Source organism: Saccopteryx leptura, chromosome 1, assembly GCF_036850995.1.
Source record: "Saccopteryx leptura isolate mSacLep1 chromosome 1, mSacLep1_pri_phased_curated, whole genome shotgun sequence".
In the NCBI taxonomy this organism is placed as follows: domain Eukaryota; kingdom Metazoa; phylum Chordata; class Mammalia; order Chiroptera; family Emballonuridae; genus Saccopteryx; species Saccopteryx leptura.
In genome coordinates this window covers 353,521,919-353,594,007 of record NC_089503.1, presented here as the reverse complement: position 1 = coordinate 353,594,007, position 72,089 = coordinate 353,521,919, and the positions used below count along the sequence as shown (strand labels likewise).

At 41.0% G+C, this 72,089-nt stretch overlaps 1 protein-coding gene across 2 annotated transcripts; it reads left to right on the top strand.

Annotated features, from left to right (window-relative positions):
* Positions 1–53,171: 53,171 nt before the first annotated feature.
* OGFRL1 (opioid growth factor receptor like 1) lies at positions 53,172–68,168 on the top strand. Of its 2 annotated transcripts, none has more exons than XM_066359081.1 (7): positions 53,172–53,560; positions 57,674–57,760; positions 57,930–58,008; positions 61,026–61,104; positions 61,197–61,263; positions 61,372–61,517; positions 65,669–68,168. In XM_066359081.1, exons 1-7 carry the CDS (start codon positions 53,309–53,311, stop codon positions 66,330–66,332), a joined length of 1,374 nt encoding a protein of 457 aa, XP_066215178.1. In that variant the 5' UTR covers positions 53,172–53,308; the 3' UTR covers positions 66,333–68,168. The 2 variants fall into 2 exon arrangements, with proteins under 2 accessions (XP_066215178.1, XP_066215177.1); XM_066359080.1 differs by having other exon boundaries at positions 57,927–58,008.
* The last annotated feature ends 3,921 nt before the right edge of the window (positions 68,169–72,089 follow it).

Here is a 72,089-nt window from a genome sequence, read left to right as displayed (position 1 = left end):
TTTGCATTTTCTTTTGCATTTTTCTGAAGCTGGAAACAGGGAGAGACAGTCAGACAGACTCCCGCATGTGCCCGACCGGGATCCACCTGGCACGCCCACCATGGGGCGACGCTCTGCCCACCAGGGGGCGATGTTCTGCCCATCCTGAGCGTCGCCATGTTGCGACCAGAGCCACTCCAGCGCCTGAGGCAGAGGCCACAGAGCCATCCCCAGCGCCCGGGCCATTTTTGCTCCAATGGAGCCTTGGCTGCGGGAGGGGAAGAGAGAGACAGAGAGGAAGGTGCGGCGGAGGGGTGGAGAAGCAAATGGGCGCTTCTCCTGTGTGCCCTGGTCAGGAATCGAACCCGGGTCCTCCGCACGCTAGGCCAACGCTCTACCGCTGAGCCAACCGGCCAGGGCCTATTTTAAAGTTTTAGCTGAACAGTTCTATAAAATTTCACTTGGAATGAAATGATGTTACAATTGTTGATTTGGGGCTCGTTCACCTTCACAGAATTAGAATTCCCCATGTGTTTGAAAATTTTGTTTTGCAGCCTCATTTTAAACAGAATTTTCTCTCTTCTTTTTCTTCACACTTCTCTGTCTAGTGGTTTTGAAACTTCATTCTCACAACTTCCAAAACCCTACTTCCAAACCAGATATTGCATGACATTGCAGAACACCTGCCCTAGTTCTCAGCAGGGATGTGACATTAGGTCAGGGGTGTTTGGTGCAGTTCCTCAGGTACAGGGTTTGTTTGGCCTCTTGCTTTTGAAGCACTCAACAAAGCCATTGCCACAGGCAGTGGGTGGCTACAGATTTTCAAATTCCTTTTACCAGAAGGAGCCCTATTTAGCCCATTTACAAACAACTTTTTCCATAGAACAACTTGAATTTTCCTTCTCTGAATCCCCAACTGTCACTGAAGTTATTATTGATTATATCTTATTCCCTCTACTGTCACACATGAGTTATGTCTCTAACCAAGAAAATCTTATCTTCCAAATATTTATAGGTAATTATTTCAGATAATAATATTTAAAACTTAAAAGAATAATTTTTAAAGTTTCTCTCTTCATCATGGCTATGAGGAAGTTCCAGCTTTTATGCTCAAACATCGCCACTCTATTGACCCTCATGATGGGTCATGAGGAAGCATATGCTTCCTCCTACTTCTTTAGGCTCTATTTATGGATTTTACTGTAAATATCTCCCCTTTTCTTTTTGAATAATCCATCTCAAATATTTTCTAGATAAAAAAAAAGTTAGTACTTTAAATTCATGAAAATAAATTCCGTTTTTTCTATTTGTGTTATTTTTTTATTTTAATAGGTCTTTACTGCTAGGATAGAAGTCTATGACATATTTTGTTTTTTGGCTCAATATTATCACCATCTGGTCTCTTTCTGTCCATAGTCTTTTCCCTATTTTCTCCTGTTCCTTCCCACAAAAATGCTGTCACCAAGGACATCTTTCTTTCCCATTATACTACTGTTGCTGCTACCTCTTGTATCCCACACTGTCCCTTAAGATCTTGCAGTGTGCCATAAGCAGTTGCATCTTAAGCTTGTGCCTAGCCTTCTGTCTCTTTGTCTTATTTATAACATCCTCTTGGCTTCATTTTCTCTTTTTTACAACTCTAGTACTTCTCAACAACATCAAATATATTGTTAAGATTTTTTGAATTTATAGATTAGATTGTAATTACACTGTTTTATTTTATTAATTCTATTGGTGAATAGTTCTATGTAACTTAGATAAAGCATTAAAAGTATTTCCTTAACCCCTTTGCCCCACCCAAAATATGATTAAATAATTATATCTGTGTATGTATGTGTGTTTTCCCCAAAGCCCTTTCAGGATGATGCAACATAACAAATTTAGCAGAAAAAGACTTATAATTGAGCATAGTGTTCCAAATTTATTACTTAGTACAGAGCATAGCAGGTACTAAGTGGAACTGAAGAATAAAAGTAAAGGATATATAAGAAAATAGAATGGAATCCTGTAAATGAAAGATCCTGCTTTTCATATAAATTGCTTAGTAGAAGTTGTTTGACTAGGAGTGGAAGAAAACCACAAAGTCTCTTTTGACATGGTTGTTTTCACTGACATGCTTTAACCTGCTAATAAATCAGCTTGGGAACCTTTTACATAAAGAGATGTCACTATAAATTAGCCTTTACATTTTATCTTAAGTAATATCATCATAAAATATTTAATCGGAGACTAAAACTGTCAAAGTAGGTAAATAACTTGAGACCTAGTGCTTTAAAAAAATTCCATTCTTTCAATGTTGAGATTTTTCCTTGTATATAAATTTTAATCTGTGAATTTACCACAACTTGCCACGATAAAGAATTTGTTCAAAAATTTTAACTATCACAAATGTTTTGGAGTCACTGATTCTAATTAAATACTTTGTTAAAAACTAACAAGAGCAAACTAAATTTTAAGAAAATAACACACCAAAATGATTTGTTCTATTTTGTTCATAAAGAAAATATTCTCGCCTGACCTGTAGTGACGCAGTGGATAAAGCGTCAACCTGGAAACGCTGAGGTTGCTGGTTCAAAACCCTGGGCTTGCCTGGTCAAGGCACATATGGGAGTCGATGCTTCCTGCTCCTCCCCCCTTCTCTCTCTCTCTCTCTCTCTCTCTCTGTCTCCTCTAAAATAAATAAAAAATAAAAATAATTAAAAAAAAAAAAGAAAAGAAAATATTCTCGCCACACAGCTGGACTTTCTGAGATTTTTTTTCTAGTTATCTAGCATTTCATATATTTCCCAATTATTTCACAACTTTTAATAATAACAATACTAACAATAATAATTAGACTTCACATACAAGACTATGACCTTTGCCACACCCTTTTTAGGGAGAGTAGGAAACAGATATAGGAACTGAAGCATCGCTGGGTCACTGGCTATCCCTTTTGTCCTGGCTTCTTAAACTTCAAAGGGCTGTAAGAGCTCATTTTGGCACTGCTTGCCAAGATTACCATCTTTCTAGTTGAGTGTGTTTGTTTTCATTTTCACTGGTGTAAAACCAGTGGCCGGGGCCACCATCACAGCAGCCTGGCCCATGCAGGTTCGCATTGGATTCGGACAGTCAGTAAAGAAACAACGGAGCCAAAAACTGACGAGCCATCTTCTTTAATTCTAGCTTGCACCCGGCGGGCAAGTAAAAACACACACTGGGCTCCAAAACCCACTCACATTCAGTGCTCACAAAGCTACTGACTTAACCGAGTTTCCTAGAACCAAAGGTTTCTAGTTCACCAGACTTTTTTTTTTTTTTTTTTTTTTTTTGGATTTTTCCAAAGCTGGAAACAGGGAGGCAGTCCGACAGACTCCCACATGCGCCCAACCGGGATCCACCCGGCACGCCCACCAGGGGGTGATGCTCTGCCCATCCTGGGTGTCGCTCTGTCGCGATCAGAGCCACTCTAGTGCCTGGGGCAGAGGCCAAGGAGCCATCCCCAGCGCCCAGGCCATCTTTTGCTCCAGTGGAGCCTTGGCTGCGGGTGGGGAAGAGAGAGACAGAGAGGAAGGAGAGGGGGAGGGGTGGAGAAGCATATGGGCGCCTCTCCTGTGTGCCCTGGCTGGGAATCGAACCCAGGACTTCTGCACGCCAGGCCGACGCTCTACCACTGAGCTAACCGGCCAGGGCACCAGACTTTATTCACCTATGTTCCCCATCTCCTTCCTTCTCCCCTGCACAAACTCTGCACAAACTGGCCTCTCACTCAACACTCCGCCATCTTGGCTGCTTCTCCTGGTCTACTCCACGTGGCCTCCTTTGCTCTCTGCTCTGCTCTCTCCTCTAATGCTAATATCAGGAACAGAGAGAGCAAGCTCCCGTTCTGCCCCCATTTTATAGTGTAGATTCAAAAACCTGTAATCCCATATACAAAATAGGGAAGTCTCTAATACAAAGTCACTTCTCTGAGGCATGATTGGATTGTACCACCCCACATCAAAAAGGGTGGGAAAGGCTTAATCCCAAAACCAAGCCCCAGGCTACAACGATTCTGCCTGCCCACAGCCAGCCCCCAACACACATTAATATCACCTAGGCAACGGCCTCCACGTGGGCAGCGTCATCTTTAACAAAGTGAGCATAATACATTTTATCTGCCCAACAACTGGCTTTTACCCATAGGTTGTACCAATTACCTGGCTTTTGCTTTGCGACTGGTTTAGCTGTGCATTCTGACACTGACCTTTGACTTTACTGCCTGCTCTTTGCCTCCATGCAAAGGCAGAGGCCATGAGAGCTACTTCTTTCCACCTATCCCAGTCCCTCAAGGGTTTGGAACCAGGCCAGCTCTATCCAATTCCTCAGCAAAAGAAGATCAGACACCAGCTGGGGAGGAATAGAGTCCAGATGATAACTCAAGTGAAAGCAGTTACAGAAAATGCCATTCAAATTGTTGAAAATGACAACCATCACAAATTCTTGATTATTATTAGTCATCGCCATTGCTGGCTGCATTGATTAAAAAAACATCAACAACAACCAATTATCATAAAGGTGGGTCTGTGAATTCTTACTATTGAAAAATGAAGTAATAAATTTCCGGGTATAGACTTCAAACAACATCTGTTGACTTAATAAGAGAAGAAGTGTTTCAAAGATGAATTCTTTTCTTAAACTTGTTGTCTTTTCAACAGATGATTCATCTGAAACAATAGGTAGAGAGCAGGTGTGTGATGGTATGAGTCTTAGTTTGCATTTGGCAAAACTTTGACTACAGAGTAAAGCCATTAGCAATGTTGTCAGTGAGATTGATGATGTGGTACATCTTGAAATTGTCCTTGGCGTATTATATAAAATGCACAATTTTTCTCCAAAGACACATCATAAATTATAACAAAATGTAACACATAATACACCCTTTTATAGGGGCAAGGATTGCATTATTTTAGCAGCAAATCACATTCAGACTGAGATAAGATAGATCCTGAAATTATTTTACTAAATATGTCATTGTAAACAGTTCAGAGTTAAGTGAAAAGAGAAGCATGAATGAAGTGAGAGGGGGTTATTTAAATAACCATTCATCCCAGTATATGAATCCCTCTTTTATGTAAAGTGGGGACCTGGTGTGTTGGAGAAGGTAGGCCTTGCAGAAGGCAGTCACAAAGACTGTGAGAAATGATGAACAATAAACTGATTCTTGAGTGCCAGTTCAACACATTACCTGAGTTTCTTAAGTAGGAGTGCATTTGCCTTGTGTGTAAGAAGAAAACAAAGGCATATATTCCTAGATAGGTTGGGTCAAGTTCTTTACCTCCCCTACCCCCAATGATTGATGCTATAAAATACTATTTTATATTAAAACAGAAACAGATTGCCTGACCAGTGGTGGTGCAGTGGATAGAGCATAAACTTTGTATGCCAAGGTCCCAGGTTCAAAACCCTGAGTTTACCAGCTTGAGTGCAGGCTCAACAGCTTGATTGTGGGAACATTGACATGATTCCATAGTGTCTTGCTTGAGCCCAAAGGTAATTTGCTTGAAGCCCAAGGTCACTGGCTTGAGCCAAAGGTCACCGACTTGAGCAAGGGGTCACTGGCTCAGCTGAAGTCCCCCTCATCAAGACACATATGAGAAAGCAATCAATGAACAACTAAGGTGCCGCAACTATAAGTTGATGCTTCTCATCTCTCTCCCGTCCTGTCTCCCTGTCTCCCTGTCTCTCTCTCTCGCACACACACATACGCACGTACACACACACACACACACACACACACAGCAGAAACAGATATATGATGAAGTATAATTTTAAATTCCCCCCAATTTTTAAATGGAGAATAAGAATTCAAAAAAATCAAATGGTTGCATTGATTGGCCACTCCTCCAACTAATGGTATGCCTCTATCTACATTTGACTTAGAGCTATTTATATAGACATGTTGGATAAAAAGGGGGAAAATACAGTAGTTTTCCCTTCTCTGCAAGGGATACATTCTAAGACCCTCAATGGATGCCTGAAACTGCAGATAATACCAAACCCCAAATATACAGAGGGCCCCTGACTTAACTATTTTTCAACTTCACACTGGTGTGAAACTGTACTTCAGTAGAAGCTGTACTTCGATTTTTTTTTTGTATATTTCCGAAGTTAGAAGTGGGGAGGCAGTCACACAGACTCCCGCATGTGCCTGACTAGGATCCACCCGGCATGCCCACCAGGGGGCGATGCTCTGCCCATCTGGGGCATTGTTCCCTCACTGCCAGAGACATTCTAGCGCCTGAGACAGAGGCCATGGAGCAGTCCTCAGTGCCCAGGCCAACTTTGCTCCAATGGAGCCTTGGCTGTTGGAGGAGAAGGGAGAGACAGAGAAAGGAGAGGGGGAAGGATGGAAAAGCAGATGGGAACTTCTCCTATGTGCCCTGGCCAAGAATCTATCCCGGGACTTCCACATGCCAGGCCAATGCCCTACTGCTGAGCCAACCAGTCAGGGCCTGTATTTCAAATTTTTAATTTTGATCCTTTCTCAATTTAGTGACCTGCAGTGCGACACTTGCCCATGATGCGGGGCAGAGCCATGAGCTGCAGCTCCCAGTCAGCCATACATTCATAAAGATGAACAACTGACATGTTATAGTGTATTCACTGTGTTAGATAATTTTGCCCAACTCTAGGCTGATGTAAGTGTTCTAAGCATGTTTATGGTAGGTTGGACTAAGCTGTGATATTTGGTAGGTTAGGAGTATTAAATGTATTTTCAATTGACAATATTTCAACTAGCAATGGGTTTATCAGGCTGTGACCCCATCATAAGTTAAGAAACATCTATACTATATTTTTTCCTATGCATACATACCTCTGATAAAGTTTAATTTATAAATTAAGAACAGCAAGAGATTAACAACAACTAATAAAAAAATAAAACAGTTATGACAGTATACTGTCAGTTATGTGAATGGCTTTGGGGCCTTTATTAAGCACAATGAGGGCTATTGAAACACAATCACTGCAATACCAGAGCAGTCAGTCTGCTAATAAAGCGGGCTACTAAACGAGCAGGGGCCCAGTAGTGTATACCAATGGCTACACTAGACAGAGGATGATTCACATCCTGAATGAGTCAGGGCAGTCAGCTCAACATTTCTCCACATTACTCAGAATGGTGCATGGTTTTTATTTCTGGGATTTATCACTGCATATGTTCAGACCACAGGTGACTGTGGGTAACTGAAAGCACAGAGAGTGAAACTACAGCTAAGATGGGACTATTGAACCAAGAAAGTACCTATCTAAGTACAGAGTCAGAACGGACAGGTAGACCACAGCCTCAGGAAGTCTGGAGCCACTCCCGAGAGCTCAGCTGATACACGGCTGGATTTTCTTTCCTTAGGTCCTCCCTCCCTCCTTTCTTACACAGAACTAAAGCAGAAAGCCATTGAGTTTTAGAGTTCAGAGACATTCTTTTAGGACCATTAAAGCCAATCTTTTTATTACATAAAAATTCCACAATTTTATGCTCTAAAGAGTGGTTTTCAAGAGCCTTCTTTAATATTTTTATTAATTTTTATGGAAGCTCTTTCTACCTTCCATGAATGTAAATTGTTTAGAAAATGCAAGCTTGATACGAACATTGAACATTGGTTTCTAAGGTTAAACAGTAAGAAGAAAAGTTGGCCTTAGAAATCTACTTACAGGGGGCACTGACCTCTTTTCTCTTAGACTGTCAAATAAAAAAATAACAACAGCCAAAAGGAATACACACACACACACACACACACATTTAACTGGGCTTCTCATTAAGGGCTTGTTTCATAAAAAATTAGTAGAAATACTTAGTTATAAATTGTTCTAAAGGAAACTGGTTGGCAGAACCCTGGTAGGGAAGTCCTAATTCAAGCTGGGGTGGGGGTCGGAGAAAAAACAAATGACATCACAGGAACTTATGAAATCTAATTCAGTAGAGAAATATGTAGAACTACTGATCACCTCCTAAGACTTGCACAGGAAGTTCTTACTTCACTTTTGGGTCACAGAGCTTTTTTACTGAGAAATATTTCCTCCTTTGTTCCTCATTCTCCTCTTCTGGGTTCTAGAGTTTACAGGTGACCCAGAGAAACACCATTATATCAAACGGAAAGGATTTTAAAAGCTATTGTCCTGTTTTGTTTTGTTTGTTTTAAAAAAAGCTATTGTCCTGTTTTTGAACCAACAAAATTAAGAATCTATAATAAATCACAGGCGATTATAAAATTCTACAAAAGTATTTACAAACGTTCTCCAAAATAATCACGACTCTATAATTACTTTCAATTATAGAAAAGCAACTGCATATTGCTTTCAAAAACAAAACTTAGAACATCACTTTGAAATAATAAAAAACCTTTCACCTCTAATTAAGCAACTGGTTCTTATTTCAAATTAAAAGCAGGACTTCTCTAAAGATTTTAATTGTACAGGGTGGGGCAAAAGTAGGTCTACAGTTGTGAGTATGCAAGACAGAGTTTATTCTTGTATTATTATTTATTAATTATTGTATTATTTTTCATACAAACAAGTATAAACCTACTTTTGCCCCACCTTATATTGTATTTTGTACATTCTTTTCACAATATCCATCATGCTAGAATATCCTCAGCACTCTCCTTTAATGTCATATTAACTGAAAATCTATAAAAAGGATATGGATGAAAGCCACCCATATTTGAGGACCACATCCTGCCTGACATTCAGCTCTTGCTCACCAGCCCCTAAAGTGAAGCTTTACAGTAGATGTGCTGGCCCACCAATGTGCATGGAGTTCTCAGTCAAACTCTTCTCATTGAGAGACCTCTGAGAAGATCATCCTATTTTTACAATAGCAGAAGAAGCGCTACTGACCCAGACCTTTATAAAGCATGACTGGGCATCCAAGGATAACGAGGCATGTGACAAAGACCAGTAGCATTGAAAAGAATAAGCAAAGAGAAAAACATAAGCATACGAAAAAACTGACTAGAGATAATGATCTGAGATTTAAATTCCTCCAAATTCACATGTAAGTTCAATCATTGTAACAACCTTATGAGGCAGGTACTGCATTACCCCATTTTATAGATGAAGAAATTTAGGTACAGTCCACCATGTTTCTCCCTCTGGTGCATACACAGGCCCAGCTGCAAATGCAGGGAACTGTTAATGTAGGGGGGTTCTTTAGTGACCCCTGCACAAAACCTTAGGTTCATCTGCCCAGAGTGGCCCCAGCAATTCTACAAGAGAACATGGCTATTTTCTTTTCTTCATTTTTAATTATTAAATGAGAGGCAGGGAGGCAGAGACAGAGTCCCACATGTGCCCTGAACCATTCAAACCATGGCTGTGGGAGGGGAAGAGAGAGAGAGAAATGAGAGGGGAAGGGGTGGAGAAGCAGATGGGTGCTTCTCCTGTGTGCCCTGACCCAGAGTCAAACCTGGGACTTCCGCATGCCAGGCTGAGGCTCTATCATTGAGCGAAATGGCCAGGGCTGAATGATGGCTGTTTTTGTACTGCAAATGGAATTCAGCCTTTTCAGCTTCAAAATTAGGAACAGAAAGCTAATTAGACTAGGCAATCAAAGATTTCACATACAGCAGAAAAATTTAAAATCATGTTATTAACGGAAAAAAAGATAAATCCAGTCATTTCTACAAAAAAAGGACTTCAGAATTCAGCCATGTAATGGAAGATTTAGAAAATAAATTATCAAATTATCATCAGAAAAAAGAGCAAAAATCCAGCAACAATTAGCCAAAACACATGATGATGTAAAGAGACTACAGCATCAGTTAAAAGAAGTCACACACCTGATTTCGATAAAAAACTAAGAGAAATAATGGGAACAACTGAAAGTGCAATGAACACTTTAAAATAATATAGGAGAGTGTTGGGCAGATAAAATGTATTATGCTCACTTTGTTAAAGATGGTGCTGGCCACATGGAAACCCATTGCCCAGGTGATATTAATTGCCCTTCTTGCTTGGGATGGGCGTGATTATATTAATGTGTGTTGGGGGACAGGCTGTAAGCAGGCAGGATCCTTATAGCCTAAGGCTTAGTTTTAAGACTAAGCCTTTCCCACCCTTTTTGATGTAGGGTGGTGCAGTCTCATGAGGAATCCCATTATGCCTCAGATAAGTGACTCTGTATAACAGACTTCCTTGTTTGTATATTGGATTAAAGGTTTTTGGTTTCTACACTATAAAGTGGGGCAGACCGGAAGCTTGCTCTCTCTCAGTTCCTGAGATTAGCATTAGAGAGGAGAGCTGAGAAAGGCCACGTGGAGGAGAGGAGAAGCAGCCAAGATGGCAGAGTGCTGAAGGAGAAGCCAGTTTGTGCAGAGAGAAGGAGATGGGGAACAGAGGTGAATAAGGCTGATGAGGTAGATACCTTTGATTCTAGGAAACTCAGATAAGTCAGCAGCTTTGTGAGCACTGAATGAGTGGGTTTTGGAGCCCAGTGTGTGTTTTTACTTGCCCGCTGGGTGCAAGCTAGGATTAAAGGTGATGGCTCACCAGTTTTTGGCTCCGTTTTTTCATTATCAAAAGTCTGAATCAAATGTGAAACTGCACGGGCCAGGCAGCTGTGATGGTGGCCGCGGCAACTGGCTTTACAGAGAGCTTATTAAAGAAAACAATAATGAGTTGAGTGCCATATCCAGAAAAACTGACACGTGGGCTTTGGTTCACTGTGTTATAGGGGGAGTGATGAGAACTCAACTCTTATCTTCTTGAGAGAATGCACCCAGTCAAGAAACAAAATGCACAAGTAAAGAATCTATTGGCTGTATAGGAAGAAAGTCAGAGAAAAGGGGACCCTGGAGACAGGTTCAGGGAGTTAGCCTGGGACCAGCTGCCACTGCCCACCGCTCCCCTGGCTGCAAGTCTACTGGGGTCCCTTAAAGCTTAGGAGAAAGAAAGAGACAAGGAAAACACTCCTGGGGTCAAGAAGAGGAGAATGAGGAGGGGGAAGGGAAAGGCAAGAGGGAAGGTCCCAGGGGAGGATATCAATGGAATATTTATCAGCTTCCAATATGTTCTTTCAGCGTGTATTTTCCACTGATTGGTAGGCTCCAGTGCAGGGTGAGTGGGGGTAGGGGTGGGAGCAGAGGCAGATTTAACTGCGGGCACACCAGCCGTGCCCTGGGCCCTGACTTTGAAGGGCCCCGCAAAACCCCAACTTTATACATTTTTCTAAGGGCCCAATATTTTCTTCTGCGCTGGGGCCTCAATGGACTTAATCCATCTCTGGGTGGTGGTGGTGGGGTAGTCATTAGTCAATGCAGCTGGCCCAGCGGTCAGCCATGGCTTCCCTTTGTCTGTTTTTGCTACTTTTCTGGGCCCCGAGCTGAAACACAACTGAGGCCTAGGTATCATCTCTAGACCTCAATGCTTAAGCACTATTCTCTGGCCTTCTTGCTTGCTCCTCCAGGGTGGTTTAAAACCACATGGTCAGTAATATGCCAGGAGAGGGAAGGTCATGGAAGGGTCCAAATTCCATGACCAGGATGTGAAATTAGGGTCATCCAAACCACATGACCAGCTACGAGAGGAATGGTCACCCTGGGTTTAAGGTCCTTGTTTTCCCATTCCTGCCCATTGCTAGGCACCTGGGGCTTTCCACCCTAATGACCTCCTGTGCCTGGCCTATAGTCTTTGCTCATGGCTGTCTAACTGCCTACTGTAACTCAGAAACACAGAAACTATCAGAGCAAGGTCACGCAAAGTTCCTGTGGACAAATTACCATCATGTACTTTTCCAGAGGAAGCCGTTTCTGAAAAACGTCATCAAACAGGAGGGTGAAAAGGGTACTGTACAATTATGACCACCTGAACGCAGTAAAAGTACGAAACAAAAAGAAACCAACATACATGGGACAAGTTCTAGAACACCATTTGGAAGAACACAGGATGAAATGCAACAGTGTGAGAAACTATAAAATCTTCTGACTAGTAGAAAAAAAAATGTATTCAGAACTGGACAACTAAATGCAAAAAAAGGAGGAAAAAATTCAAGTTAAAGACAGGATATACCTATGCTTTTTCATAATAAATAAGATGATCAAAAAAAGTAAAAAGAAGAACAAAGAAGAAACAAACTGGCAGCTGACGTTTGAGAAAACAACTCAGAGAAGTACATAAATGTCAATGAAATGTATTTCCTATGTAAAAGAAAAGGAAGACCCTGGCTGGTTGACTCAGCGGTAGAGCGTCGGCCTGGCGTGCGGGGGACCGGGTTTGGTTCCCGGCCAGGGCACATAGGAGAGGCGCCCATTTGCTTCTCCACCCCCACCCCCCCCTCCTTCCTCTCTGTCTCTCTCTTCCCTTCCCGCAGCTGAGACTCCATTGGAGCAAAGATGGCCCGGGCGCTGGGGATGGCTCCTTGGCCTTTGCCCCAGGCGCTGGAGTGGCTCTGGTCGTGGCAGAGCGACGCCCCAGAGGGGCAGAGCATCGCCCCCTGGTGGGCGTGCCGGGTGGATCCCGGTCGGGCGCATGCGGGAGTCTGTCTGACTGTCTCTCCCCATTTCCAGCTTCATAAAAAAGAAAAAAAAGAAAAAAAAAGAAAAGGAAGAGAAAACTTAGCAGGAAGAGCAACAATGCCAGTTTAAAGCAAAATTATTATTAGAAAGTTATACCAAGAGAAATAAAAGCAGAAAGAACTTTGAGACTTGAAAAGAAAATAAGGAAAATGGCAGAAAAAAAATGAGTTAAGAAAAGAAACTGATATGCTGAAATGTCCAGGGTTCAAGAGAGTTACATAAATTTGAATGGAAAATTCTAGATAGACAGGCAAAGGAAGATGAAAAGATAGAAAACAAGAAACACTAGAAAAATTAAGAGTGTAAACACGTTAGCAGCAATCACTTAGGCTTTACAAACCTACCAAAGGTTGGAAAGAACAGACTGAAATTACAGGACCATCATGTTCTCAGTCGCTTCTACATATTCCACAGCAGGGCTGTAGGCAGAGACAGGGAAGAATACGAGACAATAAAGTCGGTATATAGTTGATGAGAATGGTAGCATATTTAGTTATTCTGGAAAATATAGTAAGTAGTAACTAACCATGTTCTTTAAACAGCACTAGCCTAATAAATTATTAATTATATTGTATGTAAACTGACAAGTATTAAGTTTCATACTGACAGTACTTCCTATTTATACTCTGAGAGCATTTAGTTTATATGTTGGCCTATTACTGCTATAAGTTATTTAAATGAGTTTATATTACAAATACTACTTCATTTAACGCATAGGCCATTTAAAAGGTGTTTTGGGCCTGACCAGGTGGTGGTGCAGTGGATAGAGCATTGGACTGGGATGCGATAGGACCCAGGTTTGAGACCCCGAGGTCACCAGCTTGAGCGCGGGCTCATCTGGTTTGAGCAAAAAAAGCTCACCAGCTTGAGCCCAAGGTCGCTGGCTCGAGCAAGGGGTTACTCGGTCTGCTGAAGGCCCATGGTTAAGGCACATATGAGAAAGCAATCAATGAACAACTAAGGTGTTGCAACAAAAAACTGATGATTGATGCTTCTCATCTCTCTCTGTTCCTGTATGTCTGTCCCTATCCATCTCTCTCTCGGACTCTCTCTCTGTCTCTGTAAAAAATAAATAAATAAATAAATAAATAAATAAATAAATAAATAAATAAATAAATAAAAGGTATTCTGGTTTTTTACAGCATAACAAAATTAATTGGCACAATTTTTAGAGTGACTTTTTAAAAATTAAAGTATCTGCAATTTTAAGAACTTGGAGGTAAGTTAGGCTGAGTAACAAAAGTGTAGTTTTCTTTTTCTAGTTATAGAATAACTTCATACTTTTTCTAGGTTTAACAAATTGATAGTTTGGAAATTCCTGCATTTTTGTATAATAAGCATTTAGTATTGGTTTGAAGCAAGCAAAATACCGGTACATAGAAACTAAAAGACATGAGTTCCTCAAGGACACAAAGCCATAAGAGAGCTTAGATTCAAACTCAGGTTGCTAGGTTCTAGCTCCATCCTTTTAACCACTATGTAGATTACCTTCCATAGCAGAAAACTTTAAAAATGTAACTAATATCCTCACACTTAGGAGGTATTACAACCTTAAAATAAGAACAGGATCTGTGAGAAAGAAATAGAGTCCAAGACAGAGCTCTTAAAGATTAAAAACATGAATAAATAAATGGAACAACAGAAGAACCATAAAATATTTCCCAGAACTACCAAAATGCTAGTTGCATGGGATTCAGTTTCTGCGCCCAGATCTGCAGTGTCTGAACCTAGCAACAATCAGCGCTGTTCCCATGGTTGTGGAGTCAGGGTGTTGCTGGGGCTGTTACAGAGGGGCTTGCTGTGATAGCCACCTGTGGTCCCTCCAGTCACCTAAGGATACAAGCTCACAGCACCTTGTCTCCTGTCCTTACAGCATCTTTACCTCCTACCCTGGGATTCCTGTTGCCAAGAAATTTGTTGGCACCAATGAGAACGCAACCTGCAATTGTGGAGTGACCCCATGGAGCAACCCTTGGCCAGAAGGAAATGGCCCTGAGCAGATACACTCTTTGCCTCCTGAGGGACTGTGTGGAGAGGCGCAGCTTTAAGCTTCCTTTCGTAAAGAAAAAGGTACCCCTTGGACCCTATCAATCAGCTTTTCATGAAGCTGTGGCCTTCTTTGACTCACACCCGTTTTCTCTCCCTCCTGCTTCTCTGGTATCACTTACACTCCCCAGGGGTGAGCGTTTACCTCAGGTGCTATTTTCGGGGAAATCCAGTTCAAGACAACAGTCTTCAGAAAATGGAGGAATCAGTCCAGAGGAGCTGTGGCCAATCTTCCCAGAGGACACTTGATCTTGTGGTGTCTCAGGGCATCTTGGAGCTCTTATGGAGCAGGCAGTGGAATCCTGGGATTAGGAACCCCTGGGCTCCTCAGGAGCTGGACGCTCCCGTCCCAGGTCATCTGTATGGCATCTGCCTCACACCGCCTCTCAGGCAAACCCCAATTCTCATAGATGCCTTGGCTCCTGGCCCAGGGCATGGCCAGGTGCTGAGGAATGGGCTCTCGCCCAAAGGCAGTGCAGGGGAGGGGCTGCACTGCCGAGGTCAGCGTGGGGGCTTAACTGCGCATGCGTGGGTTGCAAGTCTCTGGACTTCCAGGAGTCTTCCAGAAGTTCAGCAAGTGCCCAGAAAATGAATTAAAAAGACCATTTTTTAGATGTATCACCACCATGAAATTTCAAAGCACCAGATAAAGAGAAGATTATAAGAGCTCCAACTTGGGGGGGGGGGGGGTTGTATCATTTACAAAAGAACAGGAATCAGTCTGGCAGGAGCAACCCTTTGAGCCTGAAAGACAGGGAAGCAGCGTTTGAAAGATTGCGATCAGCCGAAGTCCCAGCCAGGGGTGAAAGCAAAGCAAAGCAAAACAAAAAATTTAGACATGCAAAGAATTGGGTAATTTACCCCATATACACCTTCTAAAAAGAAGTTATCTAGAGTGTACTCTAGGAAAACAAAGGCAAATCCAAGAAAAAGGAAGACAGAGATATCAATCCAGAAGGAGAAGAAATAGAAGTTCTAGGATGACAGATATGAAGAAGAAGGCTGAAGACAAAACTAGTCTGATTGGAACAGGAGGGTGGAGGTCCGGGGAAAAGGCGGCTGAATGGGCTACTGTGATGGAGTCTGAGAACGCAAAGAAGATAATCAAGGCAAATGATGAAAGAAATCAAGAAAGCAATTTGAAATTTGAGGCAAAATATGTAAGAAAGTCATTATTTTAAAATGAAGGAAATTATAATGTTGCATAATTTTAAATAATTGAAGGAGTGTGAGAAATGTTTATCCATAAAGCTTGAAGGTTGAAATTTTCCAGCAATGGCTTTAGGGTCATGAAATTGGAGGAAGGAATGTAGGTACAGCCTACTATTTGGCTCAACAATGAACAATATTTACAGAGTAATATTAATATGATGCTGTTTGTTGGTTTCCATCTTTTTTAGCTTGTAACATGAAGTGAGAGATTTGGTTATGGTGGAAGGGTTAAAATGTAATGATAAAGTACAAGATGGGAAGTGGGAGAGTAGGAAAGACAGGATGGTTCATATTCTTATCTGACAGAATGGGGAGTTAAGAAATACTGTTGAAGGTTGAATAGAAAAAAATTGAGATTCAATTCTTATTTAAAGTTACAGAGATAACTGATGAAAAATGATAGATACTAAAAGGTCTAGGAGAAGAAGGAGATGAGTGTTAAGTGAACCTTATTCTCCCCTCTCATATTAGGAAATCAGTAGATGTCTAACTGTGATAGATTGTGAAACAGGAAAATGATCATACTATATAGAGTCATGTAGATAGCCAACATAAATCAAGAAAGTGCTTCTGAGTGCTTCAGGCTCTGGATGAGGAAGAGTTGCAAGAGCGAGGATAGAATTTTTTTCATAAACTTTCTTAAGTCTTTGATTTGTTTCATGTGCATGTTTCACTTTTATAAAAATAAATGCAAAATTATTTTTAAAACTATCAGAATACAGATGGCAAGTAAACCCCAAGAATCAATTAAATTACTTAGCAATCAAGTTCAGTGAAAAGTGAAGAGGGGTGCTAGCACAGAATCCCAAAGCTATCAAAAGTGAAAAGGAAGACAGGGCAGTAACAACACAGGGAAAACACAGAAAGGAAGGTAGGGGAGCAAAAGAGGAAGACACTGAGACAAGGGAGTCAGGGGAGGAAAAGTGAACTCAACTATATCAAATGCTCTCAAAGTCAAGCAGGATAAGGGCTGGGAATGTCCACTGGATTTGGTGACATAGAGAAGATTGATGGGAGCTACTGGCAGAGAACAATGGGTTGGCAGGGAAGGTGAGGAGCAGTGGCCACAGGGTCAGGTGATGCAAAGTTTGAGCGTAAAGACAGCGGTGGGAGTCAAATAACTTAATAACTGGTTCTCTGCTCTAATGACTGTTTTAAATATAAAAAAAGATATATCAAAAGGTAGTTTATTATTTCATGAATTTAATACTTAAATAAGAACAATAAAAGAGGTACACAAAATTAGATTATGATATAAGAAAGATTTTTTTTATTTAATAATTTTATTTTTTAATGGGGCGACATCAATAAATCAGGATACATATATTCAAAGATAACATGTCCAGGTTATCTTCTTGTTCAATTATGTTGCATACCCATCACCCAAAGTCAGATTGTCCTCTGTCACCTTCTATCTAGTTTTCTTTGTGCCCCTCCCCTCCCCCTTTCCTCTCCCTCTCTCCCCTCCCCCCGTAACCACCACACTCTTATCAATGTCTCTTAGGCTCACTTTTATGTCCCACCTACATATGGAATAATGCAGTTCCTGTTTTTTTCTGATTTACTTATTTCACTTTGTATCATGTTATCAAGATCCCACCATTTTGCTGTAAATGATGCGATGTCATCATTTCTTATGGCTGAGTAGTATTCCATAGTGTATATGTGCCACATCTTCTTTATCCAGTCATCTATTGACGGGCTTTTTGGTTGTTTCCATGTCCTGGCCACTGTGAACAATGCTGCAATAAACATGGGGCTGCATGTGTCTTTACGTATCAATGTTTCTGAGTTTTGGGGGTATATACCCAGTAGAGGGATTACTGGGTCATCAGGTGGTTCTATTTTCAGGTTTTTGAGGAACCACCATACTTTCTTCCATAATGGTTGTACTACTTTACATTCCCACCAACAGTGTATGAGGGTTCCTTTTTCTCCACAACCTCTCCAACATTTGCTATTACCTGTCTTGCTAATAATAGCTAATTGAACAGGTGTGAGGTGGTATCTCATTGCAGTTTTGATTTGCATTTCTCTAATAACTAATGAAGCTGAGCATCTTTTCATATATCTGTTGGCCATTTGTATTTCTTCCTGGGAGAAGTGTCTGTTCATGTCCTTTTCCCATTTTTTTATTGGATTGTTTGTTTGTTTGTTGTTGAGTTTTATGAGTTCTTTGTATATTTTGGATATTAGGTCCTTATCTGAGCTATTGTTTGAAAATGTCATTTCCCATTTAGTTGGCTTTCTGTTTATTTTGTTATCAGTTTCTCTTGCTGAGCAAAAACTTCTTAGTCTGATGTAGTCCCATTCATTAATTTTTGCCTTCACTTCTCTTGCCTTTGGAGTCAAATTCATAAAATGCTCTTTAAAACCCAGGTCCATGAGTTTAGTACCTATGTCTTCTTCTATGTACTTTATTGTTTCAGGTCTTATGTTTAGATCTTTGATCCATTTTGAGTTAATTTTAGTACAGGGGGACAAACTGTAGCCCAGTTTCATTCTTTTGCATGTGGCTTTCCAGTTTTCCCAGCACCATTTATTGAAGAGGCTTTCTTTTCTCCATTGTGTGTTGTTGGCCCCTTTATCAAAAATTATTTGACTATATATATGTGGTTTTATTTCTGGGTTTTCTATTCTGTTCCATTGGTCTGAGTGTCTATTTTTCTGCCAATACCATGCTGTTTTGATTGCCATGGCCCTATAATATAGTTTGAAGTCAGGTATTGTAATGCCCCCAGCTTCATTCTTTTTCTTTAGGATTGCTTTGGCTATTCAGGGTTTTTTATAGTTCCATATAAAGGATTTTTAAAATATTAATGAAAGAAATATTAAATAAACCTAACCAAAAAGAAATAAAACTTATTATTTAAGATATCCCATATTGCTTCTTGATTGGTATCCTCACTTGCAATTTTTTTCACCTATTGACAGAATGAACATTACTACAGGTGCTTAGAACATGCTGTTGCACAAATGAATGTTAAAGAGAGGTAAGAAATGTAGGCCTTGGCTGTTAGCTCAGTGGTAGAACATTGACCCAGTGTGTGGAAGTCCCAGGTTCAATTCTAGGTCAGGGCACACAAGAGAAGCGCCCATCTGCTTCTCCACTTTTCTCCCTCTCCTTTCTCTCTCTCGTTTTCCCTCCCACAGCCAAGGCTCCATTGGAGCAAAGATGGCCCAGGCGCTGAGGATGGCTCCATGGCCTCCGCCTCAGGTGCTAGAATGGCTCTGGTTGCAACAGCACAATGCTCCAGATGGGCAGAGCATCACCTCCTAGTGGGCGTGCCAGGTGGATCCTGGTTGGGCTCATGTGGGAGTCTCTCTGCTTCCCCACTTCTCACTTAAGAAAAATACAAAAAAAAGTAGTAAATGTAAATTTGTGATTTCCACATTGGACAGCTGCCCAGCCACCCACCTTACAGAGAACCCTGATTACAAGTGCCACTTTACAACCAGTTCACCAAACTCAACAAAAAGGTATCAGTTCTGCTGAACCAGTTTGAACTGGCTGAATCCCACCACACGGATAAAGGAGAGGAAAGCAAGAGTGACACTGGCTCAAAGGACCATCGTGTGGTTGTCAAGTATGGAGAGAGATGTTCAAGTGCTGATGGGGTGCTGGCAGTGGAGAGGGAGAGGGTGAAGACGGAAGCATGTGGGAGGGTGGACTCAGAGACCAGTGGCGGCACCCACCGAAAAGGGCACTTTTGTCTCTGCAGCTGGAGGAAGGAGGCGGCAGGTGATGTGATTACAGTTAGATGTGTTCCAGTACAGTTTGGGGAGTTCCAGTATGACACCTTCTAACACCTCTGTGAAGGAAGAGGCCTGCCCTGGGTCAGCTTGAAAGAGAATAAGCGGACTAGGACTCGGTTCATTGTGGGATATTTTTTTTCAGCACTCGGCAATCCAAGGCAAGGGAAGGCAGGAGGAGAGCTGGATTCATCCCTGATTGGGGTTTGCCAGGTGAGTGCAAAAGGTGAAGAGGTATTTTCTAGTAGTTCAAGGGGAGCAAGGCAGAAGTAGGCCATAGCAAAAGGCTCATCTGTCTAAAGCTAATTCTTCAAATTGTGAAAAGAATTTTAATTATGTAAAGAAACAAACCTTTTTTTTTTTTTTTAATGCAAAGCAGGTGACAAGAAGATTGAAAGGTACAGTTCAAATAACCAGCCCGACACAAATAATTTGTTCACATAACTCAGGCTAAAGGAAAGACCTGAACACCCCCTTTTAAAGCTGAGACAATCAAGAGTTCCAGAACGTTGAGATTCGCTCCTATTTAAACACAGTCTTGCCGTACGATAGAAACATCCTAGAGTAATAGGCCCCGAGAACAAATGTATGGGCCCACTTGGTGCAGAAACCTCAAGTTTAGATGCCAGTTCGTGTGGAAAAAACATTTGACTGCAAACAGCTACGGAACTGTTTCATCCCAATGGGAAAGGTGCTCAGGAACGTGCATAATTCTGGAAAAGGTATTGAGATGCTTGGAGACAGCCATCTAGCCAACCGAGCACTGTGCTTCCCTGACCTCAGCTCTGCTCAGCTCTCCTGGAACGGCATTCTGGCAACTCCTATCCCTTCCGCAGGCTTCTGTGAGTCCTGGATGATGCTGGCTCAGGGAGGGAGCCCTTCCAGTTGACGGTGAACTTTGGTCCAAAGTCACTATCATTTTACAATGACTCCAAGAACTGCTTTTGACTCAGGTCCTCTACGAAGGCCAGGCAGTTAGGATTTTGAGGCATGAAAACAAAGGGCTGCCCACACTGGGGTATATTGGGAGAAACAGGGCACTTCTGAAGGAGACTGAGATATATAGTGATGGCCACTGTCACCATATACCCTGTAAAATAGACCTGACCAAAATCTATTATTAGAGATTAATTCCAGCTGTTGTAGTAATATAATGTTATAATAATTAAATATATAGAAATATAAAAAATATGGAAGATATATAAAAGTACTTAAGATATTACATTAAAATTAAGGAAATTAAATAAAGTTATGCCATCTGGATAGGAATTAATATAGTGGGTGCAGATGTGATAAACAGACTCTGACTTTTTTTTTTTTTCATCTTTCCGAAGCTGGAAACGGGGAGGCAGTCAGACAGACTCCCGCATGCGCCCGACCGGGATCCACCCGGCATGCCCACCAGGGGGCGATGCTTTGCCCCTCTGGGGGGTCGCTCTGTTGCGTCCAGAGCCATTCTAGTGCCTGAGGCAGAGGCCACAGAGCCATCCCCAGTGCCTGGGCCATCTTTGCTCCAATGGAGCCTCCACTGCGGGAGGGGAAGAGAGAGACAGAGAGGAAGGAGAGGGGGAGGGATGGAGAAGCAAATGGGCGCCTCTCCTGTGTGCCCTGGCCGGGAATCGAACCCGGGACTCCTGCACTCCGGGCCGACGCTCTACCGCTGAGCCAACCGGCCAGGGCCACAGACTCTGACTTTTGAGCAGGGCCCAGTTAGTGTATGTGTAAAGTTATACATAGATAAGAAGTGGCTTGATGTCATAACTCTGTAAATCACCATAAACAAGAAGCTTCCCTAGAAACACCTTAAAAGTGGTTTGATGTAACATTTCAGTACATTAACATAAAAAGTGCTCCCTGTGAGGAACTTCCCAAAAGGTGGGTTGAGATGATAATCCTGTAGATTGACACCTGTTAGAAGGAATAGGCCAGAAAAGGTACTAAAGCTGAGGGCCCCCCTGCTGAGGTAGTCGTCCAGACTCCAATGTGAACATGGACGGTCTCCCCACTGCCGCTGCTCTGAGCTCTGACCAAAGACAGCCAAGAGGAGCATGCCATCGCAGTCCCCTTAAGCTGTACCCAGGCACACCAAAAGGATTTGTGAGTAATAAACTGCCTGTGTGATTCTTGCTACTAACTTGTGTGTCAGTCTCGTGTTTCTTCTCTGGTGGCAGTTAGTGTTGGCACTCATAAATAGAATCCTCATAGCCGCCTCAAGAGTAGTCTTGAAGAGGCTGCCAGCCCTGCTAATAAACAGGAGTGTCCCACTGCACGGGGAAGTCGAATCAGGGACGCCTGATTGACATAGAGCTTGGGCTCTACTGGGACACCAGCCTCTTCTCTTTGCTGCTGTTGCCTGCAAGCTTAGGAAAGTACTTAGCAATACATTGACACATGCTCTCTGTGCTCAGAGAAGGAAAGCAGGGACTGTATCTTGGTGACCCTGATGGAATTCCCAGAGGACAGTGTGTGACAACTTTAATTTTGTGCTTGGTGGATAGCAGGATGATTGGTTGGTTGTGGATTGTATCATCGCCCCTTTGCACTCTCAAGGACATACAGAGATACACGATCCTTTGTTTGCTTTTGTTCCATTTATTCATTTGAACTTTTGTTTAGAATTTCGATGTGCCAGCGCGGTGTTAGAAATGAGATAGAAATCCTAATAAAAACCAGATCTATATTCATGAGGACTCGGGTCTGTTTCCTTTTTTCTGAACCCCCACAATACTTTACCTCCTTCTCTTTGAACTACAGTTATTTATTTAAATGTCATCTCTTCTCAAAGGCTTTTGGCCAGAAGTTACAAAATGGCTGTAGTGTTTGGACCTGCAGATATGGTTTTCCTTTTACCTCACATAGAACTTAAGCAAGCAAACAAACAAAAAACATCCTAGAATTAGTTACCTCATAAAATTTAGAAACTCAAATCAGAAATTTAGGTTTATGCTTTCTCTCAACTTATCAGAAGATCTGCAACCCTGGGTGCAGTTCCCACACCTGGAGCTAAGGAGTGGCTGCCTCTTTCATCAGAGGATGCACTTTACAGAGCATCCAGTCTCCACCCAATGGTAAAACCTGTGATGCCTTTTTTTTTTTCAGAGACAGAGAGAGAGAGAGAGAGTCAGAGAGAGGGATAGATAGGGACAGACAGACAGGAACAGAGAGAGATGAGAAGCATCAATCATCAGTTTTTCGTTGCGACACCTTAGTTGTTCATTGATTGCTTTCTCATATGTGCCTTGACCGCGGGCCTTCAGCAGACTGAGTAACCCCTTGCTCAAGCCAGCAACCCTGGGTCCAAGCTGGTGAGCTTTTGCTCAAACCAGATGAGCCCGCACTCAAGCTGGCAACTTCAGGGTCTCGAACCTGGGTCCTCCGCATCCCAGTCCAACGCTCTATCCACTGCGCCACCGCCTGGTCAGGCTTTGCTTTTTTGGGGGGTGGGGCTCTGCAAATCCTGAGACTAATTAGGAAAACATGACTGTTCATTGGGTGTGAGTCAATAAGAACTTGGACTTCTCTAAGTAGTGACTAGGAAAAATATAAGAAGAGAAGAACACATGAAAGACAGTATAAAGGAAGAATTTCCAGGATTTAGTGACCAACCCAGTATGGCTGGACAAGAAGAGGAGTTGTGTGGTCTTAAGAGGCCAGAGGAGTGATGTTGTTTCTAGGAGGCATGGTCGGTAGCCAGTCGGTGCTCTTTGCGAGATAGTGCCAATATCTCCTAGGTGCTTGGAGAGTGGGCTCCTTGTTATTACTCACAGTTGCTTCCTTCTCTAGATCAGTGATTTTCAACCTTTGTTTCTCACGCACTCATAAACTAATTACTAAAGAAAAAGGGGCCCTGACCTCTTCTTCTTTAGTAATTATTTGTGCCATGAGATGAAAATGGTTGTATTTAGTCAGGGGCAATGAATAACCTTAGTAATTAGTGTGTGTTTGTGCCATGAAAAAAAAAAGGTTAAAAATCACTGCTCTAGATAATAGCCATTCACTGAATGGGAGCATAAACATTGAGAGATCACACATTGGGCTCTTTGGGGGAGATAGCAGCCCATAGTCAATGTTTAACTGACATGGACACGCGAAAGACAATCCTGCATGCCTCTAGGGGGGATCAGCTCAGTGGTACCATTCATGCTCCAGACCTCCCCACAGGTCAGGCTGAAACCAGACTGCAGCTGCAACTACAGCCTTATTTACCTCCTTCCTCTGTTGTGTCTTGTTCACCTTACTCCTTTTTACCAGAGAGCATTCTCTCAATAAATCACTAACACAGGAATCTAAATAAATCTGGCTTCCGGGGAACCCAGCCAGAGATAGTGCTTACAGCAGAATTATGTAGTTTAAAACTTGGGAAATGGTTAATGGTGGGGAGAGAACATCTAGGAGCTCCTTCCTCTAGGGATCCTTTCAAAATCGTGGTTTTATCTCTACCTCAGCAGCACAGGGCTGCATAGAAAGAGTTTGGAGCAACTTTTATTTTGTTTGTCAAATGAATTTGATTTGGAGTCTGTTGAGTTTGAGGAAACATCAAGGCATCCAGTGTAAGACATGAAACGCTGGCACAGAAAAGTGGTTGTGGTCGGATATTTAGGTCTTTCTCAGGGAAAGAAACAATTCAAGAAGGAGGTAGTAATTAGCGTCAAGTGCAAATAAAATCTTGATTCTTTTCAATGTAAAGTAGCAGCATATGTCTTTATCTCAATTAGGTACATAACTCTGATTAGTCTAGATCAATGATTTACAATCCTTCACTAATGTTAAGGGAAAATTCTAATTAGTGAGTTTTGCTCATTGTTAGTAGGTAGGTCTAATGGAAAAAAATTAACATTTGATTGAAAAAAATTTCCGGATTTTGTTTGTCTTTTATATTTTATTTCTCAATTGAGTGAACCACCTGAGATTCATTTAGAGCCAGGGAGTGTGCAAAATAAATAAAATACTGTAATCACAGGTTTATTTTACTTAACTTAAGAGAGCAATTTATTATGCCTAGCTCTCTTTATTAAATTGTTATGTATTTTTAAATATAGAAATTAAAAAAAGACAAAAGCATTCAAAAGCATTCAGATGCTTCAAAGGTCACACTATTTGTCTTTTCAAATACAAGTCTTCAGCATCCCCAATAAGGTTGTTTTGCATGCTCTAAATCTTGGTTGTGTAATTTCATTTCGTTAACTGTAATTATAGCTTTTTATATCATGCTAAATAATTCCTCCCCTACTGAATGTTTCTACCTTTCAAATATTTATGGACTGTCATCATTCCTTAGTCATCTCTTTGCAAAGTTGCACATATTTTGTTCATATAGTATATTTCATAAGTAAATTTCCTCAATCAATACTAAACTGCTTTTCTTAGTTCTTTCGTTTCTCTCCATCTTTTTGATAGAGTGCTAATCAAAGGCAAATGAGATATTTTGGATGCAATTTATCCCAAGATTGTTTGAGAGGTTTGAGGTTTAAAATGTCCTCACCTACATTAGCATTCCTCATTTATACACAGCTCAGAAGACTGCTGGCTTTATTGGTGTTTTCACCATTTTATTTTGAAAATTCATAACCAATTTCCCATGTAATGGCATTTCAACATCTCTAGGCTGTTCCTGTTTCTTCAGTTATCATAGAATATGCAGGAATTAAATGAGTTCAGGATATGTTTCTGTAATTTGCTTCTTTTTATACAAGATTGAGTCACATTTCCAGCTTCTTTATTTCCATAAACTATTATTATTTTGCAGTGGCCTTCCAAGTCAGTAATATCTGGAAACTTAAAATATTTTCACTCTATATTGTTCAAAGAGATAGTAAATTCTTTCTTGCAATTGCATTTTTAGCCTTTCAACGTAATTATTTATTTCCAACAATATTTCAGTTGACCTGGCTGTGTTATTATTAGGACAATTTACTAAGACAATTTTTGGGGCTTATTATGTCTTGGGCATCACACTGGTGGGATACTATACATATATCCTAAGTGTAACAGAAATATAAAGATAGTATGAAATGCTCAATATTTTCTTCCTCAAGTAATATCATTCCTCAAGAACAATTTTCTATTTTTATATGTTTCAAGTTTTAAAACATTTTCATATACCCTTTAAGTTTAAAAGCCTCATATGACTTCCAAGTGCCATCAGGGTAATAATGTGGGTCTGACCTCTGGAGGTTCCAGTCCGTCTGACCCCACTCTGCTGTTCTGGTCACAGCTCTTTGCCCTCGGTGCCATCATGAGCCCAGTGTTTCACTACACACAATGGCTTGTCTGAAGATTTTGGAAGGATCCTCACAGAATTAATTGCTCCCTCCAGGCAGTACATGTTGCCTTAATTTGTATCTCTATGACAGCCCTTGTTTTACTCAAAGATTTATTGTTGTGTGGGTCTTCCTCCCACACATCATTATGTAAGTTTGTTTTTCCCCAGCCCAGTGCCTGACAGGAAAAGGACTAAATAAGTAACTGTTGAATAGTGGCAACTTCTTTTGTTTGTTTGTTTATTTATTTATTTATTTTCTATTTAGATAGAGGTTTGGATGATGTCCAGTTGAAGAGGGAGTTGGAAACTAGGAGACTTTTCCGGAAGCTGCATTGGCAGAGTGAGTACATGCCATTTACTTAAACTGCTTATTTTGCGCTGGCTTAATAGAGAGCGTGCAGGGCAACAGGCCTCTGTGTACCCATTGTTGTCGGAAACAGTTAAGAAGGAAGGACTTGAAGAGTGTCAGGTTCAGGACCATGAAATGATATGCAGATGCCACCCTACCCATGCTCGGTTGGGATGAAAATCCTGGGCTTCTATTTTCACTCTTGGTTTGTTCCCAGGATTCATTATTCTATGTTGTTCCAGATGTTTCTCTTAATGTTTAATTCTTGACTCATTGACATCAGACAGAGCAGATGATGTTTTCCTACCTTTATGCAATCTGTTTGAAAGATAGAATCACCTTCTTCTACTTGCCCCATATCAATCAGAATCCGGTCAGGAAAGCAATCTACTCTAACATTTTACACAGGGGAGATTTTAATACAAGGAATTGATTTCACCAGTGTTGGAAAGCCTGATGGAGCAAAAGGCAGAAGGTCGGGTGATGAAGAGTCAGTGACTTCAGGAAGTCAGTACCAGCCCTGGCTAGAGGAACACAGGGAAGAGGCGGTGTTGCCAGACCCAGGGCGTTGCTCACAGTGACAATGCTGGAGGTCGGAAGCCACACCACGGCCAAATCCACTGCCATCGTTGCTGCAGCTGCCGAAGACCATGGAGGGCATAGCCAATTGGCTTCGTGTCTGTTTTTATTTGCTGCTGGAACAGTGGACAGTTCTGGGGCTGCAGACGTGAGCCACGGTCCAGAAAGCCAGGTGACACTGAAGACTGAGGCTACATTGCTGTTAGAAACAGAATTTTAAAAAAAATACGTATTTTTATTTTTCCTTCAGGTTTTCAATCTTCTGTGAGAGCCTCTTTTTGGAAGAATCAACCTAGAAATAATTTGGCTGAGAAATCTGAAAATTTAATTTTCAGTGTTTTAGCCCCAGAATATGAAAAGGTAGAAAGGAAACCAGGAGAAAAATGGGCAAATGAATGTCACACACTCTATTCCACCAAATCTTTGGCATATGTCCAATTCTCTACTTTTTCCACTCATGAAATAATGACAGCACTTCAGTTTAAAAATCAATGTAACTTAAATACTATAACCCAGGATAAGTAGTTTTAGCATACGCAAAAGTTCCAGTTATGTCTTTAGGTCAGTAGTTCCTACAATGTATTCTACATAATACATTCTGAAGAAAGATCTACATGAGTTTGGGAAACTGCATTTTACTCCCCCTGGTTGGATTTTACACCTCATATCAGCACATTAAAGCTCTGAGAAATTCATTAGTCTCGATTGGATTTGACATTTTTGACATTGCAAGTGGTATGCGTTAGTAAAGAAAAAGGAGGTCACAGTACCTGTCACCTGGGGTTTATGAGGGAGAGGGAAAGGCAGGAAATAGAGTAAGCAGAGAAGTTGTGTGTGTGTTTGTGATTTAGATGTGTTATGAATGAAAAAAATAAGATTCAGTGATAAAAGATATTATAAAGAAAGAGGGACAAAATTAGATTGCATGGCCAGGGGAAGACTCTGGAAAGAAGTTACATTTACGCTAAGGTCTTAGCAGATGGGATCAATTATACACAGAGGACTCTAACACGGCCACTCAGTGGCCCATGGGTCTTTCCCTTTAGCAGACTCTTCTTGAACCCTAATGAGATCTGTACAGAAATTGAGAATGAACATTTAAAACATTTATAATACTTTGACAGACTACCTTTATGTCTACTAAATCTAAAAATAAAACAATTTTATTTATTTATTCATTTTTAGAGAGGAGAGAGAGAGAGAGACGGAGAGGGAGAGAGAGTAGAGAGAGACAGAGAGAGAGAAGGGGGAGGAGCTGAAAGCATCAACTCCCATATGTGCCTTAACCAGGCAAGCCCAGGGTTTTCAACTGGCAACCTCAGCATTTCCAGGTCGATGCTTTATCCACTGCACCACCACAGGTCAGGCATAAAACAATTCTTTAACAATTTTTTTCTAGTAGTTGTTTTTTAGTCTACTTTAGAAAGTATAATTTCATGATTGAACAAAAGTAAAGATCTGGTCCTTTACAGATAATTTGAGCAGCTCTGCTCTAGCAGAAGCATACTGGTAGCAAAGGCTCTAAAGAAGAAAAACAGGTGTCTGAGTAAGAGGAGCTGAAAGTAGGTTCATGACTGAGAGTGTAATGGTGTCCAGAGCTTTGAGGAAAAAAAAATAAAGTGATCAGATTTTATTTTAAGGACAATGGGAAGCTACTGAAAATGCTAAAACAACTTAGACATATATATGCTTTAGCTTTTTAAGATAATCATTCCAACTGTTTTACAAAGAACAAGTTGAAATAAAGAGTGTGAAACAGGATGATTATCTCAGAAACTTCCAGAAATTGGAGGGAGATGATGATGGCTTAGACCAGTGGTCCTCAAAGTGTGTGCCCTAGAAGATTTCCAGGTGCACCCTATGGTATTCCAGAGAAATATGTGTTCATTGAGTACCAAAAAACCAACAAGGTTTTGGGAGTTTAGATTTTTGGGGGACAGACAGAGGTGTAGGGAATTTGCTATAAGCTGATTGTCTACCCAACCCCCCACCTCACTTGCCTGATTAGGTTGCAAAATGCTGTTAAGCTGTGGTGCTGGATTATTGACACTACCTCCCATGTTCCCCAGAAAGACTGGAGGCAAGTTTCTTCTATCCTTTGTTTGGTGTAAAGTTAAGATGATATGTATGGTGGGGGTTTTCTGCACTTGGTAAAATTCTTGGGTTGCCTTGGAAACATTATCAAAGATCTCATTGATTTGCTAATGGCCCACTTTGTCCTATAAATACAGCAAGATGTGGTTTGGGGGCATGCTTTGTTCTTGCCCCCAAAACAACAAATTATAGGGCCAAAGCAAAAATTATAGGGCCCTCCTGACCTGGTATTTTCTTAATTCTGCACTTAGTTCCCACTTGGGACCTGGAATCACTAACTGCGCTGGTTCGTGGCATGTGCCCAGATGTAAAAATAAATATAGTTACTCTATTATACCATTCATTATGGAAATACTGCTCTTTTTGTTAACACATCATTATTATATTTATTATTAACACATCATTATATTATTTTTAGATAAATACACTCAAATAAAATGGATAGATTTCTCAAAAAGAAGCATGATATTGAAGAATCTGATTCTGGAAGTGAGCAAAAGTTAAGTGTAAATAAAATAGGACTTGAAGGCTGATGGGCAGAATTTAATTTATAGCATTTTCCATCACTTAACACTGAATAATATGATTACATTAGAAACCCATTCATGTAAGCTTCAAGTGATTTTTGTTTAACATTAACAAAAGAAGAAGAAGTGGCAGCTATATCCACGATCGTGGATTGATGATTAAACATAAGGAATTGTCTCTTGAAGCCTTTTGGATTTCTATAAAAGAAGAATATGTGGCAATATCTAAAAAAGCTTTGGACATTTTACTAAAATTTTTAACATCCTATTTATGTGAATTAGTATTTTTTAACCTCAACACAGTTAAGAGTAAGAAGAGAGGAATTCTTCAATGCATTGATGAGGAAATGAGAGTTTGCCTTTCAAATATATGCCCAAACATTAAAGAAATCACTAGGACACATCAAGCTCATGTTTCTCATAAACACAAGAATGAAAAAACTTAACACATTCATGTCAGGATCTGCCAAATTTACTAAGTCCTACTAAGAATGCATCTATATATATAAAAAGATAAATTTTTTGTCATTAAAAAATTTTTAACCCTTCCTTTTTATAAATTCTAAAAAGCATAACTCAAAAAATGTAACATAAAAATGTTTTTTAATGTCAGAATAAATTTAATTTTGTCATATTTATTTCATTTAATTTCCATAAAAGCATGCTTGGACTTTATATTTTTTTTCTCTAATATTTGACTTAATGACTATAACATATTTCTCAACTATTTGTAGGATTTTAAATGCACCCCGATTTCAAAAAGTGTGAGAACCACTGGCTAAGACCATGACCATGAAGGTCAGGAGTGGCCTAACTGGGGGAGAATTGGAAGAGACTTGGCATATCACTCCCTGATGAACTAGAGGCAAATGGGGAGCGAGGGAAGGGGAGGGAGAAGCAGGAAGATGCCACAGTATCTCGGAGGAGATGTTAGAGATTGGTATATACATTCAGAAATCATCAGTATTTAATTTTCATAGTCATAAGGGACAAGATGATAATGTAGAGAATGAAAAGAGAAGAGTTAAGAGCCTAGAATTGAACCTGACATAGTATCTTTGGACTACCTAAGGCCCTGTGGTGTTTAGCTTGAAGAGAACTAATTACCCCAAGGACATGTTGATTCCTAGGCATTCAGATTTGTGTCTAAATATCTCAAACACTAAGTTCCATTCAGTGAACTTACTGAACACCTATATCATTTAAGAGATTATGGAGGTGATTTTAAAAGACAAAAGCCAAACAAGACCTTTAAGAGTTTGCTGTCTGAAAGAACATCTTAGATATGTACAAAAACACAAGACAAATCTGACAAGTGCTATAAGAGAATTATAAAGCAAAATAGGAACATGCAAAGGGAAAACTGGAAAGCTTTGGGAAAGAGGTAGGATTGAGTTGGTCTTAAAGAAGGTGCATGAGGAGGCAGCAAGATGGCAATGGAGTAAGTGGACGTACCAACTTCCACCTCCCAGAACCAAAGTGGATTACAACTTAATTTTAAGAACAATTACCTGGAAAAAAACAACTTTGGACTAAACTAAGAGGACTCTTTAACCAAGGATCACTGAAAAAGCCACAATGAGACTGGTGACAAAAGCAAAAATGCAGAGAGGGCTGCCCAGCTCCCGGGCACAAATGGCAGCCCAGAGGGACTCACGTGGTGGGAGGGGAGTTTAGTGGAGTGGGGAGGATCCTGGGCCCCAGGAATGAAGCTCCAGCCTGCAGCCCCAGAGCCTAGAAGAGGCAAATGGACAGTATTTAGCTGCGAAACAGGCCAGGATACTGTTTGTGAGAAAGAGACAGATTTTTCAGACCCAGGGTTCATCTTAAAGGGTCCATGCAGAAAACCTCTTTCACAATTACTCACCTGGGTCTCAGGGGGATGGGGAGAGCTGAGAGGACCAGAGTAGCGAAAAGAGAGTGTAATCTAGGAAGCACAAGGAGAAACACTTTGAGAGAGAGCCACCCAAACCCCTGGGCTGAGTCACCCCCCAAATCTATTTTTTTTATTTTTTATTTTTTTTTCATTTTTCTGAAGCTGGAAACAGGGAGAGACAGTCAGACAGACTCCCGCATGCGCCCGACCGGGATCCACCCGGCACGCCCACCAGGGGGCGACGCTCTGCCCACCAGGGGGCGATGCTCTGCCCATCCTGGGCGTCGCCATATTGCGACCAGAGCCACTCTAGCGCCTGGGGCAGAGGCCACAGAGCCATCCCCAGCGCCCGGGCCATCTTTGCTCCAATGGAGCCTCGGCTGCGGGAGGGGAAGAGAGAGACAGAGAGGAAAGCGCGGCGGAGGGGTGGAGAAGCAAATGGGCGCTTCTCCTGTGTGCCCTGGCCGGGAATCGAACCTGGGTCCTCCGCACGCTAGGCTGACGCTCTACCGCTGAGCCAACCGGCCAGGGCCACCCCCCAAATCTAAAGTGAATATTTTTCCTGGAACCAACAATATCAGCAAAGGGAAGCAGGTTACCAGCCAAACTGAAGCTCTCCTGCTGCAGTCAGAACAAAGAATCGCTTAGAAGCAGGGAGCCATCAGGGATATAGTATTGAGTGCTAAGGTCTGAGCTGCATAGCTACCCCCACACTGCTGAGTGTTTGCCAGAGAGCTGTAGGTGGGACGTGAAGTGTGGTCCTGTCGGTGGGGGTGGAAGCCGGGGGCTGGCCGCAGCTGCGGCCCAGGCATGAGCACAGTCCCACTTAGCAGGGATGAAGGCTGGGGGCTGGCCACAGCTGCAGAAGGGGCACAGGAAAGCAGTCCAACCTACAGCTGTGGGTGGGGTGTGTTAGAGTAGGCCTGCCTGCAGTCCTGCCTGCAAGGGCAAGGTGAAAGACTGGGAACTGGCTGAGACTTGTGCCTGGGTGCAGGAGTGCAGCCCTGCCTGGGGAACCAGCTGAGACTTGCAGCTGGCCACAGGAGCGCAGCTCCACCCACAAGGCCAAGGCCTGCTGCCCTGGCATGTGAGCACAGTCCTGCCTACAGGAGCAGAGGAGAAGAAGGGGCCAGCAAGGGCTCGCAGCCCAAAAACGTGAATGCATTCCCACCTGCGGGGGAGGAGAAAAGGCCATGGGCTGGCCAGGGTTTGCAGCCTAGCCACACTAGTGCATTCCCTCCCTTGAGGGTGGTGCAGAGGCTGGACTGGCCAAGGCTTGCAACCTGAGCATGCAAACACAGTCCTGCCTACAGAGGCAAGGTGAAAGCTACAGCAACTGCCTCAGCGGGCTGGCGCCAGCAACAACCCATACCCAAATGCCCAAGGCAGTGGCAAAAGGGGTGGCAGACCTGCAGACAGACCACACCTAGGGAACACAGAGGCCACACCCTTCTTATACACATACAAAATGGGAAGTCAGAGAAATACAACCCAAATGAATCAACAAGAGAAATCCCCAGAGAAAGATCTGAATGAATTGAAAATAACCAAATTACCAGATGCAGAGTTTAAAATAATGATTGTTAGGATACTCAAAGATCTTAGAGCAATAATGAATGAGCATAATGAGTACCTAAATAAAGAGATAGCAAGTATAAAAAAGAACATTAAAATAATAAAAAAGAATTAGTCAGAAATGACAAATACAATATCAGAAATGAAGACCACAGTAGAAGGAATTAAAAGCAGGATGGATGAAGCTGAGGATTGAATCAGCAAGTTAGAGGACAAGATAAATGAAAGCACAGAAGCAGAGCAACAAAAGGAAAGAGGCTCAAAAAGTCTGAGGAAACTCTAAGAGAGCTCTGTTACAACATGAAGAGAAATAACACCTGCATCATAGGGTTCCTGAAGGAGAAGAGAAAGAACAAGGGATAGAGAATCTAATTTAAGAAATTATAGCTGAAAACTTCCCTAAATTGATGAAGAAAAAAGTCATACAAGTCCAAGAAGCACAGAGAGTTCCATTAAGGATGAACCCAAAGAGGCCAACATTAAGACACATCAAAATTAAAGTACAAAAATTAAGAGATAAAGAAAGAATACTAAAAGCTGTAAGAGAAAAGCAGTTTATTACCTACAGAGGAGTCAGTCCCCATAAGGATGACATCTGACTTCTCAAAAGAAACATTAGAGGCCAGAAAAGAATGGCAAGAAATATTCAAAGTAATGCAAAACAACCTACAACCAAGACTTCTCTATCCAGCAAGGCTATCATTTAAAATTGAAGGAGAAATAAAAAGCTTCCCAGACAAAATAACAACAACAACAACAAAAAACCTCAAGGAATTCATTACAACCAAACCATCGCTACAAGAAATGTTAAGGGGCCTGCTATAAACAGAACAAAGGAGGGGAAAAAAGAGGAATATAGATTTAAAGAATAAAATGGCAATAAACAACTACATATTAATAATAACCTTAAATGTAAATGGATTAAATGATTCAATCAAAAGACATAGTGTAGCTGAGTGGATAAGAAAACATGACCCATACATATGCTGTCTACAAGAGACACACCTCAAAACAAGATACATATAGACTGAAAGTAAAGGGATGAAAAAAAATATTACAGGCAAATAGAAATGAAAAAAAGGTGGGGTAGTAATACTTATATCAGACAAAATGGACTTTAAAACAAAAGTAAGGGATAAAGAATGTCACTACATAATGATAAAGGGAGCAATCCAACAGGAAGATATAACCATTATAAATATCTATGCACCTAATATAGGAGCACCTAAATATATAAAGCAGATTTTGATGGAAATAAAGTGTGAGATCAACAGCAATACTATAAGAGTAGGGGATTTCAATATCCCACTAACATCACTGGATAGATCCTCAAGAAAGAAAATTAACAAAGAAACAGCAGACTTAAAGGACATACTACATCAACTGGATTTAATAGATATCTTCAGGACCTTTCACCCTAAAGCAGCAGAATATACATTCTTTTCAATTGCTCATGGTATATTCTCTAGGATAGACCACATGCTAGGACACAAAGCAAATCTCAACAAATTTAAGAAGATTGAAATCATATCAAGCATCCTCTTGGATCACAGTGACATGAAACTAGAAATCAATTACAATACAAAAACTGAAAAACAATCAAACGCATGGAAACTAAATAGCATGTTATTAAATAACAAATGGGTTAACAAGGAGATCAAGGAAAAATTAAAAATTTTCTTGAAACAAATAAAATGAACATACAACAACTCAAAATTTGTGGGACACAGCAAAAGCAGTCTTGAGAGGGAAGTTCATCGCACTACAGGCATACCTTAAGAAGCTAGAGAAAGTTCAAATATACAATTCAACACTACATCTAAAAAAACTAGAAAAAAAGAGCAAGTAAAGCCCAGAGAAAATAAAAGGAAGAAAATAATAAATATCAGAGTGTAAATAAAAGACATAGAGGCTAAAAAGTAATACAGAGGATCAATGAAACCAAGAGCTGATTCTTTGAAAGGTAAGCAAAATAAATAAACCTTTAAGCAGACTCACCAAGAAAAACAACAAAGGACTCAGATAAATAAAATTAGAAACGAGAGAGGAGAAGTAACAACCGACACAGCAGAAATACAAAGGATTGTAAGAAAATACTATGAAGAATACTATGTATGTTATCAAATTAGACAACCTAAGTGAAATGGACAAATTCCTCAAAACATGATCTTTTAAAAATCAATATAGAAGAATCAGAAAACCTAAACAGACCAATTTCATCAAATGAGATTGAAATAGTTATCAAAAAAACTTCCGGCAAACAAAAGCCCTGGGTAGATGGCTTCACAGGTGAATTTTACAAATATTCAAAGAAGAAACTACTCCTATTCTTCTGAAGCTATTTCAAAATATTCAGGAGGAGGGGAGACTTCCAAACTCCTTTTTTTGAGACAAACATAATAGTGATCCCTAAAGTAGGCGAAGATACTACAAAGAAAGAATACTATAGACCAATATCCGTGATGAACTTAGATGCTAAAATTCTCAACAAAATATTAGCAAACCGGATCCAGCAATACATGAAAAAAATTATACATCATGATCAGGTGGGATTTATTCTAGAGAAACAAGGCTGGTACAATATCCACAAATCAATCAATGTGATTCATCACATAAACAAAAGGAAGGAGAAAAATAACATGGTAATATCAATAGATGCAGAAGCATTTGATAAAATCCAGCACCTATTTGTGATCAAAACTCTCAGCAAAGTGTGGGTACAGGGATCATACTTCAACATGATAAAGGCCATCTGTGACAAACCCAAAGCCAACATCATAATCAATGGGCAAAAATTAAAAGCAATTTCCTTAAGATAAGGAACAAGGCAGGGGTGTCCCCTTTCACCATTCTTATTCAACATAGTTCTGGAGGTCCTAGCCACAGCAATCAGACAAGAAAAAGAAATAAAAGGCATCCAAATTGGAATAGAAGAAGTAAAAGTATCATTATTTGCTGATGATATGATACTGTATATAGAAAATCCTAAAGTCTCAGTCAAAAAACTACTGGACCTGATAAATGAAGTCAGCAAGGTGGCAGAATATAAAATCAATATTCAGAAATCAGTGGCATTTTTATAAACCAACAATGAACGGTCAGAAAGAGAAATTAAGAAAACAATCCCCTTCACTATTGCAACAAAAAAAGTAAAGTACCTAGGAGTAAATTTAACCAAAGACATTAAAGACTTGTACTCGAAAAATTATAAGGGAGATACAAACAAGTGTAAGCATTTACCATGTTTATGGATAGGAAGAATAAATATCATTAAAATGTCTATATTACCCAAAGCAATCTACAAATTCAATGCAATTCTTATTAAAATACCAATGAAATACTTCAAAGATGTAGAACAAATATTCCAAAAATTTATTTGAAACTAAAAAAAGAACACAAATAGCCTCAGCAATTTTGGTAAAGAAAAATAAAGTGAGTGGTATCACACTTCCTAATATCAAGTTATACTACAAGGCCATCGTACTCAAAACAGCATGGTACTGGCATAAGAACAGGCATATAGATCAATGGAACAGAACAGAGAAACCAGAAATAAACCCACACTCATATGGACAATTGATATTTGACAAAGGAGGTAAGAGCATACAGTGGAGTAAAGACAGTCTCTTTAATAAATGGTGCTGGGAAAATTGGACAGGTACTTGCAAAAAAAATGAAACTGGATCACCAACTTACACCATTCACAAAAATAAACTCAAAATGGATAAAAGACTTAAGTGTAAGTCATGAAACCATAAACATCTGAGAAGAAAACATAGGCAGTAAACTCTCTGATATCTCTCATAGCAATATTTTTGCTGATTTATCTCCATGGGCAAGTGAAATAAAGGACAGGATGAACAAATGGGGCTATATGAAACTAAGAAGCTTTTGCACAGCTAAAAACACCATTAACAAAATAAAAAGGCAACCCACACAATGGGAGAATATATTTACCAATACGTCTGATAAGGGGTTAATAACCAAAATTTATAAAGAACTTGTAAAACTCAACACCAGGAAGGTAAACTATCCAATCAAAAAATGAGCAAAAGAAATGAATAGACATTTCTCCAAAGAGGACATTCAGATGGCAATAGGCATATGAAAAAATGTTCAACATCACTAATCATTAGAGAAATGCAAATTAAAACCACAATGAGATACCACCTCACACCTGTCAGAATGGCACTCATTAACAAAACAACACATAATAAGTGCTGAAGAAGGTGCAGAGAAAAGGGAACCCTCCTGCACTGCTGGTGGGAATGCAGACTGGTGCAGCCACTATGGAAAACAGTATGGAGATTCCTCAAAAAATTAAAAATGGAACTGCCCTTTGACCCAGCTATCCCACTTTTAGGAATATATCCTATGAATCCAAATCACTGATTCAAAAGAAGAAATGCACCCCCATGTTCATTGCAACATTGTTTACAATAGCTAAGATCTGGAAACAGCCTAAGTGTCCATCAGTGGACGAATGGATTAAAAAGCAGTGGTACATATACACAATGGAATACTACATGGCCATGAAAAAAAAGGAAATCTTACCCTTTTTTGATGGTATAGATGAACTGGGAGATTATTATGCTAAGTGAAATAAACCAGGCAAAGAAAGACAAATATCATATGATCTCACTTATTTGTGAAATTTAATGAACAATGTGAACTAAGCAATGGAACGGAGGCAGAGGCAGGATCAAAGGGACCAGAGGGAAAGCGGACAGAGGGAAAGTAAAAGAGAAGATGAGATCGAAAAAAGGAAAGAGATTAATGAAATTATATATACATAACACAGCTTTATAGAGAACAGGACAGCAAATCCTGGAGGGAAGGGGGGAAGGTTTTCATTTCTTACATTTCAAATAGATTTATTTTTTCTTATAGTTTCCATGTCCTCCTGAAATTACTCATCTGATCTTGCATGTTATTTTCCTTTTCCACTAAAGCAGTGATTTTTCAATTGGTATGATGCAAGAATTTTTAAAACATGCCATATCTGACTATTTAGTCAGTGGCACTGATGATCTCTTTTCTCTTAGAGTGTCAAATACAAAAACGACAACAGCTAACACAATAGCTGTCTGGTGTAAATGAATCAAAATTATACTTATTTTTCTGTGAGATTGGCAAAAAGCATATTTCTCGGTGTACTGCAGAATTTTAGTAATTAGTTTTAGTGCCATGAAATGAAAAAGGTTGAAAATCATTGCACTAGAGCTTTATCACATTTCTCATAGTTATTTTAAATTCCCTGTTAAGTAGTTCCGACATGTCTGTCATATCCAAGTCAGGTTCTGTCGACCACTCTATTTTTATGACAATATGTTGTTTATTTCACCTTTTGGTGTGCCTTGTAATTTTTTGTTGAAAGCCAGACACCTTGTTTAGGAAAGTAGACGTGAAGAAAATAGATTTTATGCCGGAAAATGCATGTACCTGTATTTTTGTTTATTTGTTTTATATTTTCCTGCTAGAATTTTAGTGTACAGGATTAGTTAAGAGTTGGGCTGAGTTTGGGATTCCCTTCCTCCGTGCGGTGGTTGACCTCAGTGCGCCACAGGCAATAAACACATGCGTTTAGTGACGCCCTATGGTTCAGTTGCTGGTCTGCTGGTAGTTTTTCTCAATGTCTGCTTCACCCTCAGCAATGAGTTTTCCCTTTGCGCTGCCCAGCCAAGAGGTCTGTCTGCACACTCTTGGCCCTCTTCCAGTGTTAAATCACTGTCACTTGTTACTCAGCTTGTGAGCCTGGTGGTGGGGAGAGAGAGTTCTGTCATTAAGTCTCCTCCCAGGCAGGCACACCGGTGGGTGTGGTCTTCTCTGTACTCTTGTCCCTCCTGCGCAGGCAGTTGTGCGTAGGGGTATTCTAGCGCCTCACCCAGGGTTTGAATGACCACCTCCTGTGGGCCAGAGACTTGCCCGTCTTAGCACTGAAAGTCCCCTATCCGTCCCAGGCAAACTGCAACTAGAAGTGAAAGGATTATTTTCTGTTCCCTTTCCCAGCTGCAACAAATTTTCAGTGTCCTGAGGGTGACAGTTTGTTATCCTCCGCGATAGCTTAAGGCTTTTTGGTCCATAGGCGAAATCCGGGAGAAAGGTTCTAGCGGGTGTTTCTTACTTTTTCAGCAGAAGCTACTATTTGGCTTTTCAGGCCTCCAAGATCAGGGGTGCTTTTGCAGTGTGTTCTAGGTGAGGTTCCTGCAGAGGGGCTTTGGGAAAGGGCGTAAATGTTTCCATACCTGCAGCTCTAAGACAGAGTCAGCCTTTACTGATTGGGTAACTATTCTGGTTGGGCTCTTCCACAACCAGTGTCTCATTGTCTCTGTGCCAGGTAAGTAAGTGGTCGTGTCATGTCCCTCCCTGCCAAAGCCTGTCTCTCTTTAAATTTTGGGCTAGTGCTTTTCCCGTGACTTCAGCTCTTTGATGCACTTGCAGTAAGTTTGACAGTTTTTTGTAATGAGTTATGAGTAAGTAACATTCTTTTAAGCTCTCTACATCCCTAAACCAAATCTTTCATTTTTAACATTTGTACCAATAAAAAAAAAATCAGGTGCACACATGTGATACACACAGGCACATACTTTGTACATTCAACTCATAGCTGCCTTAGGTTTGGTGAGTATACTCATAATTGATTGGTGTCATTAGTTGGATGTCCAATTTAGAGAAGACAAGTTTAGATTTAGTTTCAATGGCCTATCCTGAAAATAGATCTTTGCTGTGTCTGTGAAAGTTTCTTTGACAGCTAGAATGTCAGCCACAATATCACCGTTCTATCTCCTGCCCATCAGGCTTTCTCTTTCTTCAAAACTTGGATTTGTATCATTTACTTAGCTTTATTTTTGCTAAAGTAGATTAATTCAAATGTATTCAATAAATACATATTGAATGTCTTTCTCAGACTAAGGCATGTGAGAGATATAAAGTATATATTAAGTATATATGGACAATTTTAGTATCATCAGTTTGGGACTCAAAGATGTCTTATAAGTTGATATTTGTGATTTTCAACTCTGTACAAGTCTTGGTGTTGGAAAGACTTATATAAGCAGCTTCATAGAACCTTCTGTTAACCATCTCATCTGGCATTTCTCCACAATGGCATATCCTCAGATATGTATAGGTTCTTGTTACAATCTCTATACTCACTGAACATCTAAGCTTACATTTTAAACTAACTAATAGGATTGTCATTACACCTATAATTGATTTTTTAATTTATAGTTATTATAATCACTATCATGATTACTAGTTTATCACCTAGTACTATGCACAATTTTTCTGTCTTACAATTATTATCTTTAACTCATAAATATTTCAAATATCATTTTTTATATATTTGAAACTACCTATTAAAGTGTTTATTTACAACACTTTTTGCATTCCTTATCTTAATATCAAAGGCACTTAATATATCATATTTACAAGGAAAATATCCTTTAAATAGAGGACTATAACATTTTTAATTACAGATATAATTTTTATTACATACATTCATTGGTATTAGTTTCTTGATTATTTTAATAGCAAAACATTCTAAACAACCTAAGAAAGATGGTTTTGGAATTAGGGAGGCTGTTTATGGCTATCTTGGAAATCAGGTGGACTAGATGATTAGCTATGAGAAAGCAGTTTAAAATTGAGACAAAGAACTTTGCAGGCACTCTTCTAAAGGTAGCTACAAGCTATGAAGGCTGGAACACTTGTTACCAAATAGGATGGTACCTCTGTTTTGAAGTGATGGCCATATGGATAAATAGTAGCTCTCCTTGCCACATACACCCACGCCTTAGTTCTGTCCTGATGGAGTTGCTGACAGTCTAGGAGGAATTATTTTTTAACCCTCCTGCCACCTCAAATAGCACATCCATGTCATGGAAAGTCAGATCAGGGTCTGGGTTGGTTAAGGCTTAAGCAACCTAAACTCATCTTTGAGCTACAGCATGACTTGGTTCCTCTGGTGTATTTAGACTGCCATCAAGTCTTCGGATAAAGAGCCAAATGCTTGTTTCTGGGTCATTCTGCATCCCCTCTGGTGTGTCCCTAGGCAGTGACAGCATGTCTGCTGGTCTGATGAGTCCTCCTAGGGGCAACTGCTCTGAGTAGCCTGGAGGAGATCCATTTCTACAGCCTGCCTCTGGGAATCTCTCACAAGACTCGGAGTAACTATAAAAGAGAAGGGCAGAAACTCTGAGGAAGCCTGAAGGAATCCACAAAGATCACATATTCTTTGTAGATTTCAGCTCCCTTTGGAGCTGAGGAAAATCCCAGAATGTGTTTACATATCCATTTCTTAATCAGTTATGGTAATGCTTTTAAGTGATCAGATAAATTTAAGGGGCCAAGGACAAAAATGATATAAAATAATAATAAATATTTAATGATAATTATTAGAAGTAGGGAATTTGGGGATACATATCTATTTTTATTAATGGAAAATAAGCAATTTTATTAGGCAAATAGGCAAAATTTCTTCTTACTTTTCCTTTTTAATTTTTTTGATTGAGGTAAAAATTCCTGTATTTCATAGTGTTTGTACTAATTCTCTCTTAAAAGTTTGAATGTTCATTTTACTGAAGTGTGGCTAAAAAAAGATTTTTACAGTTCAGCACATTAAATTTATTACAGACCCTATATATGGGTCAGTGCTGCTCATTGTCTAGATAAGGGCTCCAAGCATTGTTACTGAACAAACGTTACTATTTTAAAAATCTAAACATACCTCTACTCTTCATCTACAGGCTGAAATTCTTTGCTTAGTTATGCAAATGATTACTTATTTCACCTTAACTTCACTAATATTTTATGATACACTAACAAATTCTATGAATGTTTTACGATTGCATTTATTTATTTATTTACTTATTTATTTATGTGAGAGGTGGGTAGATAGTGAGGCAAACTCCTGCATGTGTTCCAACCGGGATCCACCTGGCAACCCCATCTGGGGCTGATACTGGAGTACCTGTTAGATTCAGGGAGGTGTGCTGTGGATGCCAGAGTGTAACTATTGAAGGAGCAGGAACAGGGAGTGCTGAAGTGCTGTGGCTGCCAGAATGTAACTATTGAAGGAGCAGGAACAGAGAGTGCTGATAGGGCCCCTGTGAGGCTGAGAACAAAGAAGGTCAGAGACCCTTATCAGAACTTTATGTTTGAAATTTGCCACTAAGCTAAACCTGGCCCCTGTTGCTATGCCGGCCCCTGTTGCTATGCTGCGTGCGACCTCCCTAGCGAATAGCTAACTGCCACATCTGCTTCTGTATAATGCTTGCTCACTTAGGATATATAAGGACCTAGCTGTAAGTGCCAGGCACGACTCTCATTTGCAGCTCCTTCTGAGTACGTTGTCTCCGGACATCTTGGGAGTTCGCCCCTGCGCAGGTTAAACTGGCCAATAAAGTACCATCTACACTCCTGAAAGTCTCCGACATTTGTTCTCACACCCGGTGGATGCAACATTTTGGGGGCTTGTCCGGGATTCTCCCTTGGCGGAGTTTTGGGTCGGAGACCGGAGGAACAGCTCGAGCTGAGTAAGTATTCACTGAGGATCCTCATTTGGTTTGGCTTTTGGGCTCCGGAGCACACAATCCTGAGGTAGTAGGTGGGACGCTGCCAGTAACCTACCCAGGGCTTTCAGAAGCGGGACGCCGCTCTCTGAAATTTGGATATGTGGATTTGTTAACTTTAAACATTAGGAATCCTTTTTGCGCCGTGCTGCGCTGTGTTTTGTCTGAGCTCGAATGACTGAGTTGAGTGTGAGAGAGACAAGTGTGTTCCTTGTGTTAATAGTGTGTGTTGCCTGTATCCTACCCTTTCTCATTATTCCTGAGTCATCTAGGATGGGACAACAGGAGTCTGTGCCGGGATCCCTGCTCGAGTGCCTGTTGAAGAATTTTTCTGATTTCCAGAAGAGGGTTCAGGGGTACGGAGGTCTGCAGCCGAGTCCAGGTTTCCTCTGGACCTTGAGCCAGCTGGAATGGCCTACATTTAATGTGGGAAGGCCCACAGAGGGCACTTTTGACCTTCCAACTTTGTTTGCTGTCAGAGCCACGGTCTATAGGGCTCCCCACCCAGACCAATACCTGTATATGGATGTGTGGGTAGATACAGCCATTTTGCCTCCTTCTCCGGGAGGTGCAGCCATTTTGCCTCTCCGGGAGGTGCCACCAGCACCAGATGCTGGCCCACGGGCACCTCCTTGCCTTATCTATGTGCCTTTTTCCACTAGTGACTTATACAATTGGAAACATCAGAATCCCCCATTTTCTGAGAAACCTCAGGGACTAATATCTCTCCTTAAGACCATTTTTAGGACCCATGAGCCCACATGAGATGATTGTCAGCAGATTTTACAAACCCTCTTCACTTCAGAAGAAAAGGAAAGAATAATAAGAGAAGCTGCTAAGGTGGTATTGGGAAAAGAAAGGGAAACTCGGGAGGGAAGAAGGGAAATAGAAGATGTTCTCCCGTCTCAACCTCCTACCTGGGACCCTAATACCGCTGGGGGAAGGGACGCGCTCATCCAGTACCGCCGGGCTCTATTCAGGGAGCTCAAGGCAGCAGCTAGAAAGCCAACCAACTTTAGCAAGGTAAGTGAGGTCATCCAGGGAAGAGGGGGATCCCCGGAAGCCTTTCTAGAGAGACTCATAGAGGCTTATAGAGTATATACCCCTCTAAATCCTGAGGCAGAAGAGAATAGGAGACTAGTAAATATAGCCTTTGTGACTCAGGCTGCTTCAGATATTAGGAAAAAGTTTCAGAAAATAGATAAATTTAAAGGAGAAAATAAAAGCAAGCTATTAGAAATAGCCCAGAAGGTGTATGTCAATAGGGATGATCCGGAGGTTGGCAGGGCGAAGGAAGTTGCCAAAATTCTGATTGCTGCCCAGAAACCTCCCCCCAAAGGAAAAAGGGGACAGAGGAACAGTCAAAGGAAAACAGATAGACTTCCTAGTCGACACGGGAGCCACCTACTCAGTCCTAAGGAAACCACAGGGCCAGATGCAGAAGGCAACTACTAAGATAATAGGGGCAACGGGCAAAGCAGAAGCCTACCCATGGGCCACCGCAAGAATTACTGACTTAGGTTGAGGCACCATCACCCACTCTTTCCTAGTCATTCCAGACTGCCCTTACCCACTGCTTGGAAGGGACTTATTGCAGAAACTTCAGGCCACCATAACCTTCCAACGGGAGGAAAGCCCTATGGGGAACAAAGAGGCAGAAGTCAGCATGGAAGTAACTGTCCCACTGTCTGAAGAACACTTACTTGCCACTGTCCTAGAAGGTAAGGAGGCCGAGGAAGGGGTTCCAGATGCCCTGTGTGCCCGGGTACCTGGGGTTTGGGCGGACACCAACCCCCCCAGGTTTGGCCGCTCACCAACCGCCTGTCCTGGTGCAACTGCTTAGCACTGCTAGACCAGTTAGGATCAGGCAGTACCTGGTCCCAGCCCGAGCTAGATAGGGAATTGGCCGGCACTTGCAATGCCTGCTGGAGGCAGGCATCCTCCGAAGGTGCCAATCAGCCTGGAACACCCTGCTGCTTCCCGTCCAGAAACCAGGGAGCCAAGACTATCGTCTGGTCCAGGACTTGTGGGAGGTGAATGCACAGGTAGAGACTATTCATCCCACGGTGCCCAACCTGTATACCTTACTGAGCTTGTTGCCTCCAACCCATACCTATTATTCTGTCCTGGATTTAAAAGATGCTTTCTTTTGTATTCCCCTGGTGCCTCAGAGCCAAGAGATCTTTGCCTTTGAATAGAATGACCCAGATAATGGACTGGTGGGGCAGTTCACTTGGACCAGACTACCATAAGGGTTTAAGAATTCCCCCACCATTTTTTTTTTTTTTTTTTTTTTTTTTTTTTTTTTTTTTTTAAAATTTTATTTATTTATTTTTAGAGAGGAGAGCGAGAGGAGAGAGAGACAGAGAGAGAGAAGGGGGGAGGAGCTGGAAGCGTCAACTCCCATATGTGCCTTGACCAGGCAAGCCCAGGGTTTTGAACCGGCGACCTCAGCATTTCCAGGTCGACGCTTTATCCACTGCGCCACCACAGGTCAGGCATCCCCCACCATTTTTAATGAAGCCCTCAGCAAAGATCTGCAGGCTTTCCGCTCATCCCATCCATCAATTGTACTGCTCTAGTTTGTAGATGACATCCTCATAGCTGCCAAGGACGAAGGAGAGTGTGAGGAAGCTACCTCGGACCTGCTACAAGATCTCGGGCGAATGGGGTATCGAGTCTCCGCCAAGAAGGCCCAGATTGTGACGCAAACTGTAAGTTATTTGGGGTATAACTTACAGGGAGGGCAAAGGACATTGTCCAGCCAGAGAATTCAGACGGTCTTGCAGATCCCCGAGCCTACTAACAAGAGACAGGTACAAGAATTCCTAGGTGCAGTAGGATACTGCCGAATGTGGATATTGGGCTTTGTAGAACTAGCTAAACCCCTACACGAACTAACCAGGGGTAAGGAAGAGCAGTTCACATGGACAGATAGGGAGAAGCAAGCGTTCCAAGTGCTTAAAGAGGCCCTAGTAACTGCCCCAGCTTTGGCCCTGCCAGATCTGGCCAAACCCTTTCAGCTATTTATAGCAGAAAAGGGAGGGGTAGCTTTAGGGGTACTGAGCCAGGAACTTAGGCCGTAAAAGAGGCCTGTCACCTATCTGTCCAAGAAACTTGATCCTGTAGCCTCGGGATGGCCAACATGTCTGAGGGCACTTGCTGCCACCTCCATACTAGTCAAGGAGGCTAGTAAATTGACTTTAGGGCAGGACATCAAAGTCATTAGGGAACACTACATAGAGCAAGTGCTGCGAGCACCTCCTGACAGGCAGCTATCTAATGCGTGGCTAACGCAGTATCAGGCTCAGCTGCTGAACCCTCCATCTGTTCAGTTCCTCAAAACTGCGGCCCTGAACCCAGCGACCCTGTTGCCAATACCAGACTCCACTTTGGTCCACAGTTGCAAACAAATCCTTGACACAGTGACTGGCTCCCGCCTGGACTTAAGGGATCAAGCATACGGGAAGGCAGACCTGACCCTCTTTACTGACGGGAGCAGTTTTATTAAGGATGGACAGCGACATGCAGGGGCAGCAGTAACCACGGAAAGTAAGGTCCTGTGGCAGAAAGCACTGCCCACAGAAACATCTGCACAAAGGGCGGAGCTAATAGGACTAACCCGAGCCTTACAGATAGCAGAGGGAAAAGTTGCCAACATCTACACTGACAGCCAGTATGCATTCGCCACTGCCCATGTCCACGGAGCCATATACAAGGAGAGAGGCTTACTGACAGCAGGGGGGAAAGACATTAAAAATCGCAATAAAATTCTTGCCCTCCTAAACGCCATTTGGCTACCTACCAAAGTTGCCCTCATCCACTACAAAGGACACCAGAGAGGGGACTCGCCTATTGTAAAGGGTAACAACCTAGCAGACTCAGCTGCAAGAGAGGCAGCCACTGGGCCACAAGAAAGCCTTCTGCCATTGCTGCCTAAGCCAACACTACCTCCGGATTCTAGATATTCCCCAGAAGAAGAGCAGGAAGGGATGCAGTTGAAAGGGAAGAAAAATCAGCAGGGATAGATAGAGCTTCCTGACTCCCAGCTCTATTTACCCCAGGGAATAGTAAGAGAAATAGTAAGAGATATTCATACTAGTACCCATCTAGGACAAAACAAGCTAGAACAACTTATCAAGAAGTATTATATAGGGCCCAACATCAGGGATATTGTCCACTCCATTGTCTCGAGGTGCAGTATCTGTGCCAGAGTAAGAATAAGAAGCTACCCCCCTTTGTGAAGTATCGGGGGAAAGCTCCGGGAGAACTGTAGGAAATAGATTTCACAGAAATGACCCCTAGGAAGTCAGGTTATAAGTATCTATTAGTATTAGTAGACACCTTCTCAGAATAGGTGGAAGCATTTCCCACATGAGGAGAGGCTGCTTCCACAGTCTGCAAAGTCTTATTAAGGGAAATCATACCTAGATATGGCATTCTCCTAGCCCTAGGATCAGACCATGGATCTGCATTTATATCCAGGATATCTCAAGAATTAACCACTAAGTTAGGTATTAATTGGAAATTGCATTATATTTATAGGCCCCAAAGTTCAGGACAGGTAGAAAGAATGAACAGGACTCTGAAGGAAACTATAATTAAGCTGAGAGGGGAGACCGGCGAAAACTAGGTTGAGCTCCTCCCTTTCACCCTTTTTAGAACCAGATGTACCCCCTATCTCAATAAATGGACCCCTTATGAAATCTTATTTGGGCAACCTGTGCCCCTTGTACCTCGATTGACCAGAGGGGAACTAGAGATTTCTAATCATAATTTCCTCAAGTCCTTGCAGGCCCTGCAGCACATCAGAAGTGAGGTGCAGGCCCTCCAGAGATCAGCCCAATCAAATGCGGAACACAGCTCCCGACTACCGGAGCCTGGACAGTGGGTGTGGATTCTCAACCACCGACAGGCAACCTTGAGCCGCATTATAATAGACCGTTCCAGGTGATCCTGAGTACACCCACAGCTATTAAGGTAGCTGAAAAGCCCTACTGGATCCACCTCTCCCACGTGAAGCTGGCCCAACCACCCAATGAAGGATCTCGGAGATGGCAAGTCAAGCGGACCCCTGGAGAGCCTCTAAAGCTCACCTTCTCCTCCACTTAGGACTAATGACTTTTTATTGTTTACCCAGTAAGGAACTAGAGTTGCAGGAATAGGTTTTAATCAGGACAGCAGATAGCACAGTTATAGCACAGAATAACACCTGGGAAAGGAACCTGCCACCTCCTGGCAAATTTCACCTTAGGTAATTCCAATTACAGTGGCTATTGCCTTAACCAAGAAACCCTACCTGCCACCCTAGAGGGCCCAAAAGTAACGAAGGCACCTGAAGGACTATGGTTTGTGTGCACTCAAGGTATCTTCAAGTGTATAGTCCCCACTCATCCTGAACTTTGTGTAAGTGCTTATATTATTCCACAGGTATATCTGTATGGGGGAAACCCCGAATTCCTTGTTGCTCCCCCGAGGTGGGCAAAACAAGCTCCACTCCTTATCCCTATCATAGCTACCATAGGAATTGTAGGGTCAGCAGCAGTAGGGACAGCATCCCTCATTCAAGGGGAACTTACCCTCAGACAGCTATCCAAGACATTCTCCAAAGATATTGCGCTTCTCCAAAACCAGGTAATATACATCGAGAAGCAAATAGACTCCCTAGCCAAGGTAGCCCTTCAGAATAGGAGAGGGCTAGACCTACTCCTCCTTGAGCAAGGAAGACTGTGTGCTGCTTTAAGAGAAGAATGTTGTTTTTACGCTAACCACTCTAGAGTAATTAGAGAGAATATCAAAATACTTGCAAACAGATTAAAAAATAGGAACCTAGAAGAAGACAGCCCTAGCTGGTATGCCTCTATGTTCAAGACTTCTCCTTGGGTAACTACCCTCATATTCGCAATTGCTGGACCCCTCCTATTATTCTTATTAGCTCTTACCTTTGGACCAAAAATCCTTAACAAGCTCCTTGCATTCGTAAAGGAGAGGGTAAATGTAGTAAAGTTAATAGTTGTGTCCTAACCTTATACCATTCTCCTCACTAATGAAGAATCAAGGGTTTGATTTATGCCCAAAAGAGATGGAAGAATGTTAGATTCAGGGAAATGTGCTGTGGCTGCCAGAGTGTAACTATTGAAGGAACAGGAACAGGGAGTGCTGATAGGGCCCCTGTGAGGCTGAGAACAAAGAAGGTCAGAGACCCTTATCAGAAGTTTATGTTTGAAATTCGCCACTAAGCTAAACCCGGCCCCTGTTGCTATGCTGGCCCCTGTTTCTATGCTGCGTGCGACCTCCCTAGCGAATAGCTAACTGCCACATCTGCTTCTGCCACTTAGGATATATAAGGACCTAGCTGTAAGCGCCAGGCGCGACTCTCGTTTGCAGCTCCTTGTGAGCACCGTGTCTCCGGACATCTTGGGAGTTCGCCCCTGAGCAGGTTAAACTGGCCAATAAAGTACCATCTACACTCCTGAAAGTCTCCGATGTTTGTTCTCGCACCCGGTGGATGCAACAGTACCTAGCTATTTTTAGTGCCTGAGGCTGAGGCGCTTCACTGGAGCTATTCTCAGTGCATTGGGCCACACTGGAACCAACAGAGTCACCAGCTGCAAGAGGAGAAGAGGGAGAGAAGGGAGATTTGGAGGTGACAAAAGCAGATGGTCGGTTCTCCTGTGTGCCCTGATGGGGAATGGAACCCAGGGCATCCATATACTGGGCTGATGCTCTATCCGCTGAACCAACGGCCATGGCCTGCTATTGCTTTATTAACAACTTTAGTATGATTGGTATAATGCTTTCTGCTATGAAAATGACTAGAATTGACCTTTGAAATGAAAACTACATCTTAGAAATAGAGAAGTCCTTTAAAAATGTTAAACTTCTCTCTTAGCAAACAACAATATTGCCTGGGTTATAGAGTGTTTTTCAAACTTAAATGTCTCTAAAATAAGTTGTAGTTTAGATCAATTGCTTCTTAGTGTTTATGCAACATAGTACATTATTATCTATTTGGAGTATTAGTCAATACTTCAGTGGCCTGAAAGGCACCTAGCATAAGCAACCAGGGCTGCTCCAGCTTCTCAGGTCTGTTGATCACATCAGTTATCTACTCCCTACACTTTTACTTTACTACAAAATAATAAAAACAATAAAAAGAAATGCCTGAAATAATAGAAACAGGTTTGCTTTTGATAAAAGAGGGTAATATTTTTATAACACTATTTTTTTTTCTTTATAGGTCTTAAGTTCCTGTGAGCTACTGAGAATTTAACTCCTGAGCTTGGATAAATGGCCTTTGATCTACCCTTTCCTTTTATTTAAAAGGCTTTTAGAGAAAATGATATAACAATAAACTCTCTCTCTGAACTTCCCTAAAACACAATTCAGTATAAAAAAAATGAAGATATGCCAAATTTGTCTTTAGTTCCATCCAAAAAAGTTTAGTTCCTGGAACATTGGTTTCTTCTTACAATGGCCTCACCCTTCAAGGACATGACTGAAGCATGATAAGGTTGAAAGCAGTTACATTGAAAAATGGCTATAGTATCTGAATAGCTTAGGATAGATTTTGAATGGCAGGAGTCAGAAGTTATACTTTATAATAGGCCATTGTGATAGCAGTTCCTACTCATTCCATAAAAATGTGTATTATCATTGACTTCAATCTTCTTTGAACACATGTCAGGTAAGTTATGATTGGAGCTAACATGTATTCGTCAATATATGCTTCGCACTGGCTAAGTGTTAATTTTTTTTATGTGAAGCAAAGACATGCAGCTTTATTGTTAATGCAGGAACAGTAAATACTTTCAAAGGTAGAAATAATAAAAAACTTTAAGTTTTCATAAGGTAATTCCTCCATATAGAACCTAAAGATAGATGAGAGCTCCAGAATTTTCTTAAATACGTAAGTTGGACATAATATGATCAATTATTGCTCTAAATTTACTTTTTAGCCTGACCAGGCAGTGGCACAGTGGATAGAGCGTCGGACTGGGATGCGGAAGACCCAGGTTCGAGACCCTGCTGTCGCCAGCTTGAGCAAGGGCTCATCTGGTTTGAGCAAAAGCTCACCAGCTTGGACCCAAGGTAGCTGGCTTCAGCAAGGGGTTACTCCGTCTGCTGAAGGCCCGCGGTCAGGGCGCATATGAGAAAGCAATCAATGAACAACTAAAGGTGTCACAACGAAAAACTGATGATTTGATGCTTCTCATCTCTCTCCGTTTCTGTCTGTCTGTCCCTATCTATCTCTCTCTCTGACTCTCTCTGTCTCTGTAAAAAAAAAAAAAATTAAAAAAAAAAATTTACTTTTTAAAATTATTAATAAAACTATAGACACAGACAACAGTGTAGAGATTGCAGGGGGGAGTAGGAGTGGGGGAGGTGGAAGAGGAAAGACGGGGATAGATGGTGAGGGAAGGAAACTTGACTTGGGGTGGAAAACATTCAATTCAATATACAGATGTATTGTAGAAATGTACACCTGAATCCTGTATAATTTTATTAACCAGTGTCACCACAATAAATTCGATAAAAGATACCTCATGTAAAATTATATATTTTCTTCAGAAAATATGTTGTACAACTTGGCACAAAATCTATAGCTCTATAAAAATTGGTACATTTGCCAAGAGGTGGTGGAAAAGGTGAGAATTTCATTGTAGCAGTTATATATACAAACAGGTACAGGCTTATACAGATACTTTTCACTGTTCCATTATCTATTGCTGGATAAGAAACTATTGCAAAATTTAGGGACTTTAAATAGGCATTTTTATTATATTTCACTATTTTGAGTGTCAGGTATCTGAGCAGGGCGCTGCTGGGTAGTTCCTTTGTTTCACATAGCATCAGTGAGGTCACTGAGAGACATTCAGTGGTAGGTAGGCTGGTCTGGAGGATCCAATAAAAACCAGCAGGATTCAGCAGGGAATGCTACAAGGCAGGTCTTAGCTGGTACTAGTGACCTGAAGACATGCACAGTGGCCTTTCTGTGGGCATGGCAGTCCCAAGGTAGTTGAAGGCCTTACATAGCATCTCAGGCGTACGAGAGAGTATGTTCTAAGAGACCTCGGTAGAAGATGCAAGGTTCCTTATAGCTTAATCTGAAAATTCCAGATAGTTTCTTTTTGAAAATCCTCGTATTCTATTTTAAAAAGCAAGCCACTAGGGTCATCTCTGATTCAAGGGAGGAGGGAGAATTTGCCTTTACTTCTCAATTGAAGGAGGGCAAAGAGTATGAGGCGATCTTTAATTTATACACATGTAAACCAACTGATATAGCACCTAGGCACAGCAACAATCCCGACTTTCTATGTCCGGAATGTTCTTGGTGACAGACAGCATTTACTTCTGCAGTGTGTTCTAGTCCTCTCCTCATGGAAGTTGAATCCAAATCTCCAGATAAGAGAAATTAGATTCAGGTATTCTACTGCTGCCCCATTTTTTCTTCTCTAAGCCATGATAACCAAAATGTTTTTGTGTGTGTCTGATGTCTATTACTTATTACTATTACTTTTAGACTTTTCCTAGTCATGGATCAAAGTCAGAGCTCCAAGGGACATCGGAGATAACAGCTGTTCCTGTTTTACAGTTGAAATTTAGGTCTAAAGTAGCCGCGTGACCTGTTCAAGGTCAGAAGCTGATTAGGGACAGAGCCACAGCTGGCATCTCCCACCGCCCTGCTTGAAGACGGGAAATCCTGACTTATCTGTGGGGTGAGCATCCTGTTCACCTGATTCTTCCCCTAAAACGGCCCCGTTGGCCTTGATTCAGTCTATTTTATCATGAACCATTCTAAAAAAGAAACTATTTATTTCAAGTGCACCAATTTAATCTTGTATAACCTTTGCTATTCAACAAATATTTACTGAGTACCTGCCAAGTTCTGCACATACAGACATAGCTGCCTTCGACAGTCTTTCCTTCTTAGGTCATAATACAAAGTTCACAGTAGTTACTCTTCTCTGGGCCACTTATTCGATTATGCTGTTTCATCTTGAAGTACTTCTATAACAGATACCCCCAACCCACTCCTCACTTTTCATATAGAGAACATTAACTGGGCCAAGGATTCTGAGTCTTCATTCTACTCAGAGTGCCAAACTAGAGCGGGTATTATTTCAATTATTTCATATTGAACTGTCCACAGTTCAATATGAAAGTCTAATTGTTATTGCTTATTTTGTTTTGAGAGACCTTTGCTCACTAGACGAGGTGTCAGAAAGCTTTATTTACAGCACAGAAACTCCAGGTGGCTGCCCTAAATACAGTCTTCATAGCTTGGGTTTTCTGCTTATATGGTGCCCGGTCACCATTAGCTTTTGTCGTCTTCTGCTGCAGCTAATTTATCTTCCTCCTGGGCCAGCAGGGAGAAAGAGCGGTGTGGACAGGACTTGCCTGCGGACGGTGGATCCCTCCTTGACACCGGGTCCATCCCAGCCCGCCCTCCCGGAGCTGGGCGCGCTCACTCACTCCTCCCGCTCAGTGGGAAGGAGCCCCCGCCAGTGCTCTCCGCCCGGGGGTGGGAATGGGGGAGGATGGGGCTGGATAGGCAGCCGGCCCCGATCCACCCCAGGGGACCGCAGAGGCCGAATGAGGGCAGGCCTTCCGGAAGGGAACAGCGGACAGTGAGGTGTGTCCGCGGAGCCGCGGGCGGCGGCGCTCAGGCCGGGCGTGGGCAGTCCGCTCCCCCGGGCTCCGGCCCAAGGGGAGGAGGAGGAACCAGATGGGCGGGTTCAACTGTTGGCGGCGGCGGTCCCGGGGCCGCCGGCTCCTCCCCGCGAGTGTGCCTGTCCGCCGCTCGGCGCGCTGAGGCAGTGCGGCGGCGCCCGCCGAGGCTGCCGCCCAGCGCCCTCGCGGCGGCCCTGCCCCGGCCCCCGCGCTGCGGCAGCCCGCGCCCAGCCCGCGCCCGCAGCCCCCGGCCCGCGCCCAGCCCGCAGCCGCCTCTTCAATGGGCAACCTGCTCGGCGGGGTCAGCTTCCGCGAGCCCACCACTGTGGAGGACTGCGACTCCACCTGGCAGACGGACTCGGAGCCCGAGCCCGAGCCCGAGGAGCCGGAGCCGGAGCCGGGGCCGGGCGGCGGCGGCGAGGGCCCGGGGCAGGAGCCCGAGCAGCCCGCGGAGCCCCCGGAGCGAGCCGGCGGGCGGCCCCGCGCCAGTCCCGCGCCGGCCGAGGACGCCGAGGCGGCGGGCGCCGAGCAGGTACGCGGCCCCAGGGTGGCCTCGGGCTGGGCCGGGCGCCCGAGCCCCGGCGCCGGGAGGAAGGACGCCGCCGGCGAGAGGAGCGGGCGCCGAGCGGCCCCCGCGCGGAGGGTAGGGGCGCCGGGCGGCTGCTGGTCCTTCGCGGCCAGACCCCTGGGTGTCACCGGCCGCTCTGCTGCCCCGCGGACGGGGGCCTGCGGGGCCGGTGGCGCCGCGGCTGATCGCTGCCGACCTGGGGCCTGATCGCGGGCGCGACGAGGAAGTACCTCAAGGCAGAACCTAACTTGAATGGGTGTTTTCTTTGCCTCTGCGGCGCAGCTGGGTGGTACGAAGTGGGTGGGAGGAACCTGTCTAAAAATAGAGGCTGTGGAAACCGGTCTGGTGCGTGTTACTGGTGAAAATTACCCAGAATACGGGGGAGCGCCGCTGACCCGGAGCGAGCACTCGCCCCTCCGGGGGGTCCACAGCCGCCAAAAGTGCTGCAGAAGATCCCCATCCGAAGTTCAAACGCCACAGCTTTTACCCCAAGTAAGGTCTTTCCACCGAGTTCAGGGCACTCTTCAACAATCTTGTTTCACGCAGAGGACTTGTTGATCCAACAGTGCTCAAATCATTTGCCTAACACAATTTGGAAGAGAGGTTAGTAAGGAGATAAATATCCCTTGTAACCTCTGATGGAACTGAAAATAATTCAGAAAACTTGAAAAAGGAGGAACTAACCAACCCTCCGAGGTGGTGTGCCTGCCTCGTGGAGGTATTTTAAGGCTCGTTTTTCTTCACTTTAAGAAAAGGCCTTAAAGGAGATTCTCAAGTGCTGTTGCCATACTGACGATGAGAACCTGGTTGGGGTAGGTCTTGGGAGACTGGGAGGAGGAGGAGGAGACCAGGAATGTAAAGGCCCTCCTCTTTATCAGCTCTGGGAAAGAGAGCCAAAGTCACCTGTGAGCACAGGGTTCTCTGCTAGAGGAATAGCCCCCTAAATATATATTAAGGCAAAGGCTGTCTCCAACACCTTGTTGATCGCTGCTGTTTAGAGTAGGAAACAGTAGGAAAGAAAGTCTTAGTGCAGGCTCTATGCTAAACACGTTATTTCAATCAACTGCAATTTTGGGGGTGGGGTGGGAGTTGCTGTTTTTAATCCCCATTTTAAAGAAAACTGAGGCCTAGAGAAAAGCTTGCTCAGGATGATCTAGAGAGAACGGTGCAGACCCAAGTATATCTATCCCCAACATCATAGTCTTGAAGCTGTTGGAATTGTGACTATCGCTCTGCTCCTTGTGTTCGGGTTTGCTGCAGGTCATTTTGCATTGCGAGTTCAACACCATGAGAGTATTAGACACTGTATTATTCTGTGTTCTTCCCTTCCACTTGTCTCCCAATTAAGTAACCTTCTAAAGAAGTTTGAGTTATCAAAACACACCAGCTCAGATTCAATCCAGCGAACCAGGCCCGTCTGTATAAACCAATTTGATCATTCATGTTTCAGTCCGTTAATGTCAACCGCAGTACATGGTAGACCATATCAGCCCTCCCTTTTTTCCTTTAATGATTAATCTTTCTTGTTGGTATCACTACCTAACTTCTACATTTTAATTTTGCTTTTTGACTATCAACCTCATTTGTTCCCTACTCCACACAGTCCATTCATTTACAAGCACTACTGGAGCCACCTTAAAAGTCTGCCTCACACTGACTACTTCTCGCCACCTCCCAGTCCAAGTGAATATTTGACAAGTGATGGTGATATTAATTCAGATGAGGAAGTCTAGGGAGGAAGCAGCTTCAGAGGTTAAATCAAGAATTCTCTTTGAGTTTGATACCTTATTGGAAGTCCAAGTTGAGTAGTTAATTCTATCTGTGAGTGGAACCTCAGTCCAGGACTGGAGTCCTCAGCATATAAGATTGGTGGTAGTTAAAATCATGAGATGATTAAATCAAGGAGTGATGAAGAATGAGAACTAAGCAATGGGCACACCTCAGTTAGAGCAGCATGTGAAGAGGGGGCGGAGCCAAGAGGGGCTGATGGGGAGGGAGGGGGTGAACAATGAGGTAGGAGGAAAACCAGGGTAGGTGTGGTATCTGACAGTGTTTGAGGAAGGAGTAGGGCATTCACGGGCCCAGTGCTGCTGAAAAGTCCCGAGCTGAGCACTGAGAAATTGTTGGGTAAGGTGGAGATTTGTTAGTGACATTCTCAAGTGCTGTTGCCATTCTGAGGATGAAATCCTGGTTGGGGTAGGTCATGGGAGAATGGGAGGAGGAGGAGACAAGGAATATGAACAACTCTGGTGTCTGTTTTACTTATAAAAGGGAGCAGAACTATGGATCTGTAATTGAGGGGGGGACTTGGGATAAGGAAGTTTGTGTATGTTTAGGATTAGGGATGCTACAGCATGTTTGCTGAGGGGAATGAGTCAGAAGAGAGAGATTTTGATGATACAGGAAATAGGAAAAATATGTTAAGGAACAGAATCCTTCCCTGGGCAGGTGAAAAAGAGATGGAATAGAGAGTGCAAAAGGTACATTTAGAAGTTGGAGGAGGCAGTCGTTCTTATGGTAATCTTGGGCATTAGGTAGCGCATGAATTGTTACTTTCATTTCACAGATAATAAAACTAAGATTCAGTTAAGTGATCTGCTTAAGGCCTCACAAATAAGTAGCAGAATTGAGACTCAGCCCAGGTTTCCTGCTTCCAAGTAGTGATCTTTTACTTTTAGTGGAGCTGCAATGGATTTCTACCTAAGTAGTTGAACTTGGAGCCCAAAGCATGAGATTCTAGTTCCTTCAGTATCATTGAGCTCTGGGTCTTGTTCAGCTTCTCTAAGCCCGTGTTACCTTGTTTGTAAGATGGAAACGCTAAAACTGCCAGCCAGGTGTGTTAGAAGAATCAAATGAAATATTATACATGTAAATGCTTTGTAAATGGAAAAGCGCTTCCTATACAAGTGTAGGATGATGATTCATGTGGTTATAGCTCAGGCTAAATAGATCAGCAACTTGCTAGGCAGAGCTATTTTGAAGCGTGGCAAGGACCAGAATTTAAGCTTTATCTTGCTTATGTAACATGACAGAGTAGCTAATGTTAAACATCAGAGAATGTGGTGTTAAAAGTATCTCTAAACTTGTAGTAATAGTGAGATTCACAGCACTTCAACAATGTGCAAAACTTGTTTAGAAGATGCCATTCTATCAACACAGATGTGGGTAGGGGATGATGAGAAACGGATTGGGGCAAAGCTCATAATGGATGTTGAGATCTAACTTTGTCTTCTATTTTATTATTGTCATCAGCCTCATTGTTCTGGCGGACACTGGATACACAGCACTGTCTTATCCATTATTGTACTATGTTTAGTTTACATATAGAATGTAAATTGATTGCATTGACCTACATCTTATATTTTAAAATGTACTTCATGGTGGTGGGAATCTTCTTTCGAACATAAATAGTATGCCACATAAGTCTCACTACAATCTGAAGTTTATTCCATTTGAGAGCTGCTTTTCATTTCTTTGTGTTTTTGTTATTATATTGTATTATCACTGAATTAGTAGATTAGTCATGCCATTGTGTATTTGTTATAGTGCTACGAAGAATGGAGTTTAGAAAACTGTTTATTTTGTTTTAAAAGCCTCTTTTTATTACATAAATATTACTTGATTTCCAAATGCAGCTAAATATTGCAAAAGTAATGTCAAATTTCTATGTTGAATTTTTATCTTATTCTTTTTTAGTATTATATATTCTAAAATAAGTTGGGTCACAGAATCACTTGTGTAATCTATGGTAAAATATATGTCTTAAATTCATATCGAGTTCTGTTTCTGATATTGATCCAGAACGCTTTGCCCCTCTACACTTGTGGTAAATAACAAAGCTTTTATTTAGTAAAACACCTTGGGACAAATGTTATTGTTCAAATTAGGAAGACAGAATGCCAACAAATGTTGTTAGTAAGCATTATTAAAAGAACATTTATGTTTTCAATAATCTGGACAGCTCGACACTCTTTAGGCTTTCTTTATGGATGTTCATTGTTTTAAGTCTGTTCTGGAAATTTCTCACTGAAATGATCTTACCTCAACATGTGAATGGAATTTCACTTTGTGTTTTAGGGTGCCGATTCCACTGAAGCAGCTGCCAAACCAAAGAGAAGTTTTTATGCTGCGAGGGATTTGTACAAATACCGGCATCAGTACCCAGTAAGGTTTAGAATGTTGTGGTTTTTTTCTCTAAAATGAATGTAAAATATTTCCCTTCTGTTTTTCTTCTTTTGTGCTGCCAGTGAGCAAACGCACAAGAAGGGTCTTCGTGCTTTTTTTTTTGTGTATGTCCATAAGCTGGAGATTGACTTATTTTTTCCTTTAGCAGAACTTTAAAGATATCCGATATCAAAATGACTTGAGCAATCTTCGCTTTTATAAGAATAAAATTCCATTTAAGCCAGATGGTGAGTAATCTGCTACCTTGGTAAAATGCAAAGTGTAAATAATAAGTACACCTCGTTATTCTTTGTTTATTCCGTAGTCAGTACATTCTCAATGCATTTGTTCATCGATTGATTTACTTTGCTATGCAGTCTAATGTGTCCCCAAAGTCGTAGACCCTGGAGTTGTGAGCACCACTTGGCAAATTCTGGAGGCATAGTGCAGAATAGCAATACCCTCCCCCTCCCTGCCTACAGTGTCTATTTGAAAGGTAGTGGGGACCATTATTGTGAGTGGAAAGGAGGGGACAGTTTTAAAACCACAGAAAATTAGATTATTAAAGACACTAGAGATCAAATTCAGCTTTCTCGTTTTAAATCTAAGGTCCCTAGGCCTTACATCTTGAATGGCCGATGTGTTGGGTCACTCAGTTGTAGAGTTGGGTCTAGGTTCCAGAGTATTTTTTTTTTTTTGCTAAGTCATACCTGAAAATTACTTAGACCAGTGGTCCCCAACCTTTTTTGGGCCACGGACCGATTTAATGTCAGAAAATATTTTCATGGACCAGCCTTTAGGGTGGGACGGATAAATGTATCACGTGACCGAGACAAGCGTCAAGAGTGAGTCTTAGACGGATGTAACAGAGGGAATCTGGTCATTTTTTAAAAATAAAACATCGTTCAGACTTAAATATAAATAAAACGGAAATAATGTAAGTTACTTATTCTTTCTCAGCGGACTGGTACCAAATGGCCCACGGACCGGTACCGGTCCGCGGCCCGGGGGTTGGGGACCACTGACTTAGACCATAATTGAAAAGTGATGCATATATTAGAATTATCTTTCCTGTAGACTTTCAGATTCAGGAGGCAGGGAGCTATAGCAGTCCTAGTTCAGTGTTCCAATATCCTGGGAACTACATACAGCAGCTCTCCATTCAACTCGGCCAAGTACACTTCACTTGCCTCCTCCTTCACGACTCCACAGTTGCCCTCCTAGGTCTTTTCTAAACCTTCTGTCAGAGGATGCAGCCGCTATGGTAATACGCATATTTCACTGAGGCACCATGCTATGATTCATGGTAGGCTCCTCATTTTATCCAGGTCACACCAGCCAAGCTGGCTTCTCTAGGAACTGAGCCAAAGCCATAGCATTGTGAGTCAGGAACGAGGGTCACGGATTGCAAAACTTTCCAAGTGGCAGGACCTTGCCGTCTTGTCAGTTAACTGGAGGAAGGATAGCTAAGGGCTGGTGGAGTGGGTTTGGAGGAGGAATTCCCTGTTCTGTGCCCTGAAAAACACACCAGTGGGAGGTAGGACTTCACATTGCTGAAGTGGCTAGATTCACTTGTCTTTAGTTTTCTGGTGTCCCAAAAGTCTGCTCTGATTTGGAAGGAAGTCTCTGGAGAAAAAAATGTTCTGTTGTATTTATTCATTATATAAAACACTGTTTTATTTACTAATTGAAATAATATTAATTAAATTATTAGGTTTTTTTTTAATGAGAGGAGGGGAGATAGTGAGACAGACTCCCACCTGCACCCCAGTCGGGATCCATCTGGCAACCCCCATCTGGGGCCCTGCTCAAATCAACCAAGCTATCCTCGGCACCTGAGGCCAACGCTCGTACCAGGCAAGCTATCCTCAGCAGCCCCTGGGGCAGAGGCTTGGACCAACCAAGCCACTGGCTATGAGAGAGGAAGAGAGAGAGAAGAGGGGAGAGGGAGGGGAAGGAAAGTAGATGGTTGCTTCTCTTGTGTGCCTTGACCCAGAAATTAAACCCAGGATGTCCATATGCCAGGATGTGCCAGGGCCCTCTATCCACTGAGCCAACCAGCCAGGGCTATATTTATTTATTTATTTATTTATTTATTTATTTAGCATACACATGTGCGTGAGAGAGACACACACATAGACAGCCAGGAAGGGAGGGAGATGAGAAGCATTAAGTCACAGTTGCGGCACCTTAGTTGTTCATTGATTGCATTCTCATATGTGCTCATTCTCCAACCGAGCCAGTAATCCCTTGTTCAAGTCAGTGACCTTGGGCTCAAGCCAGCGACCTTGGGCTTAAGCCAGTGACCATGGGATCATGTCATTGATCCCACGCTTAAGCCGACAATCTCATGTTCAAGCTGGTGAGCGTACACTCAAGCCAATGACCTCAGGGTTTCAAACCTGAGACCTCAGCATCCGGGTTGACACTCTACCCACTGCGCCACCCTTGGTCAGACTATAAATTCTTATAGGGGAACAATAGAATGTGGTAAAGAGAGCTTACTCTTTGAAACTAGAAAGATCTGTGTTTTATTTCTACATTTTTTCTTGTATTTTTGTGTGACTTTGAATAAATCACGCAACTTCCTCTTAGTAAAATGGAGGTAATAACACTAATTTGGGAGGGATCAGTGAAGATTAAGGTGGATGATGTATGCTATATTAATATGGACCCAACATATGGTAGGTACTCAATAACTTTTTCTTTCATTTTTTAATTCCTCTTCTTCCTTGCTTCTCTCCTTCTCTTTCTCTTCTCTCATTTCTTTCTTTTTTCCTGAGATTTATTTCAAATTGATCCTATTTAGTGTTTGAAGAACTCAATGACCCTTTAGGGCCAGGACTGGTACAGGGCCAGATAGTAAATATTTTCAGCTTTGTGGGCTATATGGTCTCTGTTGCAGCTACTAAACTCTGCTATTCTAGTATAAAATACATAAATGAATTTTATACATTTGTGCATGGGTGTGTTCCAGTAAAACTTTATTTATAAAACAGATGTCAGACTGTAGTTTGTCAACCACTGCTTAAGAGTTATGCTGTTCAATAGAACTTTCTGCAATTTGAGGTATCAGGTTTCTTTAATGAGATTTATTATATAACTCAGTATATATCATAGGGAATTCATCTTTTAAAAACTTTATTGTTGTGTGCCGTTATTAATCTTGAAAAACTTTTATTATAAAGCTTAAGTGATTAAATCTTAAAATGCCTTCAACAATGTTTTAAATGTCTGATTCATTTTCTGAATTTTTACTGTTTAGGTGTTTACATTGAAGAAGTCCTAAATAAGTGGAAAGGAGATTATGAAAAACTGGAGCATAACCACACTTACATTCAGTGGTCAGTTATACAATATCTCTTGAACCCTGTCCTATTTAATCATGTGTGCTTTCCAGATGTTAATGTCAAAATATTGTTTTTCTAAAATATAGGCTTTTTCCTCTGAGAGAACAAGGCTTGAACTTTTATGCTAAAGAACTAACTACATATGAAATTGAGGTAATGCAAGCTCATTTTATTTTATATGATATGGCCAAAAATATATATACTTCTTTTATTGGCCTGGTTACTACCGAATCATTGCAGCTGACTCTTTCTTTTCATTAGGAATTCAAAAAAACAAAAGAAGCAATTAGAAGATTTCTCCTGGCTTATAAAATGATGCTAGAATTTTTTGGAATAAAACTGATTGATAAAACTGGGAATGTGGCTCGGGCTGTTAACTGGCAGGAAAGGTTCCAGCATCTGAATGAGTAAGTACAGCCCCTGCCGTCGGCGCGGGGGAGGGTGTCTGCGTGTTCCCGTCCCGCGGTTGGAATTCTCCGTGGGTCAGGGAAACAGCCAGTAGACGGATCCAGGAATTGGAATTTAGAAGCTAGTCCGAAATGCATTTCATTCCCTGTTCTAGATTCTGAAACAAAACAACAAAAAAGAATGAAATTCCAAGTAGAAATATGGCTATTTAGCCTTGGAGCTGGTTTTCCCCGTGGGCTCTCCGCTGCCCACGGCCAGGGCGGCCTCCTCCCCTTTTCAGGCCACTGTGCCTTGGCGTTTAGATTATTGTTTGTGCACCGTTTTCCGAATCCCTCTGCTCGCTTGTAAGCTTCTGTCCCTGAAGCGTGGTGCCTTCTTAGATTAAATCCATGAATTAAGCCTATGACATAAAAATTGTTTTATAAGACTGAGATATTCTTATACATTTTACTAAAAAAGAGGAAAAATTAGAATCTTTCTATTTAGGACCAAAAGGCCATTTTTGATTAATAACTCTCAAAACCTATGAAGGAAATTGTAACAGTTTATTTGGAATTGATTTGCTGTATTCTTTTGCTTAGATACTTATAACTTTAATTAATACTTATAGTACCCAGTGTTTATTTTTTCTTATTATTTTCTTTACATGTAAACTGGCTATTTTTCCTTTTTTAATTATAGGTGACTTATGAGTGCTGAACTCGAAAACCAACAGTTTTAAAGCATGTTATAATTAGCTGACCTGGGCAAGTGCTAAGAGAAAATAATTAAAACTACCTAAGAAATTTTTCTTTGTCCAAAACAAATCAGAATTTTGTGCATCAAATTAATTAAAATTTTTTTGTCTTTCTAAACCTTTATCTTGCTTTAGTAAAATAAGTATTAATTAATGTTTAAGCCTTTCTTTTACTTTTATTAGTTATAATCAACACTAATAACATGGTGGCTTGTACTAAAATACTGAAGATATGGGCAGAAACGCATTGTGATCCTGATTAGAAGATCCGTTAACTCATAAGTCAAGTTAAATTTGATTTAAATAGGGCACTCAAAGCAGAGTATATAAACTAGGCAATGCCGGTAGCTGTCTCTGGATAGTTTCTTATGTCATACTGTCAAAGCTGTGTGCAAGTAGCGTGTTGACCTGAAGGATGGTAGAAGTCAGTCTTTGGAGAGGACTGAATAGTACTTCATCTTTCATATACTCATGTTTATTGTTTCAGAGAATCTCTGTTCTTGGTTGGAATAGCAATCTTGTTTAGCTAATGTTTCTTGAATGAATAAATGATGAGCATATGTTTGTCACCTTATCCTCCATGGTGTTATATTGTCCGATCCTCTAATTGGTATCTGGAAATAGGGCCCTTCTCAAGGTTTTGGTTAGATAACCTCCTGGGTTGAGTCAGGGGAGGGGAGTCTGAACTCCCTGTCATGTCTTCCCCCTCCGCCTCCTGCAGCTTCCTCACTTTCCACCACCCATTGTCTCTCTCTTACTTTTCCCAGGTTATTGCATAGAGCTTTTTCAGCTGTGAATTAACTGCCTTAGCAAATCTTCTAGAAAAACAACTTTTCTTTGAGGTTCAGTTGCCAAAAAACTGTATTGACTAGATTGGACACATTATAGGGGATTATAAGAAGACTTCTATTCCATTTTTTCCCCCTTCTGTTGGGTTCTTTTCTGATTCATCCTTCAATGTCATAACTTATTTGTGTTTTAATTTGTATGACATCTTGAGTTTCCAAGAGTAGGTAGGGAACTTACATATTTAAAGTAGCCCAGCAGACAAAAAATGTTGAATGAAATAATGTTCATTGAACAAGTGGCCCATGGCTGAAAGAGGTGAAATATTTTCAAACATGACAGAATAGATATATAAACCAATCACTAAGATGCATTTGGAGTCGTATTGTAGACTCTGAAATCTCTGACTTTTATTGTCTGTCTTCAGGTTCTTGCCTTTTGTGTATTCTCTCTTCATCGACTTGGTCTTCCTGACGACCTGAGCCCTTACCTCTGTCTGGAAGCCTAGCTTCTCTTGTTATCTGCTGTATATAACCCCAAAGACTGCTTCGGGATTAAGGGGGGTTTTAGCTGCTCTTCTGCCTTCCATTTTGTCTTTATTTGTGACATTTATTTCAAATCGTATTTGAAACATCCAACTTCTTTCTTCTATATTTTTTTCCCATAATCCTGATCTTTATTCTCTTCAACCCAAGTTTTGGTCCTTTTTAATTTTTACTTAAATATTTTTAATTGGAGAATGTATAACTATAGATAAATGTGTACAGAATGTTTATTTTGGCCTTTTATCTTGGATTGGGTATGTGAAATTGAGCTGGTTGCAAATATAGTAAACTTTGTTGTGCTATGTAACTCCTCATTGGGATTTAAAAAATATATTCTTTCACTTTTCCCTACTTCCCATCATTATAGACTTATGAGGCAGATGTTGCCCAAGAGTTTTATCACTTAAATTGTGAGTATGCAGAATTTATATTAACCTAGCAACCAAGCCACCTGCCATTTAAAGGGACATTGTCTTAACTTCACCTGAATTTGTGTCTCAAAATACCCCTACTTTCTAACTATTAAAAAGTATAGATTCATAAGACTGAAACATATCTGTGCTATGTTTTACCCTTTGAATCTTCAAGGAATTGAATATTAAGATAATATTTTTTTGGTAAACATCCCGGAGGATGGTGACAGTTAAAACTGCCCAAATCCTTAAGGCTTTTGTTTTGTCCAAACAAACTTTCTTATTAAAATATGAGACCATGGAACCACTCTCGTTTCCCTCAAATAATTCAATATCATCCTTCTCCATTCTTCCTGAATAAGTCACTAGTTACTCCTAAGTGAAATACTCCAAGCACTTTTGGAAGCCAGGACAGGTATATGCCATGCTTGTGTAAAGTGTAGTGTCTGAGGTATAAAAGATGTTATAGGAAGTTAGAAATCAGTGATAGTTATGGTTGTGTTGCAGTATTGGGTAAACAAATACCTGGGTTGTTGATGACAACACATGATTAATGGATGTACAGTAGTTGAAGATTCCTTTAGGATGCAGCCAGCCATGTGTGATGAGGCAACTATTGGGCTGAGTGAAGTGGGGAGGTAGATTATGAATTGTGATAAAGTAGGATTGGGAAGCATTCATGGTCGTGGCCTTAATACTGGGACAGGAAAAAGTTGACAGTGCAATGACATCTTCAGAATCAGTGTCATTGGTAGGAAAATTTAAAATTCTCTGCTAGGGAGAGAGGAGGAGCGAAAGGCCAGAGATGGAAGAGAATTAAGTTATTAAGGTAGGATAGGTACAAATATGGTGGTTCTTAATACCGAATCTTTAAATAATAATAATATTAATATTAAATAGTATCTATTATTTATTGAGTATCACATGGCCTGTATATTTATCAGCTCATCTGATTCTTACAACAGTCCAGTGAAGTCCAGCAAATGAGGGTAGAGGATCGGAGCCCTCGCGAGTCATCGCCGTCTGACATAGCTGTGAGCGGCAGAGCCAAGGTGTGAGCTCAGGTCTCACTCCGCAGCCCATGCTCTTGAATGTTACAGTATGCTCCGCTAATAAGTCAGTGTTGCATTTTTTGTCAGAATTGTTCTAGCAAGGAAGACTGGTTTTTTGTGGCTTTTCTTAGGAGCTGGCTAATATGGTAGATTTTGCTGACCAGTTGATACTGCAAATGATACCTTTCAGTTAACAGCTCCTATTGTGTGTAAGTTCAGTACTGGTTACGTGTTACAGGTACTGTACACTGCTGTTGTTGAAAATAAGTAACTCTAGTAGGTCACTCATCCTCACTGAACTTAAGAAAGAAACAGTTCAACATCAGTGGGAATAAATTTTAATCTAAATATTTTTCAAATTTGAAGAACTTAAGAAACAAGAAGAATGTATATTGTGTGTTTGAGTTTCACATGATTGACCTTACACTGAGGAATAGGGGTTCAATGCCTTCTAATTTATTTTTCTTATTGGGTGTCTCTAATGACTTTTAGTAAAGTCATTACAAGGCTTATTTCTATGGCTTACAGTTCCATGAAAAATGTTTTCCCAGTCAGTTTTATTCTGCCTCCCTCCCCCTGGTCCCCCCCCCCCTCATTTTATTCAATCCTCTCTTCCAGGTCCCAGCACAACTACTTAAGAATCACCCGTATTCTTAAAAGCCTCGGTGAGCTTGGATATGAAAGTTTTAAATCTCCTCTTGTAAAATTTATTCTTCACGAAGCTCTTGTGGAAAATACTATTCCCAACATAAAACAGAGCGCGCTGGAGTATTTTGTTTATACAATTAGAGACAGGAGAGAAAGGAGAAAGCTCCTACGGTTCGCCCAGAAACATTACACGCCCTCAGAGAATTTCATCTGGGGGCCTCCGAGGAAGGAAGAGTCAGAAGGAAGCAAAGCCCAGAAAATGCCCTCTCCGCCCGCCTCCGGTCCTAACAGTCAGACTTCTATGCACAAAAAATCGAAGGACTCCAAAAATTCCTCCTCAGCTGCTCATGTAAACAGCAAAACAGCTGAAGACAAAAAAGGAGCATCTCGAGAGCCTGGAGAAGAGACAGACAGGCCCAGCACAGAGCCCAGCAGGGAGGCTGCCAGGCCCAGGAACCCGGAGAAGGATGGGAATGCCGAAAATTCAGATTCTCCACCAGAAAAAACAACAGACGCTGCCGCAGAGAAAAAAAGTGCATCACCTCCTGAAAAAGAGGAAGAAGGTGAAAATCATAACAAAGACTGTGAAAATCCTGGAAGTACAGGTTCCCAGGACGATGTACGATCAGAGTGAATTATCAGAAACCCATGAGCAGTTTAGGTCAGGGAGGTGAAAAGTGCTAATATAATAGTTTATCCTGAGGAACCCAGGTCACATTGCACATTGTAGCCAACTGTTGGTGAGTTATGTTGAAAGCTTTTTGTTGTTTTTTATCTTGGATGACAGTAAGTTTAATAAGATGTTTTAAGACAAGACCCAATAAATGAGTGTATTCTGTAACACTTTTAAGATACGAGTTTACAAACACTACTCTATACAAATTCATGTGTCTAGAAACAATCCTGTAGTATTTGGGATATCAGATACATTCTTTTGAGAGGTGACAGTCTACCTGAAGAAAACCAGCAGGATAATTTCATGATGTTGCCACACCTTTGCTTGGTTTATGGGTTAATTTTTTTTTAAGCTGGGAGACTGGTCTTCTCAAATGTATTCAGAAAGTAATCTGCATTCCTTCATCACAACACATAGATATGTTAATTTTAAACTTCTGATAGCTGAAATGGTGTCCTTGTCCTCTCCCCAGCCCCATGCCAGCCCTGCTGTCTTTTCCTCGCCCCCTCCCTCCGCACCCCCCTCCTCCCACCCTCAGTCAGCCAGCCTGTGCGTTTCTGGGTGCATCCGGATGAATTCCTATAATGAAATTTAAACGGATGGAACAGAGGGGGACTTTCAACTGTATGATTTCGAGAATTTGCTTTGCTTAAAGTAATAAAAATGCTTTTCTCTATTAAGTGCTTAAAATTTATTTTTTGATGCAAACACCCAAGAAAAGAATTTTGCCTTCTGTGGCTGTTCCATATAAATTCGGTGCTTGTTTCTGAGTGTAAATGACTAAAGAATTAAAAATAAAAGGAAACTGGTTATTTTCAAATGCAAGCCTCTTGTACTAGCAACAAGGCAGTGGTCCCTGAAACCAGGAATATCTCAGTGTTATGTGGATTCTGAAATTAATAATATTGCTTAGTTCATAGCATGTCGTTTTAAAAAAGAATTACAATTTGATTCATCTCTAAATTGTCAAACCTTGAAATTGAGAACAGTTGAAATTCCATATATTCAGATTTAGTAAGCACTTAATGTGTTAATATTGGTGAAGAGCAAATAATTTTATTTCGTGTAATATTTTAACTATTAGGAAAAATCAGAAACACTGGTGAGAAACAAAGTATGCATACAAGTACAGTTAAAGCAATGAATACATTTTTTTCCCTTTATTTTATTTAGAAAAGAATGACTTTTGTATGTCTCTTAGACTTTTAGGAAAAGTTATCACTTTTACCCCCGAGAATGTTTACTATGTCATCTTTTTAATCACATCATATATCATCTTCAGTTACATTTACTGATCAGAGGATTTTAAGCAGAGCATTTCTAAAAATAAACACACCGAGAGTATGCCTTTAGAAATATGATTTTATTGCTTTGAAGTTTACATGAAATATCACAGTTGCTCAAACTTGACTTTTTTTTTATATGAATGTTAGTAACACTCATGTTGTATATCATTCCAATAAATATTGAACATTTACCCTTTTTGGTTCCCAAAATATACCAATTTTTGCTTTCTACTATTTTGTCGAGTGATCATTAGGATTTGGAGACACATGTCTGCTTTTGCATTTCATTTTTTTTTTACATGGACCCTCTAATATGGTGCTTGTAGCATTGTTTCCATAGGATTCAATAAACAGTTTTGTAGGGTTAGGTAGTGAGCATAAGTTGTCACATTGGGCTGAATTGTAGGAATACAATTAATTTAATTCAAAATATCTTAGCAGTATTGCATACATGATAAAGAAGTTAGACTGTTTTCTAAGTGCATAATGTTAAGAACTTGTGACCAGATATTAAGATAGTAAACAGTGGACAGATACTAAAATAAAAGAATCTCATCAGAATTACTTAGAAAGTGTAGTATATCAGAACACCTAAACATCAAAACATTTTATTCAAAATTTAACTTTTAAAATATTATTCCTAATTAGGGTTTTGATTGGATTTACCATTTAATTTGAGAACATTTTGTCTCAAGGGAAAAACTGCCTGGCTTTCATTTAAAACAGTGGCTTTTTCCCACCATGTTGTTTTTTAAATGCATATTCACATGTAACAGTATGATTCCTATATTTAATCTATAAGTAATTTATGAGAACTATTCAGTGGAGAACAAGGGAGAGGACATTATTTCTTTTGCAGATAAAAATTATGAGTGTCTGAATTTTTTTCTATTAAGAATACTTTGTACATTTAATAGTTTTTAAAATAAAATCTATAGATATATATTTATGTGTGTCTTAGATATGAAACAACCTCCTGGCTTTGACTTTGTTGTTTGGTATCTTTAAAAACTACCATATGCTTACAGAAATTTACTGAGAAGCTGTTATAAAAATGCAGTGAAGCATGGCCAAATAGCTAGAAACATTGTTGAATCTTTGCAAATATATAGACTTTATTATTGTACCATGGACTGTGAGGATACTAAATATTGGCTATTGATAAAATACTAACTTGCATTTCATGGCAAATTGATGTTATAGCGCTTGGTTAGTCTAGTATGTTTCTAATATTTTGTGCTTTCATATCTCTTAGGGAGAAAATATATGTGAAAATATTTTGAAATATTGTAAAGTGATATAAGATATATGTCAGTACAGTAAAGGTTTATAACAATAATATTGTACCATTATATATTTTCATGCTCGATCTCATAAAAAATTCAAAATAATTATGATAGAAGTGAAAAATAGGTCTGCTTTACCTAAACCAGGTCTAGTTCTCAGTTCAAAAATAACCTTGTGTGGTTTTATTTTAAATTTAGTTTTTGAGACTACTTATTTTCAGCTTCAAGGAGAAAATAAAACCTACAACTCAGGAGTTACTAGAGAAGTTCTGATTTATTTTTAGCTTATTAAATATATAAAATCTGAAGATGCCATAGTACCTGTACCTATCACAGTCATTATGTTTCGTATTTTGTTGTATACAATTACCTACTTGGGTTTTAGCTTTTATACTTTAATCTGAGTGAAAGTGATCTAGTGAATAAAGAAAAACAGTACAGTGTTACATATGCTTCAAAAATCATTTTAGAAAGTAAACTTACATATCAAGTGGTTAAAAAGAGTTGAACTGATGGATAGAGAGTATTTGGTTAATTGTTTAAAGTTACATTTCTAAAGTTTGTATTAGTTATGGTTGAGTCTATAATCTACTGAGTAACTAAATCAAGCCGGTCTTTTTTTGTTTGTTATTTAGAATATGTACTCTTATTGATCAATGTCACCCTGTTATATTTAATTTTCTAAATAAAATTAAAAAAAAAAAAGAATTGCGCCTCTTCTGAAAGCTTTCTTTTCTAACCTGAGAAGAGAGGGTCGTTCTGGACCCTGCTTGATTGGCGTTGCAGCAGTGGTCTCACGTCTGTTTGGGGTGAGTGGTGAATCTTCTGTTATAGGAATAGTTTTAAGGATTTCTATTTTGTTTCCCACTTAGAAAGTCCCCCTTTCTTTTTGGCAGCAAATGTGTTAAAATACAAGGGAGACTGAAGGTAGACAAGCTAGAATCATTTCAAATGTAAGTGTGGTTGTAGGAGTGACGGCCTGGGTTAAGGTATGATCGAGAAAGTCAGGAGAGTACATGTATTGACTCCGTTCAGCTGGGAGATCTCTAGTGTTTATCATAGGAACAGATTTGTGTGGGTAATCTCTAGAGTGACAGTGAGCACTCCGCTGCCTCCTTCCCTGTTCCAGTTATCCAGCCTACCTAGCAGATTGTGTTCTGGACAGACTGTGTTTAGAAACCCCTTATTTCTGAAGTTAATATACTTACACATGTGAATGCCTGGAGATGTCCAGATGTGCCTTAACTAATATAAATGGTTTTCATTCACAAGTTTAAATTTTTACTTCATTGTAAAATCTTGCCAGAAGGAACTTTCCAAACAAACCATGAATATGTTATTTTAATGAGATTTACTTTGGTGCTTTTTTCATTTTGGAGACATTTTTATTTTTAATAGTGGCATCAGTTCATAAGGGAGTCTACTTGCCACAATGTTCATATGTTTGTTATATTTGACAAAAAGTTTATAGTACGATTAACTATATTGTTACATTTATTTATGCTTCTGCTTAACTTTGCTTCTTGCTATAATTTTCACTTTAAATATTTTTCAGTTCCTTCAAGTGATTTCTGTTTTACTTCCTGTTCTTTGATGCAAATGGATACAGAAAATGGAAGTCTATTAGAGAAATTATTTAAAAGTTTAATTCCGGTAGGTGGTTGGAGGAGTCTGAAATTAATTTTTAAGACTTTTATGCAATAGTCTTATTAGAGATGTTTACGAGGCACTGTTCTTGCCTTTTTTCTAGATTACAATGCTCTTTGTCATATTTTTTCCTGATCTGTTGAAAAGCTTATCGTTTTAGTTATTTGTGGTAAATAACTTCTTAAGTTTTTCTTGACGTTTCCATGTGGAGGATACAATTAAGTGCTTTGTTTTACAGCTCAAACTATGCCTGGAAGTCGAGTTCAGAAAGGGAGAGATGACTGAGACCATGTGGGCCAACACGGGGCTGCAGCCTCTCCAATGGTGTGATGGGGTCTCAAAGCCAACTCTTCCAGCTGTGGGTGTTTGTTGGGCACCATCATGGTCTCCATACACTATTATAATAAGCATCAATTTTCTTAAAATATGTTTTAATTTATTTGCCCTCATTCTGTCGTTCAACAATTGTGAGCAATTGGAGACCTACCTGCTATATAAATATAGCTGTGTCCTTATAACTATGTTGGGAAACATATTGAAATACCAATTTCACCTACACCTTCCCCAGTACTTCAATTAGAATTCTTTTGGGTTGTTCTTTCATAGGTATACATTAAAGCAGGGGTCCCCAAACTACGGCCCATGGGCCACATGCAGCCCCCTGAGGCCATTTATCCGGCCCCACTGCACTTCCGGAAGGGGCACCTCTTTCATTGGTGGTCAATGAAAGGAGCACATTGACCATCTCATTAGCCAAAAGCAGGCCCATAGTTCCCATTGAAATACTGATCAGTTTCTTGATTTAAATTTACTTGTTTTTTATTTTAAATATTGTATTTGTTCCCGTTTTGTTTTTTTACTTTAAGATATGTGCAGTGTGCATAGGGATTTGTTCATAGTTTTTTTTATAGTCCGGCCCTCCAATGGTCTGAGGGACAGTGAACTGGCCCCCTGTGTAAAAAGTTTGGGGACCCCTGCATTAAATTATCTTTTCATAAAGTGATTCAGTGTTCTTTGAAAGTGAAGGGAAGAATGGCATCAATGCTCCCTTGATATGCTAAAAGACCTTATTGTTTTAAAAAAAAAATCAGAAACCTTATAAAAATATAAGCTACAAAGTTTATCATGTTTTTGTTTTAAAATTATAATGGAGTCTGTGGAACAGTTTACATGACTGGAGTGATTAATAATCTTTGACCCTAAGAAATGTTCAAGTTCTGCACTCGGTCAAATGTGCATTTTTTTTTTTTTTTGTCAATGCTGATGGATTTAGTTTCATGTGAAGAAAAGGAAAACACAAACTGAAACAAAAGATTAGAAACAGTAACAGGAAACTCAGTACAAAAATATATAACCAATTACAGGTTTGTGCGAGTGCCAGAATTATTGGAGGCTGATAAGGAATGAGCTACAAAAGCTTGATTGTGGGGACATGCTTTCAGAATCCGCTCTGTTATTTGTGCCCGGTAGACTGAGAGAATTATCAAATGATCGGA

Bases quoted from the DNA above. Each gene is read 5' to 3' on its own strand.
- OGFRL1 (XM_066359080.1), top strand. From the start codon at position 53,309: ATGGGCAACCTGCTCGGCGGGGTCAGCTTCCGCGAGCCCACCACTGTG. The intron at 57,761-57,926 runs GTAAGGTTTAGA...TTTTTCCTTTAG, and splicing joins AATACCGGCATCAGTACCCA to CAGAACTTTAAAGATATCCG. The intron at 58,009-61,025 runs GTGAGTAATCTG...TTTACTGTTTAG, and splicing joins AATTCCATTTAAGCCAGATG to GTGTTTACATTGAAGAAGTC.